General features: G+C 38.4%; 1 protein-coding gene across 2 annotated transcripts; it reads right to left on the bottom strand.

The window, feature by feature from the left end:
• Positions 1–12752: 12752 nt before the first annotated feature.
• Positions 12753–39019, bottom strand: CUNH21orf91 (chromosome unknown C21orf91 homolog). 2 transcript variants are annotated; one of them, XM_029213755.1, is made up of 4 exons: positions 38888–39019; positions 15980–16516; positions 14892–14954; positions 12753–13094 (listed from the first exon to the last, which is right to left on the bottom strand). In XM_029213755.1, exons 1-4 carry the CDS (start codon positions 39012–39014, stop codon positions 12928–12930), a joined length of 894 nt encoding a protein of 297 aa, XP_029069588.1. In that variant the 5' UTR covers positions 39015–39019; the 3' UTR covers positions 12753–12927. The 2 variants fall into 2 exon arrangements, with proteins under 2 accessions (XP_029069588.1, XP_029069589.1); XM_029213756.1 differs by lacking the exon at positions 12753–13094 and adding an exon at positions 13770–13846.
• Positions 39020–72089: the final 33070 nt, after the last annotated feature.

Genomic DNA, 72089 nt, shown 5'->3' with positions numbered 1-72089 from the left:
AATGAGGACAGATAAGGCACCCTCTGGATTCATTAGCAGTTGTCCCGGTTCAGACTAAATCTTGCATTGCCTAGCAGGAGAAACTTACCCTGGCTTTTCTTTTCCCTCTGTTTTCCTCTCCTGGCTGTTTCTGTGGTCCCTCAGAGTGTGGATAAATGTCCTACAATTCCTTTAGACAGAGAAATAAAAACTAGGAGTCCAGACAGAGGTGGTATCATATCATGGGAGCTCTGGAAATGAAATCAGGAGATTTGCGGTTCAGTCTTTGCCTCTGTGGCTAAAAAGTTCTGTAGAGGGCCTCCCTGGTGGCGCAGTGGTTGAGAGCCTGCCGATGCAGGGGACATGGGTTCATGCCCCGGTCCTGGAAGATCCCACATGCCACGGAGCGGCTGGGCCTGTGAGCCATGGCTGCTGAGCCTGCGCGTCCGGAGCCTGTGCTCCGCAACAGGAGAGGCCACAACCGTGAGAGGCCCGCGTACCGCAAAAAAAAACCAAAAAAAAACTGTAGAATGTTTGGAAGCTTCTTAAGCAATTTAGGCCAGCTAAGGGGATGAGACTAGATCAGCAGTTTCTAACTGGCACTTTGTAGATACCCAGGGCCTGTAGGTCACTCAGAGCTGCTTTCAGGGTTCATGGTAGCAGTTTTGGGGAACTGGGGTGATAGTCACTGAGAAGGATGTAAAGTGGGCTGTGCTGTGATAATCTCCATTGTCTTTCACTTAGAGCAGCAGCAGCTCAACTTTCATATATATTACACCTTAGTTGTACTTGACGGATTTTTTTTTTTTTGAAGAAAGCATTCTCGTAAAATAAAACAAGAGCAAATCAAATAAAACTTATGAGACTCTCAAAGTCCCCTTTAGCACCACATATTTAGTGGTCTCCTATGGCGTTTATGTATCTTACATGCTGGTTCACTTGTTCTCCGAGATGAGCCCCATCTGTATCGATCTGGGAGAGAGATTCCATCTGTACTCTGATGAAGGGCAGCAGAGCCCTGCAGGACATGAAATCTGCTGGCTTGGACTTTGTTCGAACAGGTATGAGGATGAGAAGAGGCGGAAGAAGCAAAGGAAATGGGGTTTTGCATGTCACTAGTTCAACTCCTCCAGCCTTTTCTGTTAAGTGAGGGAAGCTCCCTGATCTCTGTAGGGCAGCAGCAGTGCCCAGGACCCCACATTTTTTGGGGTGCGTTTGTGAGAAGTAGTGTGGCAGCAACAGTGGGGAGAAACTCAGCAGGGGGCCCAGATGCTGCCCTTCCTAGTCTCTGAGCTATCTGATCAGGACAAAGGGAGCCAACTCCCCGAAACGAGCTAGCCAGCAATTTAGTTATTTACCTGGTTAGTCGTGGGGCACTCCTGAGCTCTTCTCCCACCCAGCACTGTGTACATTTACCTCAAGAATGTGCTCTTTGGGCTGGTGGTGGTTGAGATTGAGTGATATCTTTCTCTGATGCAGAATAACTGTCTGGAGAGTTATTTGTAGGGTGGAGGTAGGAGAGAGCAAGGAGAATAAGAGCGGTACACCAAACATTCAATGTTATAAAACCTTCAGTGATTTATCTAAAATTACTGCGTATTGAATCTACTCGGGGCCATGTACATCTTTTACTTTTTGTATAAAACTCGGTCTTCAAATAATTTAAGACCAACACCATGTTAAGAGAAAAAAAGAGAATTAGATAACTGTCTTTCTTACACAAAGGATTATTTAAAAAATAATGAAAAGCTGTTCCTCTAAGCCCTCTTAGAACACACGGAAAAATTCAGAATAGTATAAGAACCTCTTGAGTACACTTCCTTCTCTGGAAATCAGAGACCTGAGCTGAGGGGTTTGAGGTAGTGCTGCTTAGAGGCAGCTGCCTGGATGAGGTAACGCCGGATCCATGGTTTCCAGACTTATTAAATTCATGGAATATTAAAATAAACATGTGAATCAATTGTGATGATTAATTTTATGTGCTAACTGGCCTTGGCTTTTGTGCCCAGTTGTTTCAACACCAGTCTAGATGTTGCTGTGAAAATATTTTTTAGACGTGATTAATATTTGAGTCAGTAGACTTTGTACAAAGCAGATTATGCTCCATAACTCCCTAATGTGGGTGGGCCTCATCCAATCAATTGAAGGCCTTAAGAAAAAAGACTAAGTTTCCCTGAAGGGGAAGGGAATCTGCCTCCAGACTGCTTTTAGGTCCAAGACTGCAACATCAACTCTTGCCAGAGTTTCCAGCCTGCAGCACCCACAACTGAGTAAGCCGATTCCCTAAAATCAATCAACCCCTTCCCCACCCCATCTCTCTGTTTGTCCACCTACTTACCTACCAACCTACCTATCTACCTATCCGTGTTGGTTTTGTTTCTCTGCAGAGCTCTGAATAATGCACCAACATAAGATTGTGGTTTTAATTTTTACCAATAAGGACTCAAAACCAAACAAATAAATGAAAATGAAAACCAATCATCTACTGTTATCACTTCATGAAGGAAAGAACAATTTTCTGCTCCCATAATAGGAAAGAAGTAATCTCAGAATAAAGGAGTTCTATTAATTGAAGAAATCATGTCCTACCAAACAGCTTACTGCACTGACTTTACATTTTTCATTTTCCATTCACAGGTGGAAATGTCTGAGCCAGTCTTTAGGAGTTGTGCTCGGGGTGACCCAGCTTCTGATTGTGTGGGAGAACAGCCCCACTGTCACTCCTAAGAGAACAGTCTCCCCAAATACTTCTCCCTGATAAGAGAATGTGGGAAAGTGATGAGGTGTCAAGACTTACTGTCCTTTTTTCCGTTCCACAAACAGTACCTAGAGAATTGTAGAGTTGTTTATGAGCCGTCTCTTCTCTTTTTTTTCAGATGGTCATAGAAATATCTTGTTGTAAAAGCACCTCACTGTTTCTTCTTAATGAAACCACACTTCCTTTATGTCCTTTCAGCTCAGTTCTGCTGTTCATGCAGAGGCCGAGGGAATTTTCCCTTGCAAGTTTCTTAAAATTCATTATCCTTACAGAGTGTAAGAGCTGGAACTTCCCCTAAAGATCACAATGTTCAAGTCTACTTTTGACAGGCGAGATAACAGAGGCTAAGAGAGGTGGAGTGGAGACCAGGAGTGGCAGAGGAGGGTTAGACCCCAAGTTCCCGACTTTCAGTAGAGCAATGGCCTTGCTCATTAAAACTTCCTCTTCTGCCGTCATCACTTTCATTTCAGTTGACTCTTTCCCCCAGAAGAGCCCTTCTCCTTTTACCTCTCCTTTTCTTTGCTTTGAAGTTACAGATCTGAAACTCAGTGTTTAGCTATGCCCTGGCTTTTTTCCACGTTCTGTGTACGGATGGGCTCTCATAAGCCTCCTTTTATCTAGGTTTCGCATTTCCCCACCTTCCTCTGCTGAAGCTTGATACCAACTGACCTATAAGGGTTTGCCCTTCAAAACAGTCTTAGTCAACTCTTGCCTGTAAGACCAATTACCGAGAGGACAAGTGAAAATAATTGCTTGGAAATTATTGCTTAAATTAAAGCTACAGAATTCATTTTGTTTCCTACATGCTATTTATAGGATCTTTTCAAATTTCTCATTTTCCACACACTTGAAATTTTATCTATTGGGTAGGGTTTTGTGAATTTTTTTTTTTTTTTTTGGTACGTGGGCCTCTCACTGTTGTGGACTCTCCCGTTGCGGAGCACAGGCTCTGGACGCGCAGGCTCAGCGGCCATGGCCCACGGGCCCAGCCGCTCTGCAGCATGTGGGATCCTCCCAGACCGGGGCACGAACCCGTGTCCCCTGAATCGGCAGGCGGACTCTCAACCATTGCGCCACCAGGGAAGCCCAGTTTTGTGAATTTCTGAGCCACAAATTTATCTGAGTTTCAGATTCTGATTTATTTTCAGTAGTGCTCTCAGTTTAGTTTACTCCAATTGCAAAAATACTCCATCTCTGTAGGTATTTACAGTAACAAAATCTGAATGCAAATTTAGAGAAATTCAATCAATGGTGAGTCATGGGTGCCAATCTCCACCTCATCTAAACAGTCTGGCAACCCTTCCAGTTGTAGCCAGGACTTTTCTCATTCCTCAAGAAGTAGCTATTCACCCCTTCCCTTGAGCTTCTGACCCCATCATCTTTTCCTTTTCTTTCATAGAGAATAGAAACAGCCAGGTAGGCACTTTCTCAACTTAGCCTCCAATGAATCTCCTTCAAATACTTTCATCTGCAGTTTTACCTTCTGTCCAATATCAAAGCCTGAGATGATCCTTGGCCTCTTCAAAGACAATTCATTCTAGGTGTGCCACATTGTTCTGCCTCTTCAGTACTTTACTCCTTTGATTACTGCAGCCTCTCCATCTTTAGCCTTTCCACTAGATGTGTCTTCTCAGTATTTACTCATGTTTAAGTATTGATACTCCCCAACTTGAAACAAAACAAAAACCTTGGACCCACCATCGTGACTTCCTCAACTTTATTTTATGGTTAGACTTTTTAGAGCTCATACCCCAAATCCACTATCCTACTTGCCCACACACACTTCAAATCATTATGATCTACTTTTGCTCCCATAGTTCCCGTAAAACTATTCTCATTGAATTCCTAGTTGCTAAATCCAGTGGACCTTTTTCAATCCTTATTTAATTGCTGGGCAGAATCCTTTTCAGTTGGCCAATATAGCTTTGTTGGCTTTTATATCTCTTAGACCCAAAGCCTACAGGGTTTGTTAAGAGTTCCTGCAACACAATCTCAATTTGATGAAATAATTAAAATGGAAAATAGGTGGGAACCCAATGGTGAAGTCTTTTAATGCTGAGCTGTGAGGATTGATTTTTATTCTCTAGGCAGTGGTAATCTATAAAAGGCCGAGGAAGGAAGTACAATAGTAATATCACATCTTTTGGGAAGTAAACTCTGGGGCAGCGGATGGTTTGGAGCAGTGGTTTGCAAAGTGCTGTGTAAAAAAGCAGGATCAGCGGCACCTGGGACTTAGTTAGATGAAATTCTTGGGTCCCACCCTGATCTACTGATTCAGAAATTCTGGATGTGCAGCCACGTGACGTATGTTTCATGAAGCTCAAAGTTAGAGAACTACTGGTGTGGAGGAGAAACAGAGACAGAATAAGTACTAGTCATCAAAGGCCTAAAATAGAGTCACAATGTTGTGGAGAGTGGGGTATGTGAAAAGAATGTGCAGTATTCAGTCACTGGATGAGGGCCTTAGACATTTTTTTTTTGTAACTGCTGACATAGAGAACACGCAATCCTGGTGCTGCCTCTGAAGTCTTATTCACTCCTTCATTCAACATATGCTTACTGTGCTGGGGTCATTTCGTATGACCAGGGAGAACACAGGCCAAGCTCAGAGCTAAAGTTATGATCATCACTGGTTTGTATTAGATCACTTCCTGCAAGATCCTGGTAGATACAAACTGTGAGCACTGACAGTAATTCGTGGAGGACAGAGAGAAGTGCTCCAAAGTCACCCCACCTATGAACAATGAACACTTTTAACAGGAAAACAGGGCTTCCCTGGTGGCGCAGTGCTTGAGAATCTGCCTGCCGATGCAGGGGACATGGGTTCGAGCCCTGGTCTGGGAAGATCCCACATGCCGTGGAGCAACTAGCCCTGTGAGCCACAATTACTGAGCCTGCGCGTCTGGAGCCTGTGCTTCACAACAAGAGAGGCCGCGATAGTGAGAGGCCCGCGCACCGCGATGAAGAGTGGCCCCTGCTTGCCGCAACTAGAGAAAGCCCTCGCACAGAGACAAGAGACCCAGCACAGCCAAAAATAAAATAAATAAATTAAAAAAAAAAAAGAATCCGCCCGCCAATGCAGGGGACACGGGTTCGAGCCCTGGTCCGGGAAGATCCCACATGCCGCGGAGCAACTAAGCCCGTGCGCCACAACTACTGAGCCTGTGCTCTAGAGGCTGCGAGCCACAACCACTGAAGCCCACGCGCCTAAAGCCTGTGATCCGCAACAAGAGAAGCCACTGCAATGAGAAGCCCGTGCACCACAACGAAGAGTAGCCCCCACTTGCCGCAACTAGAGAAAGCCCTCGCACAGAAACGAAGAGCCAACACAGCCATAAATAAATAAATTTTAAAAAAAAAGGCAAAATTCCTTTAAAAAAAACAAAACAGGAAAACAGACATGTACATTACCAAAAGATTTAATTTCTCTTTACAACCTTCGCATGTTTCAGCTGACCCAAGGCAGACCATGTGGTCCTGAGGGATAGTTCAGCTATGTGGTGGCTCTCAGCACTTCACTTTTATAAACCAATTCTGTAAGATCTCAGAGCGGGAGAAAACTGAAATGAAGTGTAACAGGGTTCTCAGTTGCAAGCCAGAGAAGGCAACTGGTTGATTTAGGCTGAAAAGGAATTTATTCAATGGGTAGATATTGCCCAGCAAGCTTGGAAACCAGGCAGCAACAAAGGTGATTCATCAGCTACTAGGTTCATGGCCAAATTCTCAGAGCAATGGCTACTCAACACCAGATGCTAGGAGCTTACTGTTGTCCCCATTGGATATACCAGATGTTTCCCCTAGTGATAGACGCTGCTGCTCTCAGCGTGGATCCTCTCCTACCCAGTTTCTTTGCTTCGCCAATTAGGGTGCGGTGTCCCAGTTGCAAGGGAGGTTGGGTGAAGTTTTTGCTTCCACAGGTAAAAGTCGTCTGTGCCATTTGAACACTGGAATGGGATTCAGATGCAGAGCACATGTCGCCCCTCCCCCCCCAAAGAAAAATACACTGATGTAAACTTGCAAGTCGTGTGGAACTTTACAAGGGACCTAAGACATCATCTAGATCAGATTCCAAAGATAAAACCTTTTAAAACCTTTTAATTAATAATTTAGAACACCAATATATAAATGATTTAAAAGGCGTTCTGCCTGCAGCTCCCCCTCCTTTCTATTCATCATACTCACACCTACTTACCAGTCTCTAAGACACCTACAAAGAATTCTGGGTCCTGTAATGACATTTAAAAATGAGGGCGAACAAATCATTTTACAAGTACTTTGAAAATTCTTGAGAAGGCTCAGAACCTGTGCAGGAACAAAGATGATGAAGCAGAGGCTTACATTTTACCAACTGTTGGCTCTAGCTTAGTGAATTCAGGCTTAGAAAAGTTTAAGCGATTAATTTCCCTTAACGTCACAAAGCAGTTAAAGCTAAATAGGAGAACAACTTCATTTGTGGTCTGGCGCTCTTTCCAGTACTTTCTCCAAACCAGACTCTCTTGGTCTTCATTGCCTCTTCTGGAAAACAAAGTGGTCTTAGACTGTTAGACTTTGAAGAGAACTTCAAGGACGATCAGTATTCTTTGCAACCCATTAAATGTTTCAATTCTCAAACATCCCTTATTTTGTAATCTTCCTCTTATCTCTTGAACAACTGTTTCCTAGTTTCAAATTATTACAAGGTATATAAATTACTTTAAAAATCATTTGTGGGAAAAATGATAATTAAAAACAAAATTCAGATTCATAGTGCTAACCATGAGTAATTTTGAATACTTTATTATTTTAATACCCTTTTAAAGGCCAACTTAAAAATATTCACAACAGCTTTATTCATATAACCTTAAACTGGAAACAACTCAAAAGTCCATCAACAGGATGAATGGATAAACAAATTATAATACACACAAAAGACTAGTCAGCTAAAAAAGAGGGAATGAACTACCGAACCCTGCATTAATATAGATGAATTTCAGAGCAGCTGGCTGAGTGAAAAAAGCCAGAAGCAAATGAGCACATCCTGTAGAATAATATTTATGTCAAGTTCTAAGGGAGGCAAATGCAAATTACGGTGATAGAGATCAGAACAGTGGAAAGGAAATGGAGAGTGAAGAGATTAGAAAGGGGCCCAAAGAGGGGATGGTTACACAGTTGTATACACTTATTAAAACTCAAACAACACACTTAAAATCTGTCTATTTATTGTATGTAAAAAGTACACTCCAAATTAAAAAGTTGTATAGACATCTAGAAAGCCACAGGAATCTTATTTTCTGCTTCTGAACTCTTGGGACAGAGGGAATATTAAGTATCAAAGAAAGAGTCTCACAAAAAATTAAGAAACTGTTAGATAACAATTCTAAGTATAGACTCCCTAATCATGAAAAACAAAACTTTTCATTTGGGTCAATAATTTAAAGAAAATATACGGACACAAAAATATCCACTGAAGCTAGCAGATAATAAAATATTTATTTTATTGTTGTAAAATTAAAAATAGTAGACAAGCATATGTAGTTACAGTTCCAAAGCAGAGCAATACAAATATATAAATTATTGCAGTTTTAAAAGGAAAATATAACAGCCAAGTAATGTCTAAATAAACTTTTTTGAAACCAACTTGGTTTTCATCACTGCAGCTTCATTTTCTTTTCTCAAAGGTCTTAGACAATTTTGTATGAATTTCTACTCAAGTTTAAAGCAACATTAACACACACACAAATTGTAAAAGTATGAATGGCATTTAACAGAAGTCACTACTGAACACTTTCTAAAATGCCTCTTTTGGAGGCAGTAGAATGGAAATAAACATCCTACACGTTTGAAAGAAGAAACACACACTTACTAAAATTCCCTTTGCTTTCTGTGCAGTTGAGGGAAGTTCAACTAACACTTTTTCTGAAGGGAGGGTGGAGGGCAATACTCATCTTCATGATTTTTAAACTTTTTAATTTGGTAGGATTAAAATTGTGGACTAATTCAACATCACTGAAATGCATTAGTAATCTGGATTATTTTAAACTAAAAAGAATAGGAAAAGCATATGTTACAAACTAGGTGCTCAAGAAATCTCAACGCTAGAGACTTGCTATGATATGGTTCATAGCAAGGTGACCAAGCTGCTTAATAGGTTAGACTACATTATCATAAGGAGAGTTATGAAAGGATGAAGTGAATGAAAGTACTTAAGACGCTGGACAGAACCTTGTTATTCCAAGCACAGTATTACAGCCCCCCTCCAAGATACCTTTACTTGTGCCAGAGCCTTATTACCTTATTATTTTGGTAATAAACTCTCTCCCACCCCACCACCACAAATTTCCTCAAATAATTATTTCCACCAACCTAAAGTTAAAAATGCAATTGAACACTGAAATGAAATCAATTATCTTTGCTTTACAGCCACATCTGAACAAAAGATATTTTAAAAAAATCTATTTGTAGAGTACTAAACTTTTTATTAAGTACTTAAAATTACTCACATATCTTACTTTAGCATAAAAATAACACTACAAGAACTTTACACTGTACCATTTGAAAATTTTTTATGTCACGTAACTTTATTTTATGGTCACTAACCTGAACCTCCTACTAAGCTACACAAATAATTTCTTTAAAAGTTCCTACTGAGGTTTTGAGCATATACATTTTGTATTACATTTTACAACATTAATAACACTAGCAGATTTCTTCCAAAACAAAACAAAATAAAGCCAAAACTGGTAAACATTAACACAGACATTCATCCCAAAATATTAAAAAAAAAACAAAATGTGGCAAAAACTGACCGAAAGACTCAACATTGTAAACACCTAGGTAAAAAAAAAATATAAACAAAAAAGAATGAACTTTAAACCATTTTCAGCAGTAAAGAATACAGTAGAATAAAAAACCCGAGAAATCTCAAGATGCTTGTCAAGATGCCAATAACAAAACAATATATTTTGACTATATTTCTGAAATCACTTTCCAACATGAATTTATTTTAAAAACAATCCTCAAATGCATATAAAAATGGGCACTTTGTGGTGAAATGAACATATAATTTGAAAAACTAACAACATTTCTCTGCTCCAACACTGTGTGTAAGCAACTACATAATGGAAAGAAACACTATCCTGCTGCCTGCATGCATCATCTATTATTGATCTCTTAAGTGCATGCCTTTAAGAAAAAAAAAGACTAATTTGGATACTAAATACTAGGATCAAAGGATAATAATCGCAAAGTAAATAGGTTTTTAGCTTAAATAAAAGGCTGCAAGCATTTTAAATCTTTAAAGAGAACAATCTTGTGTGGTCAAAATAACTTTAAACAACTGATGTTTTAAACTTAATTCAACTTGTCTAATTATGAAATCTAAAGTGAAAAAAATATTAGTCTTATTTCACTCCCTTTAATCATATAAGCTGTGAAGATGTCAATAATGGCTGATTAGCAATCTCTTTTTTTTACCATTTTTGAAACTAAAGGTATATGTGAGGTTTTCTTCTAAACTTCCTCAAAAAGTACCAACAACTCTGCAGAAAAATAGCCAAGCATGGTAACCAATATTTGCGGTATTTCATGTTCTCTGAAAACTCAACTCTATCCCTTACCCTTATTTTAGCATATACAATAATTGAATATTCAAGAAAACTAACATAGGAATATAAAATAAGTTTACCAAATATTTGGATAAGCTGCTGTGCAAAATACTTTTTTCAAAAATTTTTTTTAACTAGGATAGCCTTCCAAATTAAGTACTAGTGCAAGTACCAGCACCGCAGGTATTTTTTAAGAGCACCTTGCCTTTGAAGGACTTAAGTAAGAAATATCTAAATGGAATAAATTAGAGTCCTCAATTAACACCTTGGTATATACACCCCCATCCAATTGTGCCAAACTCATTAGTAATGCTATAAATTTGCCAGAAACTCTAAGAAATAAGCAAACACTTTCTTTGGATAACACTGTTATATTTGGGACTGCACCATATGGCTCATGTTCTGGCGACAAGCTACTACTTACATCAAAGGCAACACATCCCAAACTTTTATGACTGTCCCTAAGTGACCTAAATAGAACCACAAATGTGTAGAAGCACCCTGGCTGGGAAGATTCTTAATGAATTATGCCAAAAAAGAGTAAAGTCAAATTTGAAAATCTGACCATAACAACGAAGCACTGAGATACTTATCGGCTTCATCAGGAAATGTCTTTATTCAACTTATAGTTTATAGATTTTGATATTGCACACATTCAATTAAAGCTTATCACAACTAAGGCAATGCATTCCCACTCCCTGGGTTTTTTTTTTTTTTTTTTTTTTTTTGTGGTACGCAGGCCTTTCACCGCTGTGGCCTCTCCCACTGCGGAGCACAGGCTCCGGATGCGCAGGCTCAGCGGCCATGGCTCACGGGCCCAGCCGCTCCGCGGCATGTGGGATCTTCCCGGACCGGGGCACGAACCCGTGTCCCCTGCATTGGTAGGCGGACTCTCAACCACTGTGCCACCAGGGAAGCCCCCACTCCCTGGATTTTAAATTCATTCTGGGTGACTCAAAGGACTGAGAGAAGTTGAAAACATCTTTGAAAAGCTCCCTCCGAAAAGCAGTTATGTCGTATTTCAAAGAAAACAAAATCAGTGAGATATCAATTGATATCCTCAGGCAAATTTAACACATTTTAGCGTTACAAAAAGTTGTTTTCTACTTGATTGAGGTGTTTCTTTGCTTAGTCAAATACTCTTTGTGTTCAAGACTAAAATCTGACCCAAACCAGGGCAGGCTGCCAAATTTAAGGCAGAAGTTATTCATATCTTTATGCGTGAAACTGCCAAGTTAATGGGCTTTTCTGTGGATTCTTTCAAGCAAAGGATCTTACCTCATAAATACATTCTAAGTACCAGTTGAAAACAGAATTTAGAGCCCATTTTAATTCTGCATTGGTTATAGCTTTTACTATATTATTTGAAAACTTATCTAGCTGTTTGAGACAAACTATTTGTTCAGAATTCTTTGGAAACATGATAGGCAATAAGAGTATCCTCTTAAAAACGGACTTTTTTTTTGAATTAGAGTTCTGTTTTTCTGTGACGAGCAATCTTCTCTTTTCCTTTAGATTCTAAAGTTTAGAAAATGCTTTCTTTGGGCACTACTTTCAGTGATGTTGATAACAGAATTTGGACAGTTGAAGGATTCTTGAACTTTTATCTTAAGTGGTACACAAAATGATTTTAATTTTTTTCAAAGATAGGACAATTTCATGACATATTATATTTGAAGATAGACATTACATTTGACTTGGAAGTGAGACTTGACTTAAATTCTGTCCAAATCTAACACATCAAAGTCATTAGAATGAAAGTAATAATGATGTAGAATAGGCTTTTACTTCTATGGAGACAAGCTGACATACAGAAACTAGATTAGCATTTTCTTCTTGGACTCATAACTGTTTTTGTTAGAAAAAAATAATGTCTTTTATTTTCCTGTATACTTGCTTTAAAAAGTTATTAATTCCTCAAAAAGTTTAATAAGAGTTATTAGAAGTCAAAACAATTCAACTAGATAGATTTCTATGCCAAAATACATTTATCTTTGGAAAATAAGATAACAGCTGTAAAAACATTATTAAGAGAATAAAATGCAGTGATCTGAAATATGGGTAACATTCACACATGAAAGTGTAAATATAATATACAGAGCCATTCAAATACACATTTATAAACAGAATGAAAAGGTACCTAAAATACTATTTTTATATATAAAATTTTCATATTAAAATATTGCTCAATAAATAAGAGGTGATATTATGAATTCTATTTACCTCTTAAATGTTATCTTTAGTAGTTTAGACTAACCTAAGAACTTTAACCTTCTGTTGTTCTGACAGGTGAATTACATTAAACCATGTTTAACAAAGTCACACTCTAACAGTATATTTAAGTAGTCACATGTGGTAAAAGTTAGGGAGGGCTGTTTAGTAATTATGGGAAAAAAGATTTCCCAAATGAACCAAAATGATTAACCCTAGAAGACTAGAGTGTAATGATCTGCTTTATTTGACAAAGATGTTAAACACTGCCTTAAGTTTTGCAAATTTAATGACCATAAAATAATTGACCATAACTTTCTTCAACTTCTTCAAAGTGTGCATGCCCGGCAGGCCAAAAAAATGGCAGGCCATAGAAAGGATGTGTAAGTTTAGAGTTCAGTTGTTTATGGGTAGGTGTGACTTCATTCCCGTTCGTCCCATTTGCAGACACGGTAACTTGGAATAGTTCTTGAGAAGCTGTTCGATGGCAATGTGGCGGACATGGAGCTCTGAGGCCAAAGAATCTTTTTCTTGCACTTGGTGGGCTAACTCTTCAAAAACTTCTGTAAAGATTTAAAAAGTAGTTCCATTTTTAGTACACAGAAAGCTAATCTATGATTTATATTTCAAGTACTTTAATTAAAATGAATGCACTGGGCAAATGTTTGCAATGAAAGTAGTTTGAAACCAAGGAAACGGTTGTGTTTTGATCATCCTAGGAAGCTGTATGCTTTGCATAGCCAACTGGAATACTGTTTTTCTTTTCTCCATCAAATGAAACTTGAGAGTCAAGCAATGACTTAGAGATGCATAGCAGAAATGGCAGTTACAACTACCTCTGAGATAGTTTTCTCAATCTGAACAGATAAACAGGTTCAATCAATTTCTAATATGACTTATGGACAGTAAAGTGCCCATTAATACCCAGGTCTGGAACCCCCCTAAGAGGCTTTGGAATCAGACTACCGGAGTTTTGAATCCTTGTTCCGACTCTCACGAGTCTCAGGCAAGTAACTTAAACTATGTTTTTTTTTTTTTTAATAAATTTATTTATTTGTTTTTGGGTCTTCATTGCTGTGCGCGGGCTTTCTCTAGTTGCGGTGAGTGCTTCGTTGCAGTGTTCAGGCTTCTCATTGCAGTGGCTTCTCGTTGCGGAGTGCGGCTCTAGGCGCATGGGCTTCAGTAGTTGTGGCTCGTGGGCTCAGCAGTTGTGGCTTGCGGGCTCTAGAGTGCAGGCTCAGTAGTTGTGGCGCACGGGCTTAGCTGCTCTGCGGCATGTGGGATCTTTCCGGACCAGGGCTCGAACCCATGTCCCCTGCAATGGCAGGTGGATTCTTAACCACTGCGCCACCAGGGAAGTCCTAAACTATGTTTTAATTTCTTCTTATATATAACCTCGATAATGAAAGTAAGCACCTCACAGGGTTATCGTTGAGTATTAAATAAGATCATACTTGTAAAGTACTTACCTCAGAATAAGTACTTGATAAATATAAGGTGCTATTATTATTATCTTATTATTCTGAGAGGGTGTGTGGTCAAGAAAGACTACTAGCTTTGGAGTTAAAGACAGGGGTTATAATCCTTAATCTGTTAGTGACTGAAAGCATGATCTCTCTAAGCAACTAAAGCAACTGCAAGCAACTTAATGTCTTTGAAGCACAGTTAGTTTCCTCACCTAAATGGAAATCAATTGTAGGAAAAAAAAAAAAAAGAAACAGTTGGGGAATTTGAACACTGTTTCAGCATCCTATTTGATGATGTTAACAAATTACTAGCCATTTTTTTTTAAAGATGTGATAGAGGTTGTGATTGCCTAAAAAATGTTATTTTTTTGAGAAAATTCTACACTATTTACGGACAAAACAAAATGTTGTCTGGGATTTGTTTTAAAATAATCCATGCTGGAGGTAGGGGTGGGTCGAGGGGAATGGGTGCACGCAGAGATGAAGGAAAATTAGCTACGCTTTTGATTATAGTTGAAACTGGGAAAGACGGGTCAACGGTTCCACTATACTATTCTGATTACTTTTGTGTTTAGAAAATTTAATAATTAAGAAAAAACGGGGCCAACACCACCTGCCCTAAAAGAACTGCTAAGGAGCACACCTGCACAGTGCCTGGTACAATAGTAGGTAGTCAAAAACATGTTAGTAAGAGGTAGAGATTAAGTTGTCTCCGTTTTCACCTAAAAAAGAACCTATTTCACCTGCAGTTCATAAAGAATAATAAGAAGAATTCTTTTTGCTCTGGAAACTTGAGCAGGTTCTAATCCCATAATTTAAATGCAGATGAAGCTAACAGGGGATTTTCTGTATCAAAATTTGCACATGTAAAAAGCACTGACACTGAGTCTTTACCCTGTATTTGTTGTCGGAGCTCTGCATTCAGTTGCTTTACCTCACCAAGAGTCATCGAATTCACTGAAACATGAAAACATATTCATTATTACCATGACAACCTGGGAAAAGAAGTTATCTACACCACCAACACAATATCCTATTTAAAAGAAATATTTGCACTTATCTTCCCACATAACATTCTGCAGGGCCCCAAGATTCATTCATTAACTCCTAAAGTGTTGAGTTTTCAAGTTCTGACCACAACCCACAGTAAGAAACATTTCACTCCCAGTCTACCTCCACCTGTAATAAAAGGTTCATTGAAAAACTCTTAGCATTAGGTGCAATGGATTCTGCTATTTCTCATTCTGTTTCAGTTTTTAAAAAGTGCTAGTCACTACCCATCAAGTTGATTTTGCTTAAGCACTACATGCTTCATGATGTGTAGCTTGAAAAACACTAAAGTGCTATGGAAATAGTTTGAAAAATCAATTTGTCTACCTAGCTATATAACCTTAGATAATTCATATGTAGAATCAAGGAGTTTTATAAAAATATACCCAAGCGCCCTTCTAGCTCTAAGATCATTTGATTTTAAGTCAATTAAAATTATCTTAGCTCCTATGAGTTTTTGAAGAAATAATATGCAGACTGAATGAGTCACTTTTTCCAAGTACACACATTACCTTTGGCCTTTAGTGAAATGTCAGATTTCTGCTTTTGAAATGCCACCCCCAATTAGTCTTGTAGGGATTAGCAATGTGCCAGTGTGTGTTTGTCAATGGTTGAGGCTGTACTTCTAAACTATATGAACCCTGAACTTTCCAATTCACAGTTGTTGATTCCATTCCGTTAATAATTTAAAATGGCAAAACAAATGATGGGCCTGCAGAATTCCAATGGTTTAGGACCTACTAAGGAATATTCCAAAGAAATGATGAAGAGTTTTAAGACATCTCATTTTTGCTAGGGTGAACCTGTCATTTAAATACTGTATTTACCAAATCTATAATATCACAGCAAAATTCTTGACACATCACATACATAAAACATATACAACCCCAACAAAACTCCAACCTTTACCTTTTCTCCCTATTTTTACTTACATTCTTCTCTGCTGTAATGTGGATGCTGGGTATGGACATTAGCCTCTGGATTAGAGACTGTCTCTTCTTTTTTCTGTTCCTGGTTGTGACTATGAGGCCACAATTGACTATTGTGGCATAAAGTGGCACCTGAATCTTGTAACACAGCAAGCCCAAAGTCCGTATTTTCCCTCTGTTCCAATATTCTTTGTGTACAGTTTGAGAGGCCACCTGCATTTCCATCTATCCACTTTGCAGAATACTTTGGTACTTGGGAGTCAAACTGTGGGAGTAACTTTTTATCTGGCTTATGCCTGAAATTAAACAGGTGATGCTGGGGATTTTTAGAACATTCGGAATCTGAATCCAGATCCTTATTTTGTGCATATTGTACAATCCAGTTTATCTTCTTACTCAAAATGGTTTTAACTTCTTCATAAGTACTTTTTGAAAGCTTAGATCGAGGACAATCCTGGTTTGCAATCAAATGGTATTTTTCAAAGCAGTCTTTATGGCCCCTTAATGATTTGGTGTGCAAGAGATTAGATTTTGGTATTCCTAAAGAAAAAAAAAAGAAACAGAAGACTTGAGACAGTTTTGTTTTTTATAAGGTGCATTAAGAAATACAAATCTTAGTAAAACACACTGATAATTTGTAAATCAGAGGAAAAATGCTGAAGAATATTGGTATTAATATAAAATACAGCCTAATAATTTATGCTTCAATTTAACTATTCAGTAAATTCTGAACAGCAGAAATATTAAATTCTTATGAATAGTAAAGCCTTTCTAAGGGCTTAATGATTCAGTTTCAACCTCAGCCCAGAGGCATGTTGTTGCATAATATTAAAAAGTACTACTGAACCAGCAGTTTACATTTACAGAATCTTGGCCTTGATATTATAGTGCTTTCTTCACTAATCCTCCTGAAGTACACACTTGAAAAAAATTTCTATTATAGGCTCAATAAGAGAAATACACATTAATAAAAGCCTCAAAAAGTCGATGAACTGTTTATTTTTTTAAGAAAAGCATCTAAAATGTTTTCACGTTTGATACTTATTAAAACTTTATCAAGATAATTTTATCTCTAGAAGAAATGCATTACACACAATTATTACTCATATAGCAACACATTCAGTCTACCAAGATACAATAACCAGTATAATTCTTGAACTCACAAGTGTTCATTATGCACCATAAATAATGGAAATATTCATATTACATGTTTATGTTTCCCAACTTTTTAGTACGGCTTAAGCATACTATCTCAATTGTTTTTTAAAATACAGAATACCTTTTCAAATACACAACACACTTCCAAATATAGAATACATTCATACATTTTCATAAGTTCAAACCATTTAAGGTCAAACAGCAATGCTTTTATACTGAAGGTGAATAAGGGATGTGGAACTGAAAATTAATGCCTGCCAGAATTAAGCAGTCTAAATCTGCTTAGCTTTGAAAACAGAGTAAGTGGAGAGCCACTCAGGTGCTAGGTTAAAAAAAAAGTTTTAGCTGACTTCGTCAGAAAAAATTACATTCTGTATTCACCCCTTGTTTTAAAAACTGAAGTTGTAACAATTTTATTAACTGAACTGCAAACGCTGGCTAATACTAAGATAATGAAGTATTTGTGCTTTAATGGCATTAAATCAGGTATAAAAGTGCTTGCGAATACTAATTTGTTCCAAAATGACATAACATCAGCCAATGGTAGGTCCTGCTAAGACTGCCAAAACCAGTGCTAACTGGGCTGTCAGTTCCCTCACAAGTAAGCTATGGGGCACACCTCCTAAACATTAACAGTCTAAGCAGACGAGAGCCAACGACTCTCACCAGGTAAACTCAACTATCTCAGCCTTGTTTCTTCCACTGAGTGTAAAAACTGAACTTAAACAGAATTTCATACACGTTTTATTTACCCCTTTGGTACCTGTACTACAACTGTGTGTGTATATATTTTTTACCAGTTATTGTCTGGTTGGGTCAAATTTCCAGCAGAATTAAAATATTTAAGTGCAAAACCTCACAGCTGTATTTCAAAACCTGGTAAATTAACATAAAAAAGGAAGTTCACAAACCTTGATTAGAATAAAAATATTAAAAGTATTGTTATTATGCATGTTTCATATAAGTAAGACAAAAAGGTAGTTAGTATCAATTATAGACAAAATAAGAAATACCTCCATTCTGCTGTTTGATTCTAATACTTCCTGCTAGGCAGAGAGAACCTGATAGCTTGCTTACTTTACTAACTTTGGAGGATTCATTAAAGAGCTTCCTTACTCTTTATAAACTCTCTTAGGGCTCACTGGCCTAAGATGAGGCAGACGGCTAGCCAATCCCTGAAACAGTAAACAGTCTCATTCTCACTCGGTCCACTGCCACAGCACTAATCATGTAGCAATGCTTTAGCTGAATCTGAACACTGTAAATTGTTTCTCCTTTACTATGTATGAAAGGAAGTCCTTCAGCATATAAAAAGGGTTCTAAACTAGGCTACAGAAAGGCATTATTTTTTGCTTTTATATATATATATATTTTTTTTTGTGTGTGTGGTACGCGGGCCTCTCACTGTTGTGGCCTCTCCCGTTGCAGAGCACAGGCTCCGGATGTGCAGGCTCAGCGGCCATGGCTCACGGGCCCAGCCGCTCCGCGGCATGTGGGATCTTCCCGAACCGGGGCACGAACCCGTGTCCCCTGCATTGGCAGGTGGACTCTCAACCAATGCGCCACTAGGGAAGCCCTTGTTTTTTCGGGTTTTTAAAATTTTATTTGGAATGTTCAGAAATTGTATTAAAAAAAGATAAAAAATTATATGAAACAAATTTCCTGATGTACCCCACAGCTTCAACAACAAATCAGTATGATGGATGTTTATTTGAAGACTAATGTGGGCTTTTAAAGATATTTTTACCCAACGTTGCTTCTTAGTAATTCATGTAATATAACTTTTTGTCCTCCAGAAATAATTTTTTAACTTTTACTTAAATCCCCAAATTAATGCTTGGAACCCGGTAAGCACATGATTATATGCATATTGGTAATCTGCTGAGATAAACAGCAAGTCAGAGAACTACAATATTCAATTTAATGTGAAAATACATAAATGTAAAATAAATTTCCGATTCAGACACTCAGGTGAAAAATCCCCTATAAAAGACATAAAAAAAGTCATGTCAGGAAGAGTTCTGAATGTGGGAAATATTTCTACTTAGATGTCCCACAGGCTTCTGAAACTCACCCTGCCTAAATGACACTCCTCTTCCTCCATTTTTACCACCCAAACCCAATCTTCTTCCTGAGTCTGGTACCACCACCTGCTCAAGGAAGAAACCTGGGTGTCCTCCTTGACAGTTCTTCCCTGCAGCCCCATCCCAGATGTTTTACTGTCCATCTTAACAGATTTTTTTTCCCCCTGAAGTCTAGCAGTACAGCATATTAAATCCTTCACTCCATTATTACTCCCACTACATTATCTGGGTCTTCCTCACCATCCCATCTAGTTCTCACTTCCTCTAAAGAAGCCTTTTCTAACCAGTAACATCTGAGTTAATCACACCAGACTGTACAGTTGCTTCTTCACTGGCCTTTATCCCCTTCTAGAAGGTAAGTTCTGTGAGAAAGGGGACCATCTGTTTTATATGCATCCTTACTGTCATAGTGCCTGGCACACAGCGAATACTCAAGGAAAATTAAATGAATAAAGGAAAATTAAAATTATATTAAAAAACAAACCTAAAACTTATTACCAGTTATTATTTGAGGTCTACTGCCATGAAGTTTTGCCCATCCTAGCAAGGTAACTAGGATGTGCAATTAGGCCAGGCTCTCAGAAGTTAATTAAAGGCATCTTCCAGTAAAGTTACTCCTATGTTTATAGTTTAACGTGCCATTAGTCCCAAGAACTAATGAGTGGCACTGATACAGAAATGGCATTCCTGTGGCATCATTCAATCTGCCATACAAAATCAGGAACTTCTATTCAATTACATATTTTCGTTAGAAATGTACATACAGTGAATATACAAGAAGGCTATTTTATGTAAACTGTAGCTCATTCATCCAGATCTGTACCTGTAACTTCTTTAGCTCACTAAAAATTTAAAACTTGAATCAGTTTTAAAGTTCAATTTGAAAATGTTTGTCTTATAAACATAGCTTAAAATATGCAGTAGCAGAAGAAACAAAAAAATTAATACACGGACTACTTCGTATACTTGAACAAATTACTTTTTAACCTAGAAAAGAATGTGAGTAGCCCACTTAATTTGTATCAGCAATATAGGTGTCATTGTATAAACTCCTGAAGTGATTTTGTTTTTTCCACTTTATCAGTTCGAATATAAGAGTAACAACCACTGCTATTATCAGAGATCCCAGTGAGTCTCCCAACTGACTTTACAATTTTAATTGCATTTACAAGTGTAAACTGCTCTGAGTACCATTTATTTCTTCAGCAGCTTTTGAAAGGGAATGAATCTAAATGCAATTAAATAAGTTGATACTTTTGAGAACCTGAGTTATAACTAAGTAATTTCCAAACCAGTTCAACAAAAATTGCACTAAAACTTCCTTACTAATAAAAATTCTGAGGGCCAATATAATTGACACCTTAACTATCATAAAATCTTTAAAACATATCACAAAGATGTCCATGTAACTGCGTCTTGAGTTCATGATTATTAGAGAACCAAGACCTTACTTGGCAACTGTAATTGCTAATATTTTTTAGAAGTATGTACTAGTTTCTTCTGGATAGAGGCTGTTTAGAAATTTATATAGGCAGTACATTTCTTTTTTATTTATTTATTTATTTTTGGCTGTGTTGGGTCTTTGTTGCTGCGCGCGGGCTTTCTCTAGTTGCGGCGAGCGGGGGCTACTCTTCGTTGCGGTGCGAAGTCTTCTCATTGCGATGGCTTCCCTTGTTGCCGAGCACGGGCTCTAGGCACATGGGCTTCAGTAGTTGTGGCACATGGGCTCAGCAGTTGTGGCTCATGGGCTCTAGAACACAGGCTCAGTAGTTGTGGCGCACTGGCTTAGTTGCTCCGCAGAATGTGGGATTTTCCCGTACCAGGGCTCGAACCTGTGTCCCCTGCATTGGCAGGCGGATTCTTAACCACTGTGCCACCAGGGAAGCCCCTAGGCAGTACATTTCTGTATGAACAGTGGTATTTTAAAAAGTTAAGCTGTTTCTATTCAACAGTTTTCTTTTTAAAGTCTTCCCACTTTCATTTCTGATTTTGTTACACCATTCTCACATACTTTGAAAACCCTCCCACTAACCCATCTGGCATGCTATCCCCATTTTTATTCTTTAAATTCCTCTTTAGGATCAATTTGCTTTAAGAAAACTTGGTTATACTCATAAAAGAGCAAGAGCCACTCAAATGTAGATCTTCCTGTCTACCTATCAGTGTCACCCTTTTAAAATAAAGATATTTCCATGCATATATTTAATATGCCTACTGTAGTAACATAATTTTTCCTCTCACAGGATGATACTCTCAATGGCACTAAAAAACAGCCACAAAACCCAAAACACTTAAGAGTTCTATGACGTGTCCCATTACCTTCTGCTTTTACCCCCAGCCTCTTGAAGATGATCTTATTTATGATTTGGTGGTAATTATGCAATCTTTCTCTGACGGTTCCCTAGCTGGTCCTGTCAAACAGTACCATCTCTCAGCCGATTACACTGATGCTACATGCCTTTTATTTCACACGTTCTCAAATATCATATCATCTGACTGCCTTACGCATATATACTCTCTGTCAAAGAGTATTACTCTCTGTCAAATTCCTTCTGAATTTGACTACTATATTTCATTTCTCAAAGGACTGGCTTCATATAATTTGGTATTCCATAGGTAGAGCAAATATAATACAACCAATAGTTGGATGTAAAGCTGTAATACATGTTACCATATCAGTAGGAGACTGGAAAGCTCTAAAGGAGTAAGCACTTTGACTTTTACTACAAACTTAAAAGAACCAGAATTAGAGAACTGGCAGTATTAGTTTTCCAAATGGTGGGTTTGTGTGGTCTTTCTTAATTTTTAAATAAGACAAGATAATTTAGTTATGATTTAAGTTCCAGGTTGTTAACAGGCTGTGAAGAAATTTTAAGCACACTGCCTTTAGACATGACCAACATTTGTGCAACAATTCACGCCGTACTGCTTCAAAATCTTTTTTATGGAGGCTCACATTTTGCCCAGAGTAAAGACTTTTCCAAGAATTAAGGTGTTTTCTTTTTATGATGATCTTATCTTGGTTGCTAGGAAAGGGAGAACAAGCACTGCATGTTTACATGTTGCCCATATTAAGCCATGTTTATGTACTTCTTTAAGTAACTGTTAACTGTAAAGATGGAGGGAGAGCTAAACTTTGTTGCACTAAGAATGAAAGGACTGAGCTGTTACGCCTTTGTTTTTGAGGATCAGGTTCCCATTTCTGATAAAAGGACTAGAGGAAAAGTTCTGTAAGTAGAGGTGGCACACCCACAGCCTGAAGTCTGGATCCATACTGCAGCAAGTTAAGTTTAGCCTACAAGTGTTTTGTTTTTTTTTTTTTTAAGATTCACGTACAATTTTCAATTTCTTGGTTTCTCTTAAAAACAAAATCAGAAGATCTGACAGCAACTGGCTAGTAATGAGAAGCAGCTACTGCCTGAACATTAGGTAAGTGCTCTCCAATTCAAACAGTCCTTATGCTTCCTTTCATGTGTGCAGGAACTTGTGACCTAGCAAGCTCCGCAGCCATGTTGGTTAGTGACTCTCATACTATACTCAGACTCTGTGATGACACAGGTCTGGATTGCTTCTGTGTAAATAATGGCTGTCCCAATGACGCTTTGACGCCCAAAGCGACCAGGCTACTCTGCATTTGATGATCAAGCAGCAGCCAAGCCACGATTCAAGAAGAGTTATTACCATTATACCTACTGCTAGTCACACACGCAGTGGGAGGATGCTCAGATTGTCTATCCTGTCACTGACAAAAGGCAGATCAGCCCGAAGGTGGGAAGGCAAGGATGGATAGTTGGAGCACCTACTTCCTTCCTTAAACCCACAATAGGACAGGCTTCTACCTCTTGGAAAATTTTACCGGTTGTCCTATGTGCCTTAGTGAGTACTATGATAAACAGTGCTCCTTTCGCCACCCCCTCATGCCACCTACAGTCTGCCGTATTCAAATACCCAACATAGCGTATTACTGGCAACTGCACTAAGCCGATATACAGATGGGTTCAGCAACTTGCTTTTTCCACATTTTGAGAATCACTGCCTTAAAGAAAGACATACCAACAGGTGGTCTTTAGACAGCATATTTCTGCTTAGGAGATGTTTATGCCATTTTAAAATTTTTGTGCGAGCTAAGAGGATTAAGCAGTTGGTCAAAGCAGCTTAATCCAATAAAGGAATTATAAGGGCAAATTTCAATCAGCAAAGTGTTCAGAGATGATGTTAAAAGATAAATCTCAACCTCAAATAACCAAGGTAGCCACAGTAGAACTGAGTTCTTTTATTGATGGATGTATAAACTGCAAATGATTTGTCAAAAAGAAAACCTTTCTCAGTGAATTTTACTTTTTCATTATAATGATTGGGAAATTGGGGAAACACACCTACATAACAACTGTTTATTACTAACAGGGTACAAAAAAATAACAATCCACACTCAATTCTGCTCTCAAACTTAGCTACCTGTTTTAACGAGAAAGGTCCAATAGAACTCTCTGTGAAGATGGACACATTCTCAATCTGTTCTATATAATAGGATAGCCACTAGCTACATGTGGCTATTGAGCCTTTGAAATGTAGCTAGTATGACTGAGGAACTAAAGTTTTAACTTTAATTTTAATTAACTTAAATTTAAATAACCAAATTGTGGTTAGGTTACCATATGGGACAGGGCAGCTTGTCCATAGGTAATTGATGAAGTGAAAGGGTACGTGGAAAAAAATATGAATGGAAGCTATCCATGTTCAGGATACTAAGCTCACAGCAGCACAGAATATAAAAAGCTAAAATTGTTTTTCTAGCACATTAAAATATATTATATTTAGACTATAATTTTTAAGTGGCACAAAGAATTAAAAGTTATATTATAAAAAAATTTTAAGTCAATAATCCAGTTGACCCAAGTAACCCTCTACTTGTTCCATTTTTCTCCTAAATAAAACTTCCCTAAAAATAGGCAAGGTTAAAAATATACACATTACCTAAACAAAAGACAGTCTGGAAAAAAGGCTTTCATAGTAACACTGGATGAAAGAGGATAAACCATTAAGACAAAGGAAATTTATGGGTTCAAAAGCCAGAAATGTGATAGCCATATGCACTCTGCCCTTTATCTCCTGAACTGCCTGCCATCTGCCCAGTTAAGGTTTTGACTGATTTATTTTCTTACAAATAAGAAAAACAAAATGAAAAGCTGTCCTGCAGCTATTTATAAAACATCTGTTTTGCATCTCAACTTCTCTGCTTATATTTGAATCACTGTTCCTGAAATTCTAGTTGACTATTCCTTATATAAATGCTTTATAGCAATATCTATTAATTAGAGATTTACTAGCAAGTGAATTTGAAGGCATTTATAATTCAATTATACTGTAGGTAGTAAATGGTAAAAATTAAGGCTGATGGGAAACAATCGCTACAATTCACCAACCATTTGATTAGAAAAACTAAAGATTAAAAAAAGGTGATAACTGATGAATCATACTGCAAAATATTAAAAAAATATATTGTGACTGTGTATTATAACTGAAGCATAGCAATTCTAGAGTAAAAAGAACTTTGATTAGAACAAAGGGTTTGGAGAACTAGTGTACAATAAAATCATTCCATGATGAAACAAACTTTTAAAAATTATGGTCCAATGCAATGCAACCTTTTACAAAAATATCAGCGTAGTAGAATTTTACCTATTTACACGAAAAAGATATTTCTGATATATTAAAAGACTGGTTATAAATAGTATATATAGCCTGATTTCATTTTTTAAACACAATTTACCACGCACACATGCATACTCTATGCAGAAAATAATTTAGAAAAACAACATACCAAAAATATTACGAGATTATTGGTAGATAGGTGGGATTATAATCTTAAAATTCTTCTTGCTTCCTGTATTTTGATTTTTCTGTAATAGGCATAGTTTGCTTTTTTAATGGAAAAAAAGACTATTATGGGAGAAAAAAAATCTTTTCTCATTTTAAATAGTGAAAATTTAAAACATTAAAATAAAATGCCCATAAGGAAACATTTTGGTTTGGGAAAGGAAATGGTGTTCCTTAGTCTGAGACAAATTAGGTTTTGTACTGTATGTTCCAGTGAACTAAGTAAAACAAAAAATTTACAGCTGAAATGGTAAAGATACACATACCTAAAATATCCCAATATTCTGAATATTTTTTCAAATTGAGAATTCCCTTAGGCTAACAATGTATCTATCAAAGGATAACCTTCAAATGCAAGAAGTCCCTCTCCCCCAAAGTAAGATTATAACGACAGTATAGTTTTATCTGGCAATCCTTGTTGGAGACCCGGAAGACTTCAAAGGGAATGAGGGAAAAAGACACTGATACATGAACAGAATTCATACTGTTGAAAGAAACTGTGGGGAAAGGATTGGCTGGGCAGCTCCTACATGAAGGAAATTACGGCAGCTAGAGCAGAAAAATCTACTGAAAGCCAAATCATAAGAAGGTAAACTCAGGATAAAGTCAAACCTCCTCAATGTACATAAAACAATGAATTATTTTGGCAACGGAGGAGTTGTTCAATATACAAACAAATCATAGTAATCTTTCCAGTAGAATTTCATCTTTTCAGATGAGATGAAAACAAAACCCTTCTATATTTCAATTTAAATCAACACGAACATTTGCATCACATACTATATTTACCAAAGAGCTCCTATATTCATCATCTTTCTGTGATCCTCGCAGCAGCACTGTGAACACAGGCAACATCACCTCTATTTAATACATGTACTCCAAAAGTTAAGCAGTTGCATACTTGGAGGGAGAAGTCAATGGTTCAAAACAGAGGGAACTAGATAAACAAAAGTGTGGAAGTGAGAAAGAAATGGAGGAAAAGAGAGGAAGGGAGAGAGCGCGTGCACAAATGATTGGCTTGTAGAGTGCCTTTGGAAGGGTAATGAAAGATCAAGGTAGCCAGTTAAGCAGATACCTGGTCATGAAATGTCCTACGTGTCATGTTAGGGAGTTAACAGCCTAACCAGATGAAAATAGTAAGGAATCAAAGAGTTCTAAGAAAATGAACAGCATGCTCAGATTTGCATTTTAAAGACCTTTCTGGTGATACTGAGAGAGAACTAGGGGTGTGCGGTAGCGATGGGGAAAGGGGGATAAAGTCTATGAAACTGATTAAGTGGGTCTTGACGTAGTATTGGTAAGAAGGAATAAAGGCCTGGTCAAAGGTATAGCAGTGGGAATGAAAAGTCAGGAACTTTTGGGGAGAATCAACAGGACTCGGGGACAGACTGCATGGAGAGGGTGGGTGGGAGGGAAGCAGTGAGGGAACAGCCGTGCTGCAAGGCCACAGGCCAATTTGCCTTTGAGAACTGAAAAGCCATCCCTGCCAGGGTGCATGGCTTGAAAAGCAGAGCTTAGGTAAGATTTCAGCCATAATTCCTCACTGCATCTACACAACTTTATGTGGACAGTCCTGAAGAAACTGGAACCATTCATTTGCTAAGGGCAGTTTTTCAAAGTTTGGTCCTGAAACCACCTGCATAAGAGTCAGCTGGGATTCTTATTAAAATGCAAATTCCTAGACTCAACTGTAGACCTACTGAAACAAAATATCTCAACTGTAGACCTACTGAAACAAAATTTCTGGGGTACAGGGCCTGGAATTCCATGTGAACCAAAGATGAAGGAAATAAAAATGCATGTGTATATGGAAATGAGAGAAATTTAGTTTGAGAAACGTAAATTCAAGACAGCTGTAGAATATCTAAATGGAGAGGTCCAGCAGGTGGTTGGATATACATTGATAAGTCTGGTGCTTAAAAGATAGATTTGGCCTGTGATATGTTTGTGGAGTTCCATTAGCTTACAGAGGTACAGCTGAAGCCAATGCAGTGAAAGAAATAGATGAGTGTGATATGAGAAAAAAAGAAGACAAGGACAGAATTCAATGAAACACTAGTATTTCAGGGACCTGTAATAAGCAGTGACCCTAGGAAGAAAAAAGGGCAGAAATAAGAGGTCCGAGATATTTTATCACAGAACCCAGGGAGCTGTTTCAAAAAAGAGGGAAATGTTAAATGTCAGATTTTGAAAACGGCAGGAACATGAACCTATTTATTGTGTTGATAACTAGGAAGTCACTGATGAAAGCATAGGAGGTATGCCAGTTACAGGGGCACGGAAGATTAAGTTGGGAGGAGAGACAGAGGGAGACAATGAATGAACACTGCTCTTTCAAGAACTATGGCTTAAGGGAAAGAGAGGAAAGCTTTTTCCCTTGATTTTTTCTTTTTTTTAAACATGGGCGACATGAGCATTTCTGCCATTCTAATCATCTTTTTGGTCAATCTGCCAGGTTACGACGGAGAAGATAACTGTAGGTAGGCAAGATGATGTGTCAATATACGATAAAACAAATGAAGGAGAGGATAAATAAATGAATGAAGAGTGGGTGGTAGAAAAGAGAGACAGAATGTAAGAAGCATGAAATTAAATTGTTCTGTAATTAGTCTCTACCGAGAATTGTGATATTTTCTTTCTGCAGATACTTACGACTGCTATTTCATTTGGTTAGTAAATACACTGGTAATCTAAGGCTGAGTTTTATGGAGAACTGTCTGATTTACTATATAGGAATTATATTTTATTATATTGTATTTATTCTACTTTGTAGTAGAAATATAACCAAAATGTTGATTGACATTGAATTGAAACTTGATTGTTGATATATTGAAATTATTCTGGTGAGATTTGGTTAAGATTATAAAAGATACTTTAATACTAAATAACAAATGTGCTCAGGGCAAATACTGCGAACAGTGTTAGTGAGGAAGTAGTAAGAATACAAAACCTTTAAAATCTTTCCCAACACTTAAAGATACTAAAGATCCTCTTTAATATTTGAAGATAAAAATATAGAAGTATGAATAAAAGAGGACTTCATGTTAATTTTGAAACAATTCCCCTCCAATAACACCGAACTTCAACATGTGAACTCTGTTTTCAAAACAGACTAGGGGGCTTCCCTGGTGGTGCAGTGGTTAAGAATCTGCCTGCCAACTCAGGGGACGTGGGTTCAGGCCCTGGTCCGGGAGGATCCCACATGCCGTGGAGCGACTGAGCCCATGAGCCACGGCTACTGAGCCTGCGCTCTAGAGCCCGCAAGCCACAACTAGAGAAAACTTGCACACAGCAACGAAGACCCAACGCAGCCAAAAATAAATAAATAAAAATTTAAAAAAAAAAAAGACTAGGAATTATCATTCACTAAATTCATTGTAGATATTATTCCACCAGTTATCATGAGTTTTAGATATTAAAGATGTCATTTAAGTATACCTGTATAACACTTTAGAGGTTGGAAGGCGTTTTTACTGTCTATTAATTTTAATCTCCACATTATATAGGAAAAAAACACTAACTGAATTTTAAATAAGGTAATACATGGAAAAATGTATCAGCGATTGAATTTATTCTTAATAAAAGGCAAATAATCCTATATCGCCTTCCAATGTACCATATAACTTATTCTAATGTCTTTTCCGTCCTCTCTTGTAAGCTTCACAAGTTTATGTTTGTTTTGTTAACTGCCTTATCCTTAGCTACCAGAACAATTTCTGGCACACAGCAGTTGCTCAATTAATATTTACTTAATCAATGTGTATAAAAATTGCTATGAACATAGCTTTAACTCTGAGATTCAGATTTTGATGGGTACACGCAAACCATTATTTTGCCTTACTGTTTTACAGTTGAGACAGTAATGCCAAAAAGCTAACAGAAATAGATACACTAGTTTAAATTTTTTTGTAAATAAACAGACACTGTCCCCCTTTATTACAAACTATAAATCCAAGGCTCAGTGTTTAATGGGTTTATTCCCCTTATCTAAATCCTAATGTGTGCCAAACTGGATTAGAATAATTTAAATCCACTCTAACTAGAACTATAGTTGATAACATTTTGATAATTCTGCAATGTTACTTAGCCACTTTGATTTCAATCATTTATACATTTTGCACGTAACACCTTATCTGAAATTCAGAATGTTAATATCCTTTATAATGTGGAGATTAAATTAAGATGCTGTAAAAGCACCTTTGAACATCTACAGTGCCTTATAAAGTTATGTTGTCTTACCACCTGTTTCCTCTCTCTCTTTCTGGAAGAGTGTTCCAGGTGACTACCGGGGCAGATGAGCAAAAGGGAGACAGCGTGCAATTCCAGGACTGGTGTTAATCTTTTCACTGTTGTTTGCACTGTCTGCCTCCACTTACTTAGAACCCTATTCCCTCTTCAGAGGAAGACTAATCAGGATAAGTATGTTAGCCTCTATTACTTGAATGGTTGGAAGGACAGAGAGCAGTGTTAGAAGAATTGCCTCATCACCAGCTGCCACCTGTATGATTCTGTAGCAAATGTCAGTGTGCAGCTCAACCTCCTTGTCCCTTCTAGGCAGGGACTAGCAAGGCTGTCATGTGTGCGTCTCTTCTTCCTAGTTCTTTCCTCCTCTCTGATAATCATCAATCTAATCCAAGAGTTCTAAAATACCACATTTTCTTGACAGACTATTTAGATTATAATCCATATGGAGATTGCATCATCCCACTCTCTTAGGTCATGAGAAATGTCTATTTTTGGATATTCCACCAAATGTGTATTAATCAAATAATATCATAGGTAGAAGTAACTTTTAAAAAGCAAGCATTTCTTGGGACCCAAATTTTGTTCCTTGCTTGAACATTCACATTTGTGTAATTCATCTGTAACTTTGCCTGAAAGTTACTTAATATCTCCTAGATTCTTAAGAGTTCATGTAATTTTTTTTGGAAGGAGAAATGATTTAGGCACTTGGACTTTTTGGAATCAGATACCTTAGGTTTGGACTTCCAAGCTGTGTGATTTTGGACTAGTTTCCCAGACTCTCTACTCATTTCCCTCATTCATCAAATTGCGATAAGCTAGCACCTAGCTCATACAGTTGTATTAAGAACGAAATGATGCATGTAACACAGAATACCTGACAAACAATACTGACTATTATTTAGGTAAGTCACTTACCTAAAAGTGTAAATCCCTTAAGTATCTGACAGTTGGACTAGCTTCTCCCAACTAGAGAGTGATTATTTCACTTCTTCTAGAGTAGAGACAGAAACTTATCTTTGTCTTCTTTCTTCACCGGCATTATTTTGCATGCAACAGAAAAATTACTCTTTATTTCTGGGCAGCTAATTTCTCTTTATAAACTCTCTAGTAACAGTTATTCAAATTATTCAACCATGAAAAGTGCATTCCTTTTCTGAGAATAGATATTAATATTTTTGACCTAAGTATTAAAAGATTTTCAATCTAGATTTAATTTGTTTCCGTATAACTCATAAAACATTTCTTTTCATCTTTGTCAACACACTGGAAGGAATGAATTATGAATTTGAATCAGAATGTCATTTTTATCTATTTTAACAAATCCTTTATTTATCATTATGATGTTTCTATTAATAAGATATTCTGGGTTGTATATTGTTTCTTTGTTTTCAACTTAAAATCACTGATTTAAAGAACATACTTTTATTATTACTGATTTAAAAAGTACTCTGGATCATCAAATACCTTGGGGGTCATCATTATGAGCAAACATCACTATGCTGAGGTGTTCTGAATAACAAGAGTTGTAGTGTGTAAATGAATGTAGAAACTCCCACTCTAAACACAGCTCTGTTTAAGACTTCTTGCTCTGTGTTTGGAGAAAAATACTATGTCTGTTTTCTACCTTCCTGATTGAAAAAGATAACCATATATCACTCTTAGTATTATTTGCTACATTTTTCTTTTGAATATGATACAAAGTTCTTCTATTAGTAAAATTTGTAAAACTTTTCGGAGACTCCAGAAAGGTCTCAGGCAATTCTGTGAAAGGGCAGAAAAATAGCAAAAGAGTTTCACTGTGGGCCAGTTTAAGGGAAAAATATAAAAAAAGACAGTTCTCTCAAGTCTCCTTTAGACTGATTCACTGATCAATCACATACTCATTCATAACTTCTTGCCAGTCCTTGTATTTGCCAGTCCTTGTACTTGATTATATACTAGTAAATAAAAGACTCTAATCCATGTCTTTACGCAATAAGAAATGGGGGAGGGGTGGCGCATTAAACAAACACATAAGCAAATAGTTACAACAACAAATTATAGCAAGTGCCATGAAGGAAAGGGCGCTATGAGGACAAGCAGGTTGGGGCTGACAGCGGTGGCAGGGGCAGAGGAAGAAGTGCTAGGGCAGGGAAGACCGCTTTGAGAAGTGCCTTTCCAAGCGCCAGGGCAGGCAGGTTCTTTCCTGCGGCGCTGCCTTGCACGCATTTTCGCCAGGCATGTAAGTCCGTACCTTCTCCACAGTGCGCTTCCAACCCCAACACTTCTGATCGCAGGGGTGGAGGGGAATTCACTTATTTATTTACTCATTCATTTTGAAAGGAGATACACGTGGTACAGGAATAATAGTTTAACTTTAGACATGTAGTTGGAAGTACTTATGGGCTATACAAGTGAAGATGTCTACAAACTAGTTGCATATATAGATGTGTAGCTTGGGGGTGGGGAGAAAGAGGTAGGAGGAGATCTGCTACATATCAGCGCATAAAAGGCCATGAAAGCCCAGACAGACTGACGATGGAAGGTCTAGGACAGAGCATGCCAACATAAACAACAACAACAACAAAAAAGACACTACAAAGATTATCAGGACTAATCAGAGGCATTAGGAAAACCAGTAAGTGAATGCCATCAACATAGCAGGGCTGGTCTGCAATTTAAAACTTAAAATATGGCAAAGGTCAATATCCATTTCTCACAACGGTTACAACTGCTCTGACACCAGAGACCTGATCTGAATCCCTTCTGTGTCAATTACTATCTATATGACTTTAGGGTAACTTTATTTGACCTCAGAACCTTCATTTTGCCACATATAATTAAGGATACTACTATTTATCTCTTAGTCCTGATGAGAGACCTCTATAAACATTAGCTGCAATAAATGCTCCATTATGCTTAAAAATCAGTTGGTAAAGTAAGGGTGTACAACCACCCTAGTCACTTCTACAAGCATGTTAGCCATATACTGTATCACTAAATAGGAGCAAATAAATATTAATCATTTCCTATTTAAAACGTACACGGGCATATACCTGTAGCTGAACTGACAGAAGAGTCACACACACAGTGGGAATTCCCTGGAGGTCCAGAGGTTAGGGCTCCGCGTTTCCACTGAAGGGGGCACAGGTCGATTCCTAGTCAGGGAACTAAGATCCCGCGTGCTGAGTGGCGTGCCCACCCCTACCCCCCAAAAAAAACAAAGCCAGAAGTAACTTGCCTATGGTCTCACAGCTACTAAATGTGGATTCAAATCCAGAGAGTCAGGCTCTGGAGTGAGTGCCCCCACCAGGAGTTTTTGGACCTCAGTGGCACAGAATTAGGAACCTGTGCTCCTAATCACCACGCTACAATTACTCTGCAGCTTCACTGTGAGTATCAAGAGCAAACAAATAAATCTGAGTGCCACTGCTTATACTGCCAAGTATTCTTGGAACAAATGGCAACAACTGGAGTTCAGCCTTTTGAATTAGATTCTGGCACAATAATTTCAAGATTAAGAAATAAAAATATAAAACTGCTCTTACTGGTAACATTTGAGAATCAGTATGACACAATAAACTTAGGTATCTCACCAAGAAAACCCAACTAGTAAGTGGCAGGGTCAAGATTCAAGGCCAGGTCTGAGCCCAAGGCCCACATGCTCAATCACTACAGCAGAAGTGGAGCAGTAGCAGATGTATCCAGCTGTAGAAAAGCAATCTTTCCTGTAAAGGTATGAGGAAGGTGGAATTACCACGTTAGTCTGTCATGAACAGAGGCTGGGAGAAAGCAGGAAGTAGTTTTCCTAAGTTTATAACATCTAACTTACCTATAATGAGCAGTAGCGTTAATCATCACATCTTATGTACCGAGATGGGTCAGAAACTTGAAAATTCTTATAAGCTTTTTGGCAACAAGTTCACATGAGATCTGGCTGCATGCCCATCCTCAGAATACAATGCCTCATTCTCTAAAAATCCCTTCCAGTTCAAACTCCTGGGTTAGAAGAATCACCAGAGCATTACTTGTTGGTCTTAGTTATAGCTCAAATAGTTTGTCTTCAATGTGGTAACCTTTAATTACTAGAAAGGCCTCTCTATGGCTGATTTTGCTAGGCGCATACTCAATGTCCTTTGTCCCTTTCTTTGGAAAACACTGATTTTATTTGGAGCAGCTTCTCTTGAAAGGGGAGTGGAATGTATAAGAAATTGTTAGGTGGGACTTTAGGAAAAGCTCCTTTTTAGATACAGGAGAGAATGCTAACATGTATCTTTTGTCAGATGTCCTTTCTTTTCTGTCTGAGAATAAGGAAGCAATGGCTGGAGTTCTAGCATCCACCCTGGCTCATGAGATGACTGACGATGGCAAATATGTGTTAAGGAAAGTGGATTAGAAAAACAGAAGCAGCTTGAGTCTTTCTGATCATGGAGCTACCATACCAACTCCAGACTCAACTTCTTTTAATATAAGACATATAAATATCCCTTCCATTTTATTTGGATTTTCTATTACATACAGCCAGACCTAACTCCTAATGGAATATACCATTCCAACTGAAATTCATGTACGATCTCAATTTTAAATTCATCCTAGACTTTAAAATTAGACAGCTTAAAGTTAAAAGGAGAAAAAGTTGGGAGTAACTAAAAAGAGGCCACCATTACTAGGACTGGGATAAGAATCTGGAACCTGGCTCCTCAGACATGGGTTGTTAGTTAAGTCACAAGTCTTTACCAGATGTTGTTAGCCTAGTTTTATTTTTAAAAAATATTCTATAATTTAAAGTTATCATCAATTAAACCTACATTTCACTTCTACCCTCCCTACTCCTGTCCAAATAATGAGATTTTACTATCAGAGCCATTTAAAAAGTGTTCAAATTTATTTAAAGTAGAATTAAAAGGCAGTTAAAGAAAAAATAAACCTTTCATCTGTATTTCTAAGTATATCAAAGATAGCCAAGCTAAAGTTCAAAAGGCATATTAGGCTTTATATTTAAAAGTGCTCTTTTAGTTAATAGCAAGGCATGATGTTTGTCATTACGGGAAACAAGAGAAAGAGGTTAATGCCAGATTGAATTAGCAATATACAGTCTCCTTATCACAAGTAAAGTGGTGGGCTTTTACTTAAGTGGAAAGATGCTGATGTGCCACAAGCAAGTCAAAGGAAGAGCTGTTGACAGGCTTTGAGTAGTTAATAATCAATCTTGACTTCCAAGCTAAGTCAAGATTTAATATTGAGATTCAAACTGCTTCCTGACTACTGACCATGTGAACCATGTTTTGGTCAAAGACACAGAGAATCAAGGAAGAATGAGATTAAAAGTGAGCATTGGGTTCACCAGTGCCTTAACCAAGTGAGAACACCTATAGACTTCTCTTGCTGGAAAGATTACTAAGGATCTACATTAGGGTCTGTTTCTAGAAAAGTTCCTGGGCAGTTCAACAAATTAGAGGAGAATGAAGTCTGAGATGGATTTTACAGTCCAAGATGGACTAGTAGGCATTAAAAATGCTTACTAATCAACTAGCAAGATCAACTCACACTGAAAACTTTGGCATAAGAGGAATTGATCTTGTCTTATAAAAAAGTTTCTCTCGGGCTTCCCTGGTGGTGCAGTGGTTGAGAGTCCGCCTGCCGATGCACGGGACACGGGTTCGTGCCCCGGTCTGGGAGGATCCCACATGCCGCGGAGCGGTTGGGCCCGTGAGCCATGGCCGCTGAGCCTGCGCGTCCGGAGCCTGTGCTCCGCAACGGGAGAGGCCACAACAGTGAGAGGCCCGTGTACAGGAAAGAAAAAAAAAAAAGTTTCTCTCTATAGAATAGAAAGGAAGTCAATTATTAGAGGAAGGTACAAATACTAATTATTTGCACAGTATTTTGGTACAAAATGAAAACTGACAGTATGAAGTAATAGATTGGAGCCCTGGATCTCTCTCCCAGCCCCCAGCTGTAGTTTCATTTCTGACTTTCTTATATTACAGTTGAGTTTCATTACTGGCTCCTGACCACTCTGGGCTACCTTCCTCCCAGACTTAATAGCCTAGGTAATAGTAGTCGGTAAATGACTTTAGAGATTTTAGCACCATGAACCATGAGGCATATTAATGTATTTGATCATACATGCATATAGCGTCTTAGTGTCAAGGACAGGCCATCAGTATTAAGAAGTTTAAGCATCTATCTCCTAATCCTAGAAGTGGACAAGTAATTCTAATGGTGAATTATAAGTGCCCCCCCCATCAATCTCCTTAAAGTGCATTTATTAGGTCCTTGAAGTATATCACCTATGGGTTGAAAGTATATGAAATGTAGGTACTCGTTTACTTTTAAGTACTGTAAAGTCACAGAAAAAAAGGCAACTTAGAGCCAAGCTCAGAATATGAAATCTCTCCTACAAGATTAGACTGTCTTTTGTTATTTCTTTCTTTCATCTTAATTTTATAAATATATGCATGAGCACATTTTAAAAAATTTGATTAGACTAGTTTTGATTTGACATAAGCAACACTTGATTAGCGCAGTTTTGATTTGACATAAGTAACAATCCAAAAGGTGTAAAATATTTTTGTTTACTACAAACCTGTGGACTCAAAACTACCCTAAAAATTCCAAGAAAATTTTTATCTAGCCTCTTAGCTGAAAAAAGAATAGAAGGCTTTAGAGCAAACTCAGCAATTAGAAAGCTAAGAAACCAAGTAACAGCAACATTACCATACTACAAAAAAGTTATACCAAAAATAGTAAAGTTAAAATGTCATATTTTTTTAAAGTCCCTCTTATCTATTTATTGATTGGCACTGTGCTGAGAATTTGGTAGGGGAAAGAAAACTTCAAAAACATTTAAAAAGGTTTACTGACATAGATAAAGAATAGGCTTTGTTATTTTTCAGGTATGTGATTACTTTATTATCACTTTTTACCATTGATTTTTAAAAAACCTGTATACTGGGCTTCCCTGGTGGCGCAGTGGTTGAGAGTCCGCCTGCCGATGCAGGGTACACGGGTTCGTGCCCCAGTCCGGGAAGATCCCACATACTGCGGAGCGGCTAGGCCCATGAGCCATGGCCGCTAAGCCTGCGCGTCCGGAGCCTGTGCTCCTCGACAGGAGAGGCCACAACAGTGAGAGGCCCGCGTACCGCAAAAAAATAAATCAATAAAAAAAAATAAAAACCTGTATACTGATAGAAAAATAGAAATTTTGAGGAATTCAGGGTTCTCATTTCCCTCCTTTTCCCCTAAAATTCCTAACACTTAGAAAAAAATCTCATGATATTAAAATGGTTATATGCACAAGCTCATCACTGTAGTAAATATAAAATGTAGTGTATCTGTGAGATCTAGGAATTGACTTCAGATAACTTGAGAAGAAAATTCTAAAATAATTTTTCTTATGAAGATTTAATTGGCATTTAAAAATATAAAACCTTGAGTGTACATAGAATATAGAGTTCTAATACAAATTGAGAATAATTTTCATCTTTTAAGTTAAAGACAACTCTTATTTCAACACATAGGGCTTATGACAAGCTTATATATTGAGATAAATATTATCAGAGATGAAATATTTATAAGATGGTACCTGAGGAATACTTGTATATTCTCTATACAATGATGAAGAACCAATTAAAAGGCATTAAAAACAGGCTAGAAAAGCAAATATGAAAGTTTACATTTCTGTAGATAAATCCTATCACAGCATGAACAACACTAATGATTTAGCAGGAAGCACTGATAAGGAAAAGTTGGCTGACCGAATATCAAGGAGAGCAATTAGGACTCAGGAAAACAGGTTTCTAATATTAGCCCTATCAACTAAAATAACTACTGACAGTAGATCAATGGAATTAAAATCACATATACTAGAACTAGATTGGCAGGCTTCAAAGCCCAGCACTGTCATTCACTGCTGGGCAACTTCAAAGTGCATTTTTTAGGTCTTGAAGGTTAGACTCCATCAACTTTAAAATGGATAATAGTAGCCATCCCAGAGCTATTTTGAGCTGAAATAGATAATCCATGTAAGGTGCTTAGTACAATGCCTGGCACATAACAACAGCTTGCCATCACTGCTAGAGCAACCTTGAACAGTCCAACTACCTGGTTGCCAGTTTTCCTCAATGTAAATACAGGTTTGGCTGAGTCATTTCTAATGCCTTTGCCCATCTAAAACTAAAATCTACAATGTAAAAGAATGTATAGGGCCAACTCTATTTCTAAAGAACATACATTAATATCTTTCACTCTAGCATGATTAAGGACATGGTAATTTAAATGCTACAGAAGAATCATGTTTTTAAGTCATCCCTTTGAAATTAGTTATAATGCTACATTTACTAAAGCCAAAGTTTTATGTGTTCTATGCAACCCACAGGAAATCCATGATCTTCCATCGATTATCATGTTTAGCAACTACAGTTCTGAGTACAATGGCAAAACTGTCAAAACCAATATGATCTTAAATGGAAAATGAATGTCATATAATTAACTCTACATGTTTTTAGTAGCCTACTTATGGTTATAATTTTGACTTTTACTGCAGAGTATCTATATATATTAATTTGGTGCCTACAACAATTTCTGAAAAACAAGTCTCAATAGGAATCTCAAGGTACATAATCCTATTTTTTTTAATGGCAAGAACATTTGATATTTCCTATTTAATAAATAGAACAAGTAGAGATAATACAAATTAATCTAAAGATCTAACAAAATCTCTCTACTGAAATGTTACAATTCAAAATTCAAATGGCAGGCCAACTTTTTTTATTGCTAGAATATTAAGATTCTTTTTTAGTGTGACTCAAATATTAAAAAAAAAAATCAGAATTTATCATGGTAACATCAAGATTAAGAAAACATATCCCACATGTTTCTCAGGGACAAACTACTGATACCCACAGACACATTAATTGTGCACCAACCCAAATACTTTAATAGAGATTTTTTTTTTTAAGTATTTGGAGAACTCTTTTTCGTATACTCTTAGAGATACTACTGAGAAATTTTAAAAGCCTTTTTAGTTTAAAAAGGCTTTTTAGTTTAAAAAGCCTTTTTAGGTGTGTGTGATCACTGAAAAGAGGTTATCTAAAAATTTTAAAATGTGTTGCAGATAATAAGATAGCACTGGGGAAAAAAGTTATAGCTCACCTCAATTAGGTACTAGCACGGTAGGCCAAAAGAATAAAATGACATTCGCCTATCAATGTAAATGTTTGGTTATGTTATTTCTTAATATTAAAACAAAACAAAACACACACACGTGTGTTAAAATCTGACAACTTAAGCTCTCAAACCAGCAAAGTTTACTAGTCAATACTCATTCCTCATTTTTATATTAGTAAAAATGGGATTAATGCTGTGGGAGTTAAAAAAAAAAAGTTTCTTTTAAATTCATAGCTGTGCTACCTTGTTTCATTTCCAGAAACCCTTATCTTTAACAGATCTCCACTTCATACTTGACACAATTTACAATCATTCAAGAAATTTTAGTTTTACCTTGTAACTAGTTCAGCATAAAATAGTTCTGTAAAGTTCACACCATAAAATTACACTGTGTCCTTACCATCAATATTTAGCTCAAAACAAACGTGGCAGAAGGAGAGTGTTTCTTTGTCTGTTCCCAGTTTACAAACACTGCAGATGTTGTCATCATTCAGATCAATGCTTACAAACTGCTCCTCTTCGTTCATAGTGCCCCTGTTAAGAAACAGAAAAAGAAAGTTACACAATTTCAAGAACTTGCCATTAACGGCAATATTAGGAACTTCTAGGAAGACAGAAGGATGCTGTTCAGGTTATCTAAAGCAACAGCCCCATCAAACAAGCATTGCCATACTTGTACTTCAATATTATACTTTTATTGTGCAAAGACACAAAGCTAGTAAAACTTAAAGCCTAGCCGTAAGTGACACTACGCCTAAGCGCCTTTTTCGGTCTTGTGTTTTATTTAGTTGAGGGGGTCTGACGGAAAGCAGTTTTCGGGTATTCTAGCCCACCCCCATCCCTGAGTAGGTGAAGGATCTTAGCAGCGACACCTATTCAACTACCGGGGTCAACCTACTTAACGCTGTTAAAGGTAGGACGAACGATCTGCTTGGGACATTGCTTTGCTAACTTCATTGTGGGAACCTCAGATGCGTTTCGCTAGCTCGGCGTAGTGAGGTTTCCTATTCGAGATCCGGGGCAGGAAAATGCACATGGAAAAGTGAACACTAGGGAGGGGGCCCGGCCGCTTACAAAGCATCCTCACGGAAGGTCGGGCAGCGGCTCCGCTGTGCGGCCCGGGCACGGCCGGAGGCGGGGTGGCCAAGCAAGGCTGGGGGTCCCGGAGCCCGGCCGGCAGGAGCGCCACGTCCCCTCGCCCCGGGCTTCCTCCCACCCAGGAAGAAGGCGTTCGAGGGCCACGGCAGCTGGTCCATCTGGACTCAGCGCCTCTGGGAGCCGGGTCCCCGGCGTTTGGGGCGCGCGCTTGCCCCTCAGGGTGCCGCGAACCCGTGTCATTCTCTCCGACCGTCTGTCGGGGCAGCCCGCGCGAAGCAGCGCCAGGGGCCGCGGGGCTTAGAGTGCGAAGGCGGGTGGACCGGGGGGGCGGGGACCGGGGCGCAGGCAGTCGGGGGCAGGGGAGCTGGGGCTTTACCGTCCGGCTTCGCGCGCCGCCGCCGATCCGCGCGGCCCAGGCTCCTCCACTATTGTTTCCGGCCGCAGCGCAGGCGGCCGCAGCGGAGAAGGCTGCCGTGCGCCGGCCCCGCCCCCTCCCGCCGGTGCCATCCCTCGGAGGCTCTGGGGGGGATGGGGGACGGCGCGGCTAATAGCGAAGCTGCGCGCTCTCTCGGCGGCCGCGGGCACCGCCGGGCCCCTGCTGCACCGACGCCGCGGCCTCAACTCGGATTTTCTCTTGATTCCGCGCCTCTTGGCCGGGGTCTCTTACCGTTCTGTGGAAGGTAGCTCCTCGCACGCCCCCTCCTCTAGGCAAGTAGATAGAGGAGCCCGTTACCACCTCCCCCTTCAGGGTAGTGGAAACTACTGCCCCCGGGCGGGGGCCGCAGGGGCGGGGGCAGAAAAGTGACGAGTGGATGGGTGAGAGGGCCAGAAATGCGTGGGTGGAACTTCGTGTGGAATCGGTAGACTGAAGCAAAATAGTATCATTTGATCTTTGAGTTAGGTGCCAGTTGAAGTATTTAATGAGGGAAAAGTTCGTTTTCAAGTTTCATAATTTAGGGATAATCTTAAATACAGAAGCTTATTTTTTACAGATTGTCTTAGAAATGGGGCGCCCCTCCCCTGTAATATGGCGCATTCCTTACACGCCCACGAGGATAATCCCGGAGCCCCACCTCTTACTTTAGGTCCTGCCTCTTTAAAAAGCTGATCTCTTTTTGCCCACTTTGCTTGACATTTTAAACCATTTTTTAAAGGTTATAATTCATGTAACACTTTCACTTACATTTTCTATTGTAATCCTCAAAACAGCCAAAGAAGAGAAACGAAAAGAGTTTTCTTCTTTTGCATCCTAAAAATGACTAACTCAGATTATCTATTGGTTAGAAACAGAGCTGGGACTTGAACCCAAGGCTGCCGACGTAAAATCGCTGCTATTTTCCACAGCATCATAAACAGCTGTCCTGGTTACACCAACAAAGAGAAAGGGGACTAGGTTGTCAGTCTACATGTAACCGGTGGTAGGAATGGATTCCATAGATCTTGGGAACTTCTAGACCAAATTGACACTTGATATAAACCATCAGTGCCCCAGAAAAGTGGTCTGTGTTTTTGCTACTTGAAGTGTAGGAGATGAACCAGCAACATTGGCCTCACCTGCCTGGTATCTTGTTAGAAACGTAGACTATCGAGTCTCACCCAAGACTTCCTGAATCAGAACCTGTATTTTAACAAGACCCCCCAGGTGATTCCTATGCAGATGAAAGTTTGAGAAGCACTAATTGAAATAGAAAAATCTATGCGTTTTCTACTTGAATTACACATTCTAAGTAAATATGACTAAAATGTCTTACATCTTGGATTCTACCCATCTTTTCAATGAAAGTGCTTTCTAAAATCACTAACAAGGGACTTCCCTGGTGGTCCAGTGGGTAAGACTGTGCTCCTAAAGCAGGGGCCTGGGTTCGATCTCTGGTCAGGGAACTAGATCCCACACGCATGCCACAATGAAGATCCTGTCTGTGTGCTGCGGCTTAACGATTTTCTTGTATCGAACAAGTTCTTTTCATTTCTCAGGGTTCTCTCTCTTTCTGTGGCATTTTGCCTTTTTAACTCTCCTTAAACCTTTCACCTTGTTTTTTATTTTTAAATTATTTTTAAAAGCCTACACATTGGGGTTTAACTTACAGAAAAAAATTTTTCCTGTTTTCAAAGTACAGTTGCTGAGTCCACCACCCCAATTAAGATACAGAACATTTCCACGACCCCAGGATTCCCTACGCCCCTTCTCAGTCAAGCCTCCCACCAACATCTGATCTAATTTATATCACTAAAGACAAGTTTTACCTGCTCTAGGACTTTATGTACATGGGAATAAATGGTATGTATTATTTTGTGATTGCTCTCATTCAGCATGTTTTTGAGATTAACAATGATGTTTTGTAATAGCAGTTCCTTTTATTGCTGAATAATATTCCACAGTTTGTTTATCCATTCACATATTGATGAATACTTGAATTGTTTCTAGTTTGGAGACTATTATAAAGCTGCTATGCGTATTAATGTAAAAGTCTGTTTGTGTGTTTATGTTTTCTTTCTCAGGTAAATAACTAGGAGTGGAATTGCCGAGTCGTATGTATGGTAAGTGTACACTTACTTTTCATTTTAAAATAAATTGCCAAACTGCTTTCCCATGTGGTTATGCCATTTTACATAGTTAGGACTGTTTTGTTTTCTTGATGATTTGACCCTTTTATCATTGGTGATATTTTTATCTCTGGCAGTATCTCTTCTCCTGAAATCTACTTTATCCGATATCAATATAGCCACTCCTGCTCTCTTATGATTAGTGTTTCCATGTGTTTCTTTTCTCCTCTTTTTATTTTTAACCCCTCTATGTCTTTATATTAATGTGCTGCCTGTTTCTATTAACAGACTATTTTTTCCGCTGCTGGGTACGTCATATTTTCTTGCTTTTTATATGATATGCATTGATTGGTTGCTGAACAATGTAAAAGTGATATTGTTGAGTGTAGTAGGCAGAATAGCTCCCCAAAGATGTTCACACCCTAATCCCTGCATCCTGTGAATATGTATGTAACATAGCAAAAGAGATTTTGCAGATATAATTAAGGTTGTGGACTTTAAGAGGGAGATTATCCTGGATTACTGGGGGGTGATCCCAGTTTAATCACATGAACCCTTAAAAGCAAAGAACTTTCTCCAACTAAAGTCAAGAGATGCAGCAGAAGAGGAAGTCAAAGTGATTAGAAATTTTGAGTTAGCATTGCTCTAGGAGCAAAGACTGGATCCCAGCTGACAGCCAGCAAGGAAATGGGGACTTCAGTCCTAAAACTTGGAGAACTAAATTCAGCCAAAAAACTGAATGGATTTGGAAGTTCAATCCAGTACCTGGTCTACATCTTGATTTTAGCTTTGTGAAATTCTAAATGGAGGATTAGAAATCCATTGTACCTGGACTTCTTACCTACAGAACTGTGAGATAGTAAATGGTATTGTCTTAAGCCATTAAATTTGTGTTAATTTGTTATGGCAGCATTAAAAATCTAATACATTGAGTGTCTAGATTTTTAAAGAGTGTTGGGCTTTATTTGGGAGGCTGTTACTCTAGTAGCCTATTAAACTTTTGTGAGACTCTAGACTATCCTTTTGCTATAAGAATTTCTAGTTCTCTCTTAAGGAGTGGCTTAGGCTGTCTATTGTATGTCACAGGTTTTTAATAAAGTTTCTATACTCTACTTGGAGAAAACTCAAATTATTACTTTCCCTATGAGTTCCAGTAGTTGTTCATATTGTAGTTCCCAAGTAATTCTTTTTTCCCTGGTAATTAATTTTTGCACAGCCTCTTGGAGCTTCACCCTGTACATGCACAGCTTAGTATTCAGGTGAAGACTTAAAGCGTGTTCTGAAACTCTTTCTGTGTATAGCTCTTCCTTTCTAGCATTCCTGATTACAAATTCCAGACATCTTGTACTCCCCAGACTCAATCTTTGTCTCCTCCTCCCAGCTTTGCTTGGATCTCCTCATGTGGACCATGGTTTGAAAGTACCTCCAGGCGTAAAACCAGGGCAATTGTAGGGCTCACCTCATTTGTTTCCTTTCTTTCTGGGATGACATGTTTGCTCTGCATGTGTTTCAGTGTCTGAAAATAGATATTTCATAAATTTTGCCCTGTTTTCTAACTTTGAAGAGCTATTCTGGTACTCCTTACTCCATCCTGGCTAGAATCCCTTGTTATTTTTGTCAGTGGATCCTTCATTCATCAAATAAGAGCTTCTTCCCAGGTCTCTTTGCTTCCAATCTAGTTTTTTTTCAATCCATCTTTCACAGTCCATTATGAAATAAACACAGGTGAACTCCCCTTCTCAAAAACTTGTCATGGCATCTTGCCTTTCTCCTAACAGTAATACATGTATCTATTCAGCATTTAGACAGTTACAATGGGCTTTCCAGTTTACTGTCTCATTTGATAAAACCTAACATTTACTTGGATAGTCAAGGATTTTATTTTTAATTAACTGCAATCCTTTCTAATTTAGTAACTGAGTAAAGTGTGCAAAAATGTGTTACAAACTGTAAGGGGATATATACAAAGATTAGTTATATAATTTGTTCTTGACCTAAAACCGACATTACCTTGACTTCAGGCTTAAATCAGTTAGGAATCCTTTCAGATGAAAGTAACAGGAAACCTGATTAACAGTGTCTGAATCAGGTAAGGTTTTATTTGTTTCACCGAACAAGATCTGAGGAGCCATCTCCCGGCAGTGGTTCATTGGCTCATTATATCAGGACTACCCTCTCTGCATCTATTCTGGCTTTCCCTTTCAAGAGCAGAATGGCTGCCCCACAGTTAAGCAACATATTGTCTTCCAGGCAAGAGGATGGAAATGGAAGATGTAGGGAGAAGTGGGAGGGAAAGCTGCCTCTTTCATTTTTGTGAGGAAGGAAAAGCTTTCCTGAGAGACCCCAGCAGATTTCTGCTTATATCAAATCACTAGAAATTATATGACAACAATGGATTCTAGGGAAGTGAGTATTTAGTTTTTTCAACCTCTATAACAGAGGCAAGGAAAAGAAGTTAGGTATATAAACCAACAATGACTGCTAGAGAGTTTACATAATTTTCTTTTCTGAATATCATTTTTATGTCTGCTTTGGTGCAAATGACCCTCGCTCATCATTCCAATGAATGTCTGCTATAAAAATTTCTCTAATCTTCTCGCTTTTCTGAATCCCCACAACTCTTGTTCATACCACTGCTATTCTTGGTATTTTTTCTGGCATGTTCCTATTTTAAAGTAAAGGATTCAGTATACTTAGTGTATCTATTCATCCATCTCTTACCTTTGCTGTCTTTGCTTCTCTTTATGTGTTAATTCATTCTCTGCTGTTGGAGATGTGCTTCATCCATTTAGCCTGGAAGATTGATGCATGCAGCCCCAGGCTTAGAGCCTTCTAGTACCATGACCCTAAAGGACCCGGAAACTCAAGATGTGTGCATAATCAATTGCATTATTATTTCCACTTCTTCATACCCTCCCTCTGCCATGTGACCTCATAACTCACTATAGTGGGCAGAATATATTTCCGCACCCTGATGGAATATTAATGAACATGACGTGAGCAGAGACCTTAAATGTGCTTGTGTGATTTAACTTGGCTTCTTGTGCCTCTGTCATATATCACTAAGAGAATTTCGCCCAGATAGTTGCCAGTGCAAGGAGATTGAAAGATGTGGAGCAGACCTGCGTCCAATCAGCAGCCTAAAGCTAGGGAGGCCTACCTGACCTACAAACCTGTGATAGATGCTTGTTGTTATAAGCACTGAGTTGTGGGTTGTTTTGTTATGCAACATATTGTAGTGATGGTTGTTAATACAGCAGGATTCTAAATGGCCAAGTTTAATTCATATGCTTATTTCTGAATCAATTATAGTGGCTAGTATTGGGTTGGCCAAAAAGTTCATTCGGCTTTTGCATTAAGATGTTACGGAAAAGCCGAATGAACTTTTTGGCCAAACCAGTACTTTAATTGGCCAGGCTTGGATTACATTCCCGCATCTCCCACCTCACCCCTCCGCAGAAAACAGGTTGGCTCAGGAATGGGGCTGCAGGGATTAAAATTTGATCTCATAATATGGGAGAAGAACTCCTCCAAAGAAAAGTGGTTGTTGTTACCAGAAGAAGGGAGTTGGTTTGAAAATATAACAAACAGGCAAAAACTATTGTTAATTCACTCTGGTGTTCTTTATACTTCAATATTCATTGCTAGAATTTAAGCCGGTTGTTTGCAAGGAAGCCTGCTTTAGTCATCTTGTATTTCAACACTTACCTTACAGATTGTGCTTGTATCAGTTAGGATTAGGTTTCACGGCAGTAATATAAAAACCCTGAATACAAGTAACTTTAAAAGATAGGGCTTTATTTTTTCTCTTACATTAAAGTCTGGGGATGTGCAGTCTAGGGTAGGTGTGGTGGCTCTGACCCACAAAGTTCTCAGGAACACATACTACTCCTAGTTTTCTACTCTGTCATCCCTAGGACATGGGCTCATCTTTTTGTGCAAGAGATAGCCCCTTTCGTTAGAGACAAATGTTAAACAGCAGGGTGGAGGAAAATGAGAAGACAGGGCAAAGAATATATACCAGCTGCTTTTTAAGGATATTTCTGAGAAGCTGCTACAAAACATTTCTGGTTACCTCCCACCCTTTCAGTGGTAAGAGCCTGGATGAAAGGGAGACTTGGGATCAGACCTTTATTCCAGCATCCCTGTGCCCAGCTAAAAATCAGGGCTTCTAAATAGGAACAGTGTATATTAGAATACGCAACAAGCAATCTCTGGCACAGCACTCAATAGATATTTCTTGAATGAATGTGTTAAGTGAATGAATCATGTATTAAAAATTAAAATTGGTTAATAAACTCTGAAGACTAAATTTTCAATCTTAGATTCAATGCTGGCTTAAATAACCTATTTGAGGTAAAATACCTATCCTATTTCTCATTTTTAGCAAGCAAGAAAGCAAAAATTGACTGTTTTAGAATTCTTTTTGCTTTACACTCAAATTGAGCAGTGTGGTAGGCTTATTTCAGTTGTTGTTGATCCATTTTCTAAAAGTCTAATTTTTATAGGATTATAGACAAAGTTTAGTACTGCTCTATTGGAATTCTTAACTCTGAAGAAAATGTCTCTCTTAAAATTATGGGTCCTCTTAAGCTTAGACCAGCATCCTTTCGAAAGTTTGGGCTACAAATATTTGCATTAAAGGGATTTACCACTTATAGTTTCAGTAATGCTGACTTTATGGGTAAGCTGTCTGTTGATCCATTGTCCTGTTGTGCAAGCACAACAAACCAAACCTATTTCCAGTCTGTAGATGAATTCATTGTTGGCATTGCTGGGAGGAGATTGGGAGTTAACTACTAAGCTATTGATTTTTTTTTTTTTTTCCACTGTGGTTCAAATCCAGTCTTTAGTAATGTGCACCATTCCAGCTGTTAAATTCAAGGTGATAAAAGGAAAGTTTGGGATTGATGTCTGAAGTTAGAAAACAGTCTGTTTCACAATATTTTACCAGAGGTTTATTTTTATATTTCATTGTATAAATATAAGATGCCTGGGTATGGAATACTCAAGCTAGACATTGAAATCCCGACATATTTCTGAGTTAACTATTAGTGTACCAATTGAGTTAGATAGAGAATTTTAAATTTCAGAATTTTAAAATTTTCAGGATTTTCTTTAATTCAGCGAGGTTTGTGGATGGGAGATGATAGCATTAATGGTAAGTGAAAAAGAATACAACTTTTTTGTTTTTGGAATTTCTACTAAACGTGTACTTTTCCACAAAAGTTAAAACTAATTCAATTTTTAAAATACTTTTTTTCATTCATTTAATCATTCATTTATTTATTTGTTCATTTAACAATTTCTTATTAAATGCTCTTTATATATGAGATACTTTTCCAGGTATTAGTTATACAGTAGAGAGCAAGAGAGTGCCTACTCTTGAGAAATTTACCACCGATGCAAGGGACAGGCATTAAGTAATTGCTTTTGGAATGGAGTTTTTAATGGCATTGAAATATATTTACATTTTAATTGCCCTAGCACTATAAAGATGTCTAAGTACAACATTGGCATATATTTTTGTATTCTGCTTTTTTTTCATTATTCTGATAAATTTTACATGTTAAGTATAGTAATGATTCACTTATCTATAATCTGTAGGAAATGAGGGGTTCCACCACAGTTTTTTTTTTTTCCAGAATAACTGGAAAATGATAGTTTTTAATACTTTAAAAATTTTAGCTATTTTGAAAGAAAGCTGCAATAGATTGAATGTTCTCCCCAAATTCATATGTTGAAATCCTAACCACCAGTGTGATGGTATTTGGAGGTGAGGCCTTTGGGAGGTGATTTGGTCATGAGGGTGGAGCCCTCATGAATAGGATTAGTGCCCTTCTAAAAGAGACCTTAGAGGGCTCTCTTTCCCTTCTACCACATGGGACTCAGTGAAAAGGTGGTTGTTTATGAACCAGGAAGTAGGATCCCGCCAGACACTGAATCTGCCAGCACCTGAATTTTGGAGTTCCAGCCTCCAGAACTGTGAGAAATAAATTTGTGTTGTTTGTAAGCCACCTAGTCTATGGTGTTCTATGGTATGGGTAATAGCAGCCCAAACTAAGACAAAAGTTTTCAAAAATGTATCAACATTATGTTCTTTTTTGCCATCTTAAAATATATAGAAGATAATTTCTACATTAGCTGGGGAGTTAAATTTCTGTGTTAGAGTAGACTAAGTTGTAGTAAAAATAGACTTAGAAAATCAGTGACAATGAACAAGAAGGTTATTTCTCCCTCATGGAATAATCGAGGGTGTTCCAGGTTGGTAGCAACTCTCTTCCACATGGTGATTCAGGGACCCAGATTCTCCCATCTTGTCATCTTGTGACTCTTTTATCCTCTGGCACCTTGTCATGATGTCAAGGCTTGTTCACCACCTCAGGTTCAGCCAGTGGAGAGGGGAACAGTGTGGATGAGGCACACCTCTCTTAAAGGCTGGAGTCCTGAAGAGACAGGTGCGTATCACAGCTACTCACATATCATAGCTGAGATTTTAGTCACATGGTTACATCAGTCTGCAAGGGAGACTGGGAAATGTAACCTAATTATGTGCCAGGAATAAGGAGTGGATGAATATTGATGGGAAGCTAGCTGTCTCTCACATAACCTGCAATTCTGGCTGCCAAGTGTTGTGTATGTCCTTCTCACATTCATCCTTTCTCCATGCAAGACACATGGAGCACACTCACCCCTTTCCCAAGGGAGACAGCTCAAAGTTCCATCTACTTACTGTATCCAGCTCAAATCCAAGGATTTCTGAGTGATGTTTAGTCTTTTCACTCAGGTCCAGATGTAACTCAGGTGATCAGGGTGGCCCAAAAAATTAAAACCCCTATTCAGGTAAGAAAACAATGAGAGACACAGCAGTCATTGGTCCACAGCACTGATGGAGACCAGCTGGGCAGGGGTCTCAAAGACCCCTGGAGGCGCAGTGGTTGAGAGTCCACCTGCCGATGCAGGGGACACGGGTCCGTGCCCTGGTCCGGGAGGGTGCCACATGCCACGGAGCGGCTGGGCCCATGAGCCATGGCCGCTGAGCCTGTGCATCCGGAGCCTGTGCTCCGCAATGGGAGAGGCCACAGCAGTGAGAGGCCTGCGTACCGCAAAAAAAAAAAAAAAAAAGAAAAAGACCTCTGCTCTGGCAGTGGCAGAAATGCCTTGATTGCATCCTGTTTTTACTCTCTGGGAGGGAATTCTTATCCATTGCTCTCTGTAGCCCCTTGTGCTACCTTCCGGAAGAACCTTCCTTATCTATTATTCTTCTTGGCCACATCTGAAATGTGTTGTGGGAATATGTTCCCCTTAGGGGCTGTGTGTATTTTGCAGCTCTTTGTATGTAAGCCTGTAGGTTGTTTTAAGGCTCAGAGTCAGATGGATCTTTGGTTCTCAGGCTCATAGATTCTTTACCAACACAATTTCCTCAATCTTAGTAAGCTCGTAGTTTATTTGCTTCCAATATGTCTGTAAGCACAACCAAAATTTTTTCTGGATATATTCTATACAGTACTTCAGTTTTTGCTTTCTTCTTCTTCCTCTGACATGTTCTTTTATTTTAGTTGCAGTTATCTTGAGGCCATCTGAAAAATTAGGGTGCACTGGGAAGGTAACAGTCTGACCTTTTGCTGTTTAATCATTATCACTCCCTTAGGAGGCCTTCTCCAATCACCCTACTTAAAGCTTCCACTCAGTCCCACCTTACCCCAATCTTTAAAAAAAAATCATTACTTTCATGTATATATGAAATATGTATATATGAGATACATTTATCTTATTTATCATACTTATTGTTTATTGTCTGTCTTCTTCCTCTAGCATGTAAATTCCATGAGGTTTGGAAGTTATATTTTCTTCTCTCATATATCTCAGGGACAGAGAATAGTGCCTGCCAAATATTTGTTGAATGAATAAATGAATGAATGAATGATTTGAGAGTGTGCTGACTTTTCAGGATCTGCTATATACTGCTTTGTTAATGAGCTATGCAAATACTGCTGGTTATAGCCATTTCCTCCTCTTCCATGTAAACAATCCTCATTTTCTTCATTGGTAGAGTAGGGCAGGGAGGATCCATCTTTGTTCTCTGTTCTCTAGTCATAGAGAACTCTTCTATGCCAGTTATGGAAATTACATTCTTCTTCATCTAGACTAACAATGGACAAGTTTCAGTCTTGGCAAGTGAGAGGTAAGCAAAAATGTGGTAGAATGGAAAAACCTCTGGAAATAAAAAAAAAATTCTGCTCACCCCCTTCTTTTTGCTTTGGCGATTCTTTACTCTTGTGTTGATGTGATGTTGAAGCTTTACCTGCCATCTTGTGACCATGAAGGCAGACATTGCTAACATACTGAGGTTAGAAAAGTGGAAAGATAGAAAGGACCTGGACCCATGTGACATAATTGAATCACTGCAGCAACCTTGGATTCACCTTTTTAAAAATAAGATAATAATGTCTACTTCATTTAATCCATTTTTGGTCTGCTATTCTGTTACTTGTTGATTGTAGCTGAAAGCATCCTAATTGATAGAGTAGCAGTATCTTCAGTAGCTGCTGAGACTAAATGACCACTATTCTGTTCATGCATATCCTTGAGGAATTGACAATAAGGGTACAAATGAATAATCACAGAGTCATCTATCTAACACACTGTTATCACAGAGCAAGTGCTAATTAGCATTCAAATTCAGTATAACTAGTGGAACTGGTTAGTCTTTTAGGCACTCCTAGCTGGTACCTCCTAGAGGTAGTCTATCCTGTCATCTCTGCAATGGGCCCACGTGGATTCTACTATAAGGCACCATTTGAGAGAGGCTCTTTTCTATTGCCATAGAAGGAGTGACACCAGTGTAGACAATTTTGGCCATATTGTTTATTTCTTATCCACTCAGACATAAACTCATTGGTGGAGATTATAGGGTTAAGGAGTTGGGTGGGTTAGTTTTCCTTTTTCTCCTCCATCTCTACCCCTAGGTACTTCTTAAACACCCAGGAGAATGGAACTGACTCTGGCTAGAATGTGTCGATCAATTTGTGGCAGCTTAAGTATTTTGCTACAGGCTATTGGTAAAATTTGCATGTATGCCTAGAAAATAAATTAGAATTGCAGATTGTTAAATATTTCAGTTTAATCATCTGGAAAACTGTAGTGGTTTTATGTCCTCAAAAATAAAACAAAACAAAAAAAGCCCTGCAGCTTTATCCGCCCAAAGTAGCTATCTAGTCATTGATATGTTGAACCTTTTTTTTTGCAAAGTCATTCAATATGTGCAAATGGTAATGTTAGCTGACAAATGAGGATGTGGGCTTTCTATCTGGAACTCAGTAAGAGAAGATGACTATATCCAGCTCTTTTTCATAATTAAAGTTCAAATGACAAATTCATGTATTATCAGGATGAGTCTCAGTCTCTCTACAGTGCATCATAATATTAGGTTCATTGGCTTACTTTTTACGTTGGGAACATTAAAAGTTTCTGTAGGAAAAAGGTTTATATAGCAAAACTCAAAAAAAGGTAGTGACTTAGAGTATTATACTGATTTCTGATAGACTTAACAGATAGATTAATTTATATGCTCATGGGAGACGTTCAGGAGCTACTCTTAGTTTATCTATTTAAAGTTTGTATCAAGTGCCTTTAAGTCTAAATATCCTTAATTTTTTTCTCTCTGCTTTAGAATGGTTTGGGGATTTCCATTTTTTGTTTCTGTCTACTCTCTGGTCACTAACTTCTCTAATGGTATTTGACTCTTCCCTTTGTTTGCTTCTGGTTTGTGATATTTAATGGCTAGCTTCAGTTAACCAGATGTAGGGGCGAGATTATAATTTTCATCTCTGATACACATAAACTTAGTATTTTAAAAAGAGGAACTGCTTATGTATATATCTGAGAGGAAAACAAAAAATAGAATATTGTCAAAAATGTCCAGGGACGTAAGGCTAGCAGCTGTGCCTGTACCAAAACATGTTTTTTTTTTTTTTTTTTTTTTTTTTTTTGTGGTACGCGTGCCTCTCACCGCCGTGGCCTCTCCCGTTGCGGAGCACAGGCTCCGGACACGTAGGCTCAGTGGCCATGGCTCATGGGCCCAGCTGCTCCACGGCATGTGGGATCCTCCCGGACCAGGGCACGAACCCGTGTCCCCTGCATCGGCAGGCAGACTCTCAACCACTGCGCCACCAGGGAAGCCCCAAAACATGTTTTGATTTTCTTCTGAGGAGGTCAAAGTATTTCATATATTATTTTATGTTCATGACATTCCTACTGTTGTACAGGAGCAGATGCTATCTCCGCTTTATGTTGTGGCATTGAAGAGTGACTTATCCGTGGGACAGAGATGACAATGAGTCTAACAGCAGTGAATTTCCCAATCATAAATTCTAGAGCCTGCCTCATTATTAGAGTCATCACATGCAGGGAGCCCAAACTGTGGTTTCCCACCAGGTTTTTATAGTTCATGTATAGTTTCTCTCCTGCCAGATGCAATTTGTAATTTTTTTATTGTGAGAAATATTGCCTAGTAGCACCACTTCCATTCTACCTTTTTTAGGTTTCCAGGGAAACAGTGCTGTAAAGTTAACCAGGGTCAAGTTTGTTCATAAAGGACAAGAGGTTTTGTTAATGCTTTACCTGCAGTTATGTAGTCTCTTTTGTACTATTAAGACTGAGTTGGAGTCTTAGCAGATCTCGGTCACTGATCAAGTGTACACTCACCCTGGTTCGAGTGGGTTACATGTAATTTTATAGCTAACAAAAATATTTTCCAACCTTGTTATTTTATAAATAAAACCCTGTTATTCCATGTTTTGTATTTACAACTTTCGGTAGAGATTGAATTAACTCTTGGCACTTGCCCAGTAGTACAGATCAAACATAGTGGAGAACACAGCCCCACTGTTGGGAATTCCCACTGAGTTAAAATGTTGTAATCCAGAGTGAAACAACCTTCAGCACATAATCTGACTCTCTACTTAATACATCTAAAAGGGCATAGACAAAGACAGATCTTCCCAGGCATGTAGGAAATATAGGCATACCCCAACAGGATTTCTCCTAGTTTAACATTTTTCTAGTAGAATGCCTGTGACTTTTAATATGTCATAAAGTGTACATATCTCAGCTGTAGGAAAAATTTATACTTGTGCTTCTAAAATATAATATGCTTTATATTTTTTAGGTATAATTTACATGTGGTGAGATGCACAAATTTCAAGTATACAAGCCAATAATAAATCAATACACCCAGGCAATCCACACCATTGTCAAAATATAAAACATTTTCACCACCTTAGAAAGTTCCCTTGTATCCCTTCCTGTTCAATCCCCTATCTTTCCCTCTACCCCAAGGCAATCACTATTCTAATTTCTATCAATGTCAATTATTTTACCTGTTTTGAAATTCATATAAGTGGAACCATAAAGTATGAACTCTTTTGTGTCTGGCTTCTTTTGCTCATCATATTTTTGAGATTCATCTATATTATTGTTTGTAGCAGTAGTTCATTTATCATTATATGAATATACAGTACTGCAGTATGTTTTTCTGCTACCTCTTTTTGGACAATTGTGTGGCTTCCAGTTCTAAGCGGTTATGAATATGGTCGCTGTAAGTATTTTTGTATAAACTTTTGATGGACTTGTTTTCACTTCTCTTGAATAAATACCTAGAATTGCTGGGTCATAGAGTAGGTATACGTTTAACAGTTTCACAGCTTAAGAACCTGCCAAGCAATTTTCCAAAGTACTTGTTCCATTTTGCAGTCTCAGCAGCAATTTATGAAAGATCTGGTTGCTCCACATCCTTGCCTATATTAGGTGTTGTCAACCTTTATTTTCAGCCATTCTAGTATGTATAAAGCTTCTGGGAAAAAGAAACATGAGAATATCTTTGTGACCTAGAAGTAGGTAAAAATTTCTTATAGAAACCACTAACCATAAAAGTAAAAATTAAATAATTGGATTCATTAAAATTAAAAGCTTCTGCTCTTTGAAAGATACTTAAGAAATGAAAAGCCAGCTATAAACTGGACAAAAATATTCAAAGTAATATATTTGACAAAGGACTTGTAAAAATACATACAATTAAATAAAAGAAATAGCTAAAATACTTGAACAGAATTTAACAAAGGAAGATATACAAATACCCTGTAAGCACATGAAAAAGTACATAGCACTGTTAATTGTCAGTGAAATGAAAAATCAACAAAATATGTCCAATGAAACAATGTATAGGAGTGTTTTTGAGTTATTTCAGCCGCAACATCAGACCCACATGTTGATATTTGAAAAGCTCTTGAGCCTTCAGAGAGGAGATGTTCAGTATATTGCTAAGTTATTAGCTATATTGATTTATTGGGAAGTAATGTTTAAACATTTTATGTTCTAACATGATAGTTCGTTAATTATTTAGGGGTGTTTTACCGCATTTTAGGAAATTGGCTGTGGGTTTGGGGTTGACATATACATTATAATTTTTCCCATTAAAATCATGGTAATTAGGTTCACAGTAAGTATTTTTTACTGAACTATTCAAGAACAGATTGCTGAAATTAAGAGGGAGGCAATGTATTTATTTATTGATGAATTGAATTCTACAATCAAAGGAGGAAAGGGAAGTATTTAAAGACTATTTTTATTTAGAATTTGAAATATTTCTTAAAACAATCTAATGACCATTTTAAAATTTGAAGTTTATATTTTTCAAAGCTTATATTACTAAATGACCTAGTTATTCATTCCCCAGTATAATAGAAATGATAATATTGAGCTTCTTTCTCTTACAGGCTTCTTCCTTTCCCTCTTTTCTGTCCTTCCCCTGATAACTATATTTAAGTGCCCAGAATATAGAATCCAAAATAGAGAGATGAGTAGATTGTTATCTGGGTCTTTCTTGCTCTAAACTATGACTAGAACTAAGTTCACCTGAATTTTATCATTATCATCATCAAGAGCCCTTTAAAAGAAAAAGTATTTTTTGTAAAAATTCTAGAAGTTCTGTCCAAGCTCTTCCCAGAACAAAAGATCCGGTGAACAATAACTTTTTTATATTAACAATTCAAAGTGATAGGTCAACTTTATGAAGCTGCCAGGATCCTCAGCGTGGTTAGGCTTCTCACTCACCTCTAGAGCAGGTCTCTCAACCTTGACATTATTGACATTTTGACTATTGATTGTTGTGGGGACTGTCTATGCATTGTAGGATGTTTAGCAGCATCTCTGGCCTCTGCCTACTAGATGCTCGTCGCACCACCCTAAGTTATGACAACCAAAACTATCTCTAGACATCGCCAACTGTCCCATGGGGTGCCACCCGCTTCCTCCTTCTCCCCTCCCCCACGAACTACCTGCTACCTCTCCCCCATCTTCTCCATTAAGAACCACTTCTCTAGAGTTTATCTTAACTGTCAGGTTACCTTCAATACCTAATGCTTTTTTTTTTTTTTTTTTGGAGTCCTTTAGACTTTGACCCAAGAATGGCCCGGAAATCTTTGGAATACCCTGTACTGAAGAATACTGGTTAGTGACCCTTATCACCTTAGTTATTCAAACTCAGCACTAAATTAGAATCAGACCATGCCTCAGAGGGAAGGCCAGGCATGAGGAAAATAGAAGTTCACTTTGTTAATTTCAATTTAGTGTCACAGCATTTCAGTCAATGATTTATTATGTTTTTTTTTTTTTTTTTACAAAATATGTTATAGTTCCCCAAAGAGAGTTCTTAATCCTCTTAAGAATGCAGTAAATTCCTTTATACCTGCTGTAAGTATAATTTTCGTGGGCCCTGAAATCATATATGCAAAACAGGTAACATTTTATTTTCCCATTTTTACATTTAGTTTCTATTATATGCCTGATTTCTCCTGATGCTATAAAACTGTATCTAGTCATTTCCAGGTGAACTCAGTCTTTGTCATACTTTTTCAGTCAAGCTTAAAATTGTGTCAGTTCTGGATTTTACCTTCCTCTTCTTCTCTTTAGGGTGGCACTCCTGTTCCAAGGCATATTTATGATAATGACAGGATTGAAGTTGAGGTGGGAAGTCAGGGAGAGAGAGTATCTGATCTTTGGTGGTCATAGTATTTGTCACTCTTCCTAAGGTCACCTTCTGAAATCTCTGCACTTGTAAAAACCTCAGTTCCATGATTCACACTGGCATTTGGGTAACAAATTTAAGCCCCTTTGGCCCTCAGCTGTCTCCTTCAACAAACATCTGAGCCCTTCTTGGGGAAGTGGGGAAAGTTTATTTGTCCACTTCTCGGTGGCGAGTTTAAGGTAGAATCAGAGCCTCATTATTCCCTTGTGTCATACCTAGCCGTGTGTAATTGTTGGCTCGATGTTATTATGGTGTAGAGAGACCCACACCATCATTTGTGTCCTGGGGTACCAAATTGAAGTGGTAAATCTAGAACACCACACTTTTCTCCAACCTTCTGTCTCCCTAAGCTACACACTTGTGAGAGAAGATCCTGTTCCAATCCTCCTCATGTGTGCGTTTAACCCCTTTGCTTCTCCTTCATGACTTCTTTTCGTCCTAATCAGAAGGCTCTTATCTTCTGGGCGTGGAAGGTTCAGTGGGGAGGAATGAGGTAGTCTCTTTCTGCAAGTACTTTTGCAATGTCTTTGTTGTCCTGGAACACTGCTTTTGAAGCTAAAGGAAAGAATCTGACATCCTTTTCTGCTGTTCTGCAGTAATTTTTCTTTTCCTGAGTTAGAAAATGCCTTAGAATGAATAGAGTGAGGGAAAGTTCTTGGGGCAACTTTTTTTTTTTTACAATAATAATTATAGAGCATGGATTTTTAATGGATTTCATACTGCAATGAACACATGAAAACATTCCTTCCTCTCTTCTTTCTCCACCAAGAGCCAATCAGGTTCTAGCATTTTCTTAATTTTATCTTATGATCTGATTCTCTTCCATTGCCATGGCTACTCCCTTCTAGTGACCTCCCCAGCATTCTGCAATAGCCTTCCAGCTAGGCTTTAGTCTCACTCTGACTTTTGCATCCTACATACTGATTCCACATGAATCTTTCTAATAAATAGTACCAAAACCTTTAAGGATGTTATATTGCCTCTGAAATAAATTACATTGACATCCTGTGTAGTCCAACACCAACCTATTTTATAAAATTTACCTCCTATTTCTTCTTGTAATGAAATCTCTAATTTATCTGTGCAGAAGAAAACACTGAATACTTCTTATGTTCTGGACACTGGGAAATGGGCAAAAGATTTCACTCAGACTGAAAGATTCTTAATGCTAAGAACTGTGACCAACAAGAAACTGAGGAAACAGTGGGAGTGCTTATTACTTTGATAGGTTTCATGCCTCTATGCATTTTTCTAATTCAGCCAGGCTGAATTACTAATGTGATTAAAAACTTTTGGTAATGTGGCTACATTATAAAAAGTAAAAACAAACGTGAAATTAATGTTAATAATACATTTTATTTAACTCTGTGTGTAAAATACTATGATTTCAACTAATCAACATACAATTATTAATAAGATAGTTTACATTCTTTTTTTATTCTAAGTTTTCAAAATCTGTTGTATAGCGTACACTGTCAGCACCTCTTAATTTGGACTACCCACGTTTTAAGTCCTCAATAGCCATGTGTCACTAGTGGTTACCATATTGGATAGTTGTATCTAGAGCATTCTTTTGCCAAGAGTAAGTCCTTGATAAGGACTGGAAAACTGACTCATCAGTAGAGTAAATGGCATTTAAGAAGAGATGCAGGGAAGGGAACCATCATGTACCAACCACATATTATGTACTTGCACTGTTAAAAGCCCTTTAGTTCGTTTTTTTTTCCCCTCAAAACGGAGTCTGAGATAAGCATTTGGGAGAAGGTAATCTATTAGAGAGATGACTCCAGGAAGCTAATTAAGGGTACATTATTGAGCCAGTTTTGCTATGGGCAACTTGTGCTCAATTCCACTGCGGACCCTCCAAACAACTGTATAGAATGGGCTTCAGAATTGTCCCTTCAAAAACGGAAGACTGAGGCATTTATCCACTGACTCCCGTTCCTCATTGGTTGAGGGTTGCCCCTCTGGTTGTTAACTGCTCCATGTTTCTGGAATGTTCTCAGAAGGATGAAAAATTTTACATCTTCAGAACAAGTTCTGAGGCAGAAAAGTTGAGAAATAAGACAGACACTTGGGGTAGAGTTTGCCATCAGCATGGGAATTATCTACCACCAGTTGGAATCAGTGATGGACCAGGCACATGGCAAAGCCTCTGCTATGCATACATTATATAATACTTGCGAAATAGACATTATTATTTCCAGTTTAAAAATGGGGAAACCAAGAATCAGACAAATTTACATTCCTGTTCAAGATGACATAGCTTTTAAGTGATAAAGTGTGTTTCTATACACATATGACTCATGACAAGGTCCACAAAGGACATATTTTAGGAGATATTTCTTTTTTTAGGGAAAAAATCCAGAGATTTTTTTTCTTTTATTACATCTAATTTATTATTCCAGAAATTTAGACAAATCTACAAAGTAGGTGTTGATTGAAGTCCCTTTAACCAGTTTTTTTTAAATTAATTTATTTATCTTGGCTGTACCAGGTCTTAGTTGCGGCATGTCGCATCTTCGTTGCAGCGTGTGAGATCTTTAGTTGCAGCATGCGGGATCTAGTTCCCTGACCAGGGATCGAACCTGGGCCCCCTGTATTGGGAGCCCAGGTCCCACTGGACCACCAGGGAAGTCCCTAACCAGTTTTTTTGAAAGGGAAGTGCAATAAGCTTTATAGCAGAGTCTCATAAGAATATGATATACTATTAAAAATGCACATTTGCTGTTGTGCTTGATATGTTCTCTGACCTTCAGAAAGAAATTTCCAATAAATTTTGTAAGCTCACTTATTTCCGTTATCCACTGCTGAATTTCTAGTGCAGAGCTCATTTTCAAGTCGATTATTTGTACAACAGATCCTCCCTAAATGGAAGAGGCTGAACACATCACACACTGGACAGCTCCCATTATCTGAAATAGCCATAAGCCGCTGTAATGTTAGAGATTTGGTTTAAAGGATTGTCCTCTTGGAAGACTGGCTGTGGTTATTTGTGAGGCAGAACAAATTATAAAACTATTATGGCTTCAGAGATGTATGTTTCTAATGACTGCTCTTCACCAGTCCATAAAATGTCTGCTTTAAAAAAAACAGGTGAAATATTAGAGCCTTAAAAGATTAGATCATTGGGATATTATTAAAAATGTCTTTATGGAACCTGGATGCAAGGCCACTGGGGTATATAACTTACCAGGAATACTGACAGGAAGTCATCTGCATAAAGAAAGAAAGGCAAGTTTAAAAATGAAAAGGAAAAGGCTTAATAACAAAACAATAATAAAACTAACCTAGAAAAACAGTTGAAAGAATACTGTTACCTGTGTTTTCCTCTGCAAAGGGCTATGGAATTGGGGTTATTCAGGGGTGAGAGAGGGAAGACAAAGAAGCCTTTTCTTTGTCTCTATATGCTTCTGTATTTACTTGAATTTTATATACACAAACATGTATCGTGTATAATTTGTGCAACTAAAAATAACTAAATATACATAAAAATATCTAAAAATAACCTTAGACTAGAAAGCCACAAATAGACTTACATTTCAGTTTTATTCTGCTATTTCTACCTCCAATATAGCATTCAAATCTAATAACTGCAGGAAAATAATGATGAAGGGAGGGAATCTTCAGAATATTTGATGTTATCAACAGTTCCATTTTGTAGTTAGGGATGCATTCCAGGTTCTCAATGTTTTCTTCAGAAATTAAATTTTACTGTTAAATATGATTTTATGCCTGTCAGACTCATTCTATGCAGTGGAGGACATGGTGCCTTGTGCTAATAAGCACTCAATAGAAGCTTTTTGGACGTTACAATGATGAAAAACCTACCTGAAACAGAGAAGGAATATTTGACAAAAAAAGGGGAAACTAAGTGTTTAATACTTAATATCTCCTTTTGATCTCTTCTTTAGAAGTATTTATTTTGAAGTATTTGTTCTTCTTATTAAAGTCATATGTGCTTTCTTAGAGATATATTTGGGGTCCTGCTTGGCCTCTTTCATTGGAGTTACCTCTGTTCCTGACATTTGGAAGAAAGGGGTTGGGTGCCCATCATATTTTGAACAGCTGACTTCCCATTCCTGGTCCCAGCTGATTGAACCAATCATGGAGCCCTAATTCAAGCTGAGCCAATCAGCTTGCCTATTGTGTATCTGAGGAAGACAAACAGTCAGGTGATGGTGGTCTCTGGAACTACGGGCTGAGACAAAAGCAGCCACATTGGGATCCTGTGCATTGATCCACAAGCAGAGGAAATCAGAGGAATGATTCAGATTCCCAGAGGAAGCATAAGAGAGTAAGAGGTGATGTGCTCAGTGAGAGCAGGGACAAAAACAATTGTTGTCTTGTTTTATTGCTTTCAGATTTAAATTTCTTGTGAGACCTGGCCCTGCTTTCTGTCTTTGGTTATATGGGATGGTCCCGAATACTAGCTTGTTTAAGATAGATTGAGTGAGCTTTGATTTTTGCAAAAAAATTTAGAGAATATGTAAGAAATTCAAATTGCCTGTAAAATCATACCCAATGTAAACATTTCGTTTCAGTCTGTTTTGTTCCTATAGAAGTGCTATAATCATACTCTCTATAAAATCTCCTGTTTTTCTTTTTTACAAACTTGTGAGCATTTTCCTGTTTTGTTAATGCCAATGCTGGTTGAAGCCAACTCTCATTTATTAGGACCTACCATCATAAGACTGAACAGGTCTGGAGGAAAACATCACCTTGCTGACTGGTCTCACCCTTAACTCATTAGTATTAACCACAAATGGTTGCTTAATAACTGTCTGGCAACAATACTGCATTTCTCTAGTTCTCCACTGGCCATTGCCCAAAGACTGTTTTCTTCTTTCTTCTCTCTCCTCAGTGTTTCCTTCTCCAACCTCACTCTTTGCTGAGATCTTGTTTCCTATTTTACTGGGATGATAAAAGCCACCAGAACAGTTATAGTATGCCCCTACCACCATGTCCACCCACCCGAATGCTCTGTGACCATATATTCTGTCTTTCATTACTACAGGTGAACTTGCCACACTCTTGGCTAAGGCCAGTCCCTTCCACTGGCTCACCAGTTTCCATCCCCTGTCACATGTTTAAAGACCGCACATCAGCAGTTGGCTTTTCTGTTCTGTAAAATCATGTTTTCTCTGCTGCCTGCTCATTTTCACGAGCTTATAAAATGCTACTATTTCTCCTATCTTAGGGGGAAAAAATTCTAGACTCTATTTCACTTTATTTACTGGGTCATTTTTCTGCTTCTGTGAAAAGCACGTCTTCTCAATGGTTCTCTCTACTTGTTATCTGCGGTTTGCTCATCTCCTATTTTCTAATCAGGCATTCATTCTCATGACTCCTACAAAACAGCTCTCATAAAATCGCCATTGACTTTCGCATAGCTAAAACCAGTGCTTGCTCTTAGTTTTCATCTTACTTGAGCTGTTGTCAGTATTTGACAGATGATCACTCTTCCCTTAAATATTTTCTTCACTTAACTTTTAGGATACTGTACTCTTGGTTCTGTTCTTACTTTACTGGCTCCTCCTTTTCAGGATCATTTGCTCCATGCCCTGTGCTCTGGTCCCTCTGTATATTCCCAGTCTCTAACATTGGTGTGCCCCAGACTCAGCCTCAGATCTCTACGTTTTCTACACTCACTGTCTAGGTGATCTCACTTAATACAAAGGTTTTAAATACTACCTATATACTAAGGGCTTTCAGATTTACTTTTCAAGCCCAGACCTTTCTCCTCATCTCCAAATTCACATACCCAACCACCTACTCAAAACTTCCTCCTGGATGTCTAATAAGCATCATCAATCCCCAAATGTCTGATGGCCTCAGGACTCGAACCTTGGAACTCTTCTTTATTTTTTTCTTTCCTTTCCTTCTTTCTTTCTTTATTTTTTGGATAGTATTATTGAGATGTAATTCACATAGCATACAATTCAACCATTTGAAGTGTACAATTCAAAGTGTACAACCAGTGTACAAAATGGTTTTTAGTATATTTAGAGTTGTGCAATGTTTACCATAATCAATTTTAGAACATTGTCATCACTGTCAAAAGAAACCCCCTGCCCCTTAGTTCCTACCCCCTACTTAGCTTTCCTTCCCGCCATTCCCAGCCCTAGGCAACCACTGCCTCTATAGATTTGCTTATTCTGGACATTTCATAAAAATGGAATCATACAATATGTGGTCCTTTGTGACTGGCTTCTTTCTCTTAGCATAATGTTTTCAAGGTTCATACACGTTGTACTATGTATTTCATTCCTTTTGATTTCCAAATTACATTCCATTGTATGCGTATACCACACTTTAACCATTCATCAGTTGATAGTTGGGTTGTGTCCACTTTTTGACTATTATGAATACTCTTGCTGTGATCATTGATACACAGCTGACCCTTGAACAACACAGGTTTGAACTGCACATGTTCACTTATATGCGGATTTTTTTCAATAAATGGATACTACAGTAATACATAATCCATGTTTGGTTGAATCGGAGGATGTAGAACCATGGATACGAAGGACTGATTATAAAGTTATACTCTAATTGTCAACTGCAGAAGGGTCTGTGCCCTTAAGCCTCATGATGTTCAATATTTTGTATGGACATGTTTTCATTTCTCTTGGGTATGTACCTAACAGTGGATTTGCTAGATTATAGGATAACTCTAGGTTTAACCTTTGAGGAATTGCCAGACTGCTTTCCAAAGCAGCTTGGAAGTCTTTTCTATTGGTGATCATTCCATTGATCTCATCCAGTCCGTGATTTTAAATATCATCTATATACTGAAAACTTGGAGATTTACATCTGCAGTGTAGAGCTTGCCCCTGAATGCCAGATTCATATGACCCATTCGTTGTCCATTAATACATCCATCACTGAACTTCCGATTTTCCCTTTTGCCTCATGCTGCTAACCTCAAGCTTGCATTTCCTCTTGTCTTTTTCTCAGTTAGTGATGATTCCATTCTTCCAATTGCTCAGGACCAAAACTCAAGAGTCACTCTTTTTTTTTTTTTTTTTTTTTTTGCGGTACACGGGCCTCTCACTGTTGTGGCCTCTCCCATTGTGGAGCACAGGCTCCGGACGCGCAGGCTCAGCAGCCATGGCTCACGGGCCCAGCCGCTCCATGGCATGTGGGATCTTCCCGGACCGGGACATGAACCCGCGTCCCCTGCATCGGCAGGCAGACTCTCACCCACTGTGCCACCAGGGAAGCCCAAGAGTCACTCTTGACTCCTCTCTATCCCAACCCACATCTGATCGGTCAGCAAATCTTGTTGGCTCTACTTTCAAAATACTCTCCCCACTTCTCCTGTATAGTAGTGCCTCTGCTACAGTCCCAGTTCAAATCACTGTCACTTCTGTACTGCATTATTGTAACGTTACAGGAAGGGGGACCCCTTCCAGGGCCCGAGAGTGGGCTCTTGTCTGACACTCGGAAATGAATTGTCCAAGGAGACACACGTGCTGACAAGCAAGAGACTTTATTGGGAAGGGGTGCCCGGGTGGAGAGCAGCAGGGTAAGGGAACCCAGGAGAACTGCTGTGCCACGTGGCTTGCAGTCTCGGGTTTTTTGGGTAATTGGGTTAGTTTCCAGGTTGTCTCTGGCCAATCACTCTGACTCAAGGTCCTTCCTGGTGGCATGAGCATCATGCAGCCAAGATGGATTCCAGTGAGAAGGATTCTGGGAAGTTGGTAGGACATCTGGACTGGAGTCTCCTCTCTCCTTTTGACCTTTCCCAAATTCTTCCGGTTGGTGGTAGCTTGTTCCCCATTCCTTACCAGGACCTTCTGTTTAAGATGACGCATGCAAGTGGTTACTATGGTGCCTGGCCAGGGTGGCGGTTCCCCTAACATTAATAGCCTCCTAACTGATCTCTCTGCTCCAGCTTTGGTTCCCCTTCAGTCTATTCTCAACAGAGCATCATGGATGAACTTTTCAAAACCCTCAAATGGCTTTCCATCTCATTCAGAGCAAAATTCTAAGTCTTTAAAATGGCCTGTGAGGCTCCCAGCGAAGCAGCCCTCCTTTCTCTCCTTTCTCTCCTCTTTGCTTAAAGACCCTTAACAAATACTTTAATAGGCCCATCTAAGGGATTTACCTGGCTGAGGGAAGCCAGTTCTTCTGTCCCACCCTTACGCCTTTCTTTGTTCCAAAGCTTTAACTGTTGTCAGATCCCATCGTACTCTGGGAACCAATTTAAAAGCAAAACTCTGAGATGAAAGAATTCCCACAAAAAAATTGTAAAACTTTGTTAATTTATATCAGAATTTTATGTGTGTGTGTGTGTGTGTGTGTGTGTGTGTGTGTGTGTGTGTATTCTGAGGGAGTAAGGCCAAAGGGGAACTGATGATTTTAGATCATGCTGATTTTAGCATGATGGGGACATTCATTGAGATTCTGGATTCAATGTACCTCTTCAAGCTGGGAGTAATTCTACTTGTTTGGTTGCTCGGTTGACTTGTAAGAAACAAAGCCTCACACTGTGTTTGAATCAGAAACAACCAGTGGCATTATTATTCTACAAACTAGCGGATGTTGGGAAAGAAGAACAAACTGAACTGATTTCTTCTCACTCAAAATTTTTATAATATATGTAGATTGGAAGACTGTAGGGGGAAAAAAGGGAGGGGGCGAGTTTCTTACATGTAAATAAATATAAGTGAATAAGACCAGACATGTTCATTTAACAATGCTGTTTGTTTTTGATTCATTCGAGTACCCTCAAACAAAATTTAAAATTTGTTAGGACTTTGAAGGGTAAGATTCATTCACTTGTTCGTTCACTAAGATATTTATTGAATACCCAGTATGTTCACACAGTTTTCTCGGCACTGGAGACACAGCAATAAACTAGGCAGATGAAAATTCCCTCATGTAATTGGTAGTCTAGTAGAAGAAAACGGAGGATAAACAAATAAATTGAAAAATATAGTATGTTAGAAGGTGATCTGTGTAAGGAGAAAAATAAATCAGGATAAATTACGATTACCAGGGTGGGGAAGGGTTTAACTTTGAAAAAGTGTTGCAGGGAATGTGTCACTGAGAATGTATTGTTTGAGCCATGGCCTGAAGGAGGTGTTGAAGTAGCTTGTGCATTTCCAGGGCAAGAATATTCTAGGCAGAAAGAACAAGAAGGGCACAGGTCATGAACAGGACTGGCTTGTTGGAGGAAGAGAGTAACTGGAGTGGAGTGAGCCAAGGTAATAATAGTAGGAGATCAGAAGCATAAAGTTGAGCCAGTTTGGATTATTTTTTTACCAATAAGATGAAGAACAGAAGATTATACAGTAAGTAGTGAAGGATAAGAAACTAACATTGATGTTAAACATGGCCTGAAGTCCTCCATCAGCAAGTGGAAATGATATATCCAGGACTGAGTCCAATCCAGGTGTAAAGGAAGAAGTAAGTTGCATGAGTAGTTTCATTAACTCTCACCTTGCCCCCTCCTGCTCTATTGCACTCCACTCTCATGGGAGAATTACTTCAGATCGTTGACTAAAGAGGAAAGCATTTGAGTTTGGTTAAAAATGGATCTCTACACATTTGTACCAACAAGGAGTAGATTGCTGCAACTTCATTACCTCCCTTAGGAATGGCCCTGCAGGACAGTGGACATAGAAAATTCTCCCAGTGGACATAAATTCAAACAATTTATCTTTTTGTTCACTTTGTTAGTAGAAAGCCTGAGGTAAGTATCTATACTGATTGATGAGCAGTGGCTAATGATATAATCAGATTGTCAGGGACCTAAAAGAAACAGAATTGTAAGACTGATCATAAAGAGTTTGTGAGGAGACATATATGACTGAACCTCTTTCAGTGAAGTTCCAGAGTGTGACTAAATGTATCCTATGTGAATGACCACTAAAAGGATAGGCTTTTAATGAGCGTGTGTACAAGATGACTCATTCCATTTGTGCTGCCCTGCCTCTTTCTCAAGCCTCCTTAATATTGGTAAAAGTGGATATGGTGACAGGAATTAAAACATCGACTCCTCAAAAATCTGACTTGGCTGTACTTTCCAGCAACAGCTATCAACCTTGAGCTTGTAGTGTAGTACCATACCCTGGGGAGGGCAGCTAGATGCCGTCCATCATGGGGGGCATGTGACACTTTAAATTTTAATTTGCCTTTCCTCCCAGTTAGTTTTTTCTTTTAGTATCACTATTCATGGACTATTTTATGAACTATTATGGTATTCTAGCCAACCACCCTCTGACCAAAGAAGTTTATTTTACAGTGAAAGAAGTGGGGCAAATGGTAGTTAAGTGGTCTAAGGTACATCAGGGCCCAGAAACATCTGTGGTCTAACTGGAGTCTTGAATACAGTATAGCTGAGATACAACACCTTGTGAAGAGAGGACCTTCTTGTAATATCTTTTTTAGCCAATGATTAATATACAGTATTATTTCTCCCATAGATTGAATATATGGGTTTGGAGAAAATAGAATGGAAGTGAGAGTGGAACTTCTCCTAATTGTACTTAATAATCTACTTGAAAATGTTTTACCTCCCATCCCCATTCTCTGGATTTAGTCTGAATATTTTAGTATTTAACAGTGGGCTGTTTCCACTTGGGATATAGCAATCATTCCATTAAACCTGAAGCTTAGACTGCCTCTTGGCCATTTAAGTTTACTCATGCCGCTGGGTAAATGGGCAAAAAGGAAGTAATTGATTAATCCTATCAAAGGTTTCAGTACACAGTGTGTCCAGAGAGCAGCATAGATAGAATGAAAGTAATCTTCACGGATAGAATGAAAGTAGAATTTCCTTCTAGTACTGCTGTGTCCACTAGTACAGTTTAATAAAAGACTGAATGAAGCAAACGCTTTATAAGCAGAAGTATCAATGGCTCAGATACATCAGGACTGAAATTTCGAGCCATCTACTAGGTGAAGAGCAATGAGTGTCTGGAGTACTGGTTGAAGGTGCTCCATGAATGAGTCATGCAGAAGGGAGTTCATGAGTGCTGTCCTTTCTTAAAGGAAAGCCATGGAGTTTATCAAGGCCTCCCTTTCTTTGTGGGCCCTAAAATTCAACTTTTGTTTCCCAGCCCCACAAGACTCTAGGAAGCTCTGCTCATCTTCTGATTCTCCACTGAGAATTAGCAAATGCCGTAAGAGGAAAAGTCACTCTTACTGTCAGGTTCACCTCCCTGCACTTCCCTCCTCTCTTGGATTTGAGCCCCATGAGTCCTCATATCCTTAGTAGCTTTATGACATATTCACACAGATTTTTTAAAATTCCATTTTTCTAGCTTACTTGCTAAGGTGCTAATCTGTGATTAGCAGACTCATAGAACCATATTCCTTTCCTTTTAGCACTAATCTCAGTTTTCAATTGTAAACTCATTTCTGTGATAATTTGCATAATACGTGTATTCCCCACAACATGGAATTAGATACCATACCTGTTTTTGCTCAGTGCAGTATGTGTGACCTAGCACAGTGCTAAGCACATAGCAGACACTTAATACTAGTAAGTCAATGAATGAACCTTGGACAACCTGCTTGTTATTAAAAGCATGTACCTATTGAGTGTAAAACAGTAGAGTCAAGATATGCCATTTACAGTCTGAAAATATCTGATCTCAAATCCTATTATTTATACTTAAAAACAAAACAAAACAAGGCTGGGTCAAGGCTTTGTCTTATGTGGACTTTAAATGGCTCAGAAGGGAATGAGTATGTGCAGAAATCATTGCACACAGTGAATGACTATCCCCTGGGAGGGAGGAGCGCTAAAGAGTGACATAGAAACAGCTGGTGGTACAGACTCTAAGCAGTTCAGAGCCACTCAGAAAGTGGGCACTTATGATTGTCGAAAAGTCAGCCTTAAATGCCTGGAGGAGAGGCCACACGCTGCCAGTGTCTAGGTAGCAACTGAATAGAGTTTAAACTGAGTCAATATGGTGTGAAAATGGCCTGTGGTTGCCCTGGGGGCGAACAAGATCAATGGATGAAGTCCTTAGAAACACAAGGTATGATACCTGTTAAGTTGGAGACCCAGAATCCAATGTATGTTTGAAACCTGTGTGTGTATTTATGTATGTTGTTTTCACTGTTTTATTTTATACTTGTTAAATGGAGCAACTAAGTGAAAGAAAAATAATTTATATTTGCTATCCGCATAAATATTTATATCTGTGCATACACATAGATACATGTAAATATATAATGGTTTATTAACGCTTTCTTGGTTATAAATCCTTGAAAGAACTCTAACTACTCTGTCCTTATTTCTTAATTAGGCAATATGAAGCCCCCATAATAGTTACTAGCTGTGAATAAGAGTACTATAAAAGTTACTCATGTAATTACCTCAGAAACTCCAACTTTATTGAAGTGACAAGTCACCGAGTTAAATAACAGTTGGGAAAACAAAATAGCTCACTATCTATAAAAAGTCACCCAGCCTGCCAGTTTCTGGATGAAGTTGAATAGGGTAGTACATTTAGAAATAGAAGTGTGTTCATCCTAGATAATCCCAATTAAACATTTTTTTATGATCAATTTTAATTTTCAGTTGCATCATTTAAGAAGAACCTTTATTCAGAACTATTGCATTCAGCTTCTGGTAACAAAGACACAGGCTAAACAAAGTATGGGTCATAGTCTCTTATGTAGCAGAAGTCTAAAAGAATGCTGTCCTAGGCTTGTATGAAAGCTCCATGGTCGTTAGGGTACAGAGTCCCATCTTTACAGCATGGATTTGCCTCTTCAAGGTCACATGATGTCTCCTGGAACTCTAGACATTGTGAATATGTTTCAGGCAAAAGGAGGGGAGGAATAAATGACAAAAGCATCTTTTTCCCAGTTGAGTCAGCATCTTTTAAAGCAGTTTCCAGAAAGCCAGCAATGAGTTTTTACACTGCATTGGTCTTCTGTCATGGCAAGGGAGGTTGGGAAATGTCAGCATTGAGCTGGGCACATTGTCACCAGGAATGAAATTGGAATTCAACAGAATACAAGAAAGAAAGGATAAAATAGATAAAGGGTTCTGTTGCAGAGATTCAAAGTCAACATAAAAATTCCAATGCTATAGCTATTTTTAGATACCTAACATGTGCTGGGCTGTCCACTACATCCTGGGGCACAAAAACAAATATTATATTGGGCCATTTCTCAAGGATTTGATTGTTTAGTGGAGGAGACAGACTACAAATAGCTACTCTCAAGTTATGTGGTAATAATGAGAGGTTTGCTGGAGGTATGTGGGGGAGCAGAGTGAACTCAGTCCAAGCCAGAGGTTTGGGCTTCTTGGAAGAGATGTTCCCAGAATCTAATCTTGAAGGATAGGTAAGAGCTGAGTGACATTTCAGGCTTGGGTAAAGACGAAGGCAACATCATTGTTTAATAGGAATTGAAAGCAGTTGGTGATTATTCGAAGGTAAAATGAAAAAGTAAAGAGTCAAGTTACAGAGGGCCTAGTCTGTTAACTGAATAACAAGGCTATGGAAAGCCTTGAAAGGGGTTTAAGCATGGAAACTCCACAGTCAAATTGAATTTTAGGTACATCATTCTGGCTGCTATGTGGGGAAGGCTTCAAAGGTGGGCAAAATTGAGATAAGGAGTTATTAGGAGGCTATTTCAGTAGTCAAGGTAAGAAAGAATGGAAACCTGATTAGGCAGTAGTAGTAGGGATGGGAAGAAGGATTATAGAATCATGTGGGAGGAATAATTAGTTAGTGAATGAAAAGATGTAGGTAGACAGGAGTTTAGAATGACTACAGAAGGGAGTTTAGAATGACTACAAGATTTATGCTTTAGGAAACTTGGTAGACAATGGCACCATTAATTGAAATTGTAAATGTAAGAGAAGGAGGAACAGGTTGGGGTGGGAGTGGGGGAGTGGGAAAAAAGATGAGCTCTGTTGGAACATGTTGAGTTTGAAGTGTCTGTGTAACATCTAGTTGGAAATACTTAGTAGGCAATTAGATATAAAAATATGAAGCATGTGGGCTTCCCTGGTGGCGCAGTGGTTGAGAGTCCTCCTGCCAATGCAGGGGACACGGGTTTGTGCCCTGGTCCGGGAAGATCCCACATGCCATGGAGCGGCTGGGCCTGTGAGCCATGGCCGCTGAGCCTGTGCGTCTGGAGCCTGTGCTCCACAACGGGAGAGGCCACAACAGTGAGAGGCCCGCATACCGCCAAAAAAAACCCCAAAAAACCAAAACAAAAAACAAAACAAAAAAACCCAAAAAATATGAAGCGTGTGATCAGCGTGGAAGAAATATATATTTTATTTTATTTATTTATTTATTTTATTTATTTATTTTTGGCTGCGTTGGGTCTTCGTTGCTGTGCACAGGCTTTCTCCAGTTGTGGCGAGCGGGGGATACTCTTCGTTGCGGTGCGCAGGCTTCTCATTGCGGTGGCTTCTCTTGCTGCAGAGCAAGAGCTCTAAGCACGCAGGCTTCAGTAGTTGTGGCATGCGGGCTCAGTAGTTGTGGCTTGCGGGCTCTAGAGTGCAGGCTCAGTAGTTGTGTGTGGCACACGGGCTTAGTTGCTCCGTGGCATGTGGGATCTTCCCGGACCAGGGCTCGAACCCGTGTCCCCTGCATTGGCAGGCAGATTCTTAACCGCTGCGCCACCAGGGAAGTCCAGAAATATATATTTTAAGTCATAGCATATAGGTAGTTAAATCCATGTGAATAGATGGGTTTGCCTTTGGATAGAGGGTAGGCAGAGAGAAACACCAAGTTAAGGTAGAGACTCTGCTGACACCAACATTTGAGGGAGAAACACCTGCTAAAGGCAAGGAAGAAATGTTAGACTGAGTGGTTATTGAGCCAAACAAAATAAAACAGGCTTACTAAGGGCTTCGCATGGACTGGGTACTGTACTGTGGCTAATAATCCTGCCATGAACATGACAGACATAGTCTCTTTCTTCATAGAGCCTAGAGTGTAGGGGATTTGTATGTTAAATGGAATTGACATTATTCTTATGAATGATATATCAATAAATGAAAAGAACATATCCTTGGAGTTCGAAAGATAGTGACTACAGCTAGTTTGGAAAAGGCTTCCCTGAGGAAGTCATATTTTAGCGAAGACCTAATGAAGAGATAACTAAGTGAGGGGAGGTGGTTAGAAATCGAGACAAAAGTACGACAGAGGGTACAGCAGTCCAGCAAGAGCAAAGGCCCCGGATCTGGGGAGAACTTGATGCATTGGAGTTGAGATGTCAACATCTAGAACACAGGAGGGGAGAGAAGTACGTGACACACATGGCAAAGTAGGGAGGAGCTAGGTCATGCAGGACTAAATAGTTCGTATTTATGCCATATTCCAAGAGAAATGGGGATCATATGCAATGACCAATTTAAAATTCTTTTGTCTGCCTAGCTTCCTTTTTTCCTCTTTTTTTAACTGCCCCTTTTCTAGTCTATGAGATTTTACTAGAATTTTCAGTTACCTGGGTGGACAAAACAGTCACATGAAAAGTTGCCTAAGTCCTCAGGGAGATGCAAATTTTAACACAATAAGATACCACCATACACTCAGGATAATAGCTATAATTAAAAAGACCACTAATTCTAAGTGTAGGTGGTGTAGAGCAGTTGGAATTCTCAGATGTTACTAATGAGAGTTAAATTTGTATAACTATTTCAAAAAATGGGCAATATCAATTATATAGCTAAACACATAAGCCTATGAATTAGTAATACTGTTGCTAGGTGTATAGCAACAGAAATGCATACATTATGTGCACCAAAAGGCATGTATATGAATGTTCTTAGCAGCTTGTTCACAATAACCTTATAAACTGGACACAACCAAAACGTTCATCAACAGTAGAGTGGACAAATAAATTGTGATGTAGTCATGCAAGGGAAACCTACAAGGCAATG

This window comes from Monodon monoceros, unplaced genomic scaffold, assembly GCF_005190385.1.
Source record: "Monodon monoceros isolate NGI ecotype Baffin Bay Population unplaced genomic scaffold, NGI_Narwhal_1 Super_Scaffold_11, whole genome shotgun sequence".
In the NCBI taxonomy this organism is placed as follows: domain Eukaryota; kingdom Metazoa; phylum Chordata; class Mammalia; order Artiodactyla; family Monodontidae; genus Monodon; species Monodon monoceros.
Note: the sequence above shows the minus strand (reverse complement) of the source record. Positions and strands in the feature narration are given on the sequence as shown.

What these genes read in the sequence shown, in the direction of transcription:
- CUNH21orf91 (XM_029213755.1), bottom strand. Translation starts at nt 39,014, where the DNA reads ATGAACGAAGAGGAGCAGTTTGTAAGCATTGATCTGAATGATGACAAC. An exon ending in TTTTGAGCTAAATATTGATG is followed by an intron (nt 16,517 to 38,887) that starts GTAAGGACACAG and finishes TTTTTTCTTTAG; the next exon opens with GAATACCAAAATCTAATCTC. An exon ending in GCTCCGACAACAAATACAGG is followed by an intron (nt 13,095 to 14,891) that starts GTAAAGACTCAG and finishes AAATCTTTACAG; the next exon opens with AAGTTTTTGAAGAGTTAGCC.